Raw genomic sequence first — 72089 nt, forward strand, 5'->3', positions numbered from 1 at the left:
TCCCTCTGACCCTCTTCCCTCTCGTGCTCTCTCTCTTTCTCTCTCTCAAATAAATAAATAAAATCTTAAAAAAAAAAGAAACCCCGTACTTACTAGCAGTCACTCCCCAATCCCCACCAACCCTTGGCAGCCACTAATCTACTTTCTATTTCTATGGGTTTGACTATTCGGCCATTTCATATAAATGGAATCATAAAATACATGACTTTTGTGATTGGCTTCTTTCATTTAGCATCACGTCTTCAAGCGTCATTCATTTTGTAGCATGCATCAGTATGTTTTTCCTTTTTATTGCCAAATAATACTCTATTGTATAGACATATCACATTTTGTTTATTAATTAGCTAATGGACATTTTTGTCATTTCCACCTTTTTGACTGTTATGAATGCTGCTGCTATTAACATTAATATACACATTTTTGTGTAGATATGATTTCATTTCTCTTGGGGATTTCAATTCTTAGGGGTGGAATTGCTGCGTCATACAGTAACTATGTATAACATTTTGAGGAGCTGCCAAATTATTTTCCGAAGTGGCTGCACTATTTTACTTTTCCACCAACAGTGTCCAAGATATATGAAGGCTCTAATTTTTCCACATCTTCACCAACACTTGTTATTGTCTGTCGTCGTCGTCTTCTTCTTCTTCTTCTTCTTCTTCTCCTTCTTCTTCTTCTTCTCCTTCTTCTTCTTCTACTTCTTCTTCTTCTTGCCATCTTAGTGGGTATGAAGTGGTATCTCCCTGTAGTTTTGATTTCAAGCCTCTTTTCATGTACTTATTGGACATTTGTATATCTCCTTTGGAGAAATGCCTTTTCAAATTCTTTGTCCATTTTTAAATTGAAGTGTTTGTTTTTTATTGTTGAGTTTTAAAACTTCTTTATATATTCTAAATACAAATCCCTTATTTAGTATGTGATTTGCAAGTTCTCCCATGCTGTGGGTTATCTTTTCACCATCAAGAGATGGTGTCCTTTGAAACACAAAAGTTTTTAATGTGTAGAAAGTCCATTTTATCTATTTTTCTTTTGTTGCTTTTTCTTTTGGTGTTATATTTAAGAAATTATTGCCTGACCCAATGTCATGAGGATTTACTCCTGTTTTCTTTTAAGAGTTTTTGGTTTTAGCGTTTACATTTAGGTCTATGATGCATTTTGAATTAAATTGTTTATATGGTGTGAATAGGGGTCCAACTTCATTCTTTTACCTATGGATATCCAGTTGTTGTCTTCACACTTTTGTCTAAAATTAATTGACCATAATATAAGGGTTTATTTTTAGACCCTCATTTCTATTCCATTACTCTGTATGCTTATTTTTATACCAGTACCACACATTATTTTAGCTATGTAATAGGCTATATAATAAGTTTTGAAAAAATTTTTTGGCTAGGGGCACCTGGATGGCACAGTCAGGTAAGTGTCTGACTCTTGGTTTTGGCTCATGGTTGTGGTCTCAGGGTCATGGGATTGGGCCCTGCATGGGGCGCTATGCTCAGCATGGAGTCTGCTTGAGATTCTTTCCCCCCTCTCTCTCTGCCCTCCCCCCGCCGCCAGTATGCATGCTCTCTCTCTCAAATAAATAAATCTTTAAAAAAATTTTTTTTGGGTGCCTGGGTGGCTCAGTCGTTAAATATCTGCCTTCGGCTCAGGTCATGGTCCCAGGGTCCTGGGATCCAATCCCACATCAGGCCCCCTGCTCAGCGGGAAGCCTGCTTCTCCCTCCCCCACGCCCCCTGTTTGTGTTCCCTCTCTCGCTGTGTCTCTCTCTGTCAAATAAATAAATAAAATCTTGAAAAAAAAACTTAAAAAATTTTTTTGTTGGCTATTCTGTGTCCCTTGAATTTCCATACAAATTTTAATTTGTTTTATTTTAATTTGTCCTGTTTCTTGTCAATTTCTACAAAAAAAGCCAGCTGAGATTTTGATAGGCATTGCATTGAATATGTAGATCGGTTTGGGAGCCATTACCATCTTATTCCCTACAATGCCATCTGTTTATTCCAATCCATGAACATGAGATTCCCCCCCCATTTATTTAGTTTTTCCTTTTTTAAATGGGGGGGGAGGGGCAGAGGGAGAAGGAGAGAGAGAATCTTAAGCAGGCTCCACGCTGAGCATGGAGCCTGACATGGGGCTGGATCCCACAACCATGAGATCATGACCTGAGCTGAAATCAAGAGTCAAATGCTTAAATGACTGAGCAACCCAGGAGCCCCTAGTTTGTTTGTTTTTTTCAACAATGTTTTGTGGTTTTCAGTATTCAAGTCTTGTACTTCTTTTGTTAAATTTATTCCTAAGCATATTCTTGTTGTCGTTATTGTAAATGAAATTATTTCCTTAATTTCATTTTTAGATTGTTCATTACTAATTATTATGGACTGAATGCTTATGTCCCTACAAAATTCATGTTGAAATCCTAAGATCCAGTGTGAGGAAGGAGGACCCTTTGGGAGGGTGATTAGGCTCCACCCTGATGAATGTGTTTAGAGCCCCTATATAAGGGACCCTAGAGAAAATCACCATTGGCAACCTGGAAGAGGGTTTATCACCAGAACCCAACTATGGTGACCCAACCCTGATTTCAGACTTTGAGCCTCCAGAACTGTGAGAAATTTGTTTTTTTGTGCCAGTCTATGGTATTCTATCATAGTAGCCCAAATGGACTAAGACACTAATGTATAGAAATTCAGCTGATTTTTGTGTATTGATCTTATATCCTGAAAATTTGATGAACTTATTTATTAGTTCTAATAGTGTGTGTGTGTGTGTGTGTGTGTGTGTGTGTGTGTATTTCTTAGGATGTTCTATATATAAGTTCATGTTATCTGCAAATAGAAATAGTTTTACTTCTTACCTTCTAATCTAGGTGCCTGATCTCTAAGTCTTATCCTGTCTTCTTTCTCACGCATAATCTTTAGGCTAATCTCCCTAGTGTTTTGCTTTAATTTGGAGTAGGAATTTGGAGACCTATGTTTCAAGCTAGGTTTGGCTGCTGATCCATTCCTGTTTCTTTAGGTACAAAATTCTTTGAAGAAATGACAACTTAAAATGAAATTGTATATGGAAATTATAAGTTTTTCCCCCTGTATCTACTACATACCAGGCCCCGCATTCAACAGGGCCATCACAATGTTTATCTCCAGAGGGCAGCCATCACATAGACGTTAATGTGAATAATGCCCCCTGGAGGTGTGCAACAAGATTGTCCTGATGCTAAATGCTTATCTTTAATCCTCACAATAAAGCCATGAGATTGCTGTTACTAATCCCATTGTAGATATGAAAAATTCAGAGTAGCTAAGTGATTTACTCAGCGTCACACAATTGGCAAATCTCAGAGACTAGCTTTGAACTAAGTCTTTCTGATGCCATTATATCAAACTGTCTTTTGAAAAATATTATTTTAAAATTTAAAAATCACCTTGAAAAAGTAATACATGTACACAGTAAAGAATTTAACGTTACAAAAAGATATAGCGGAAGTAGTTCTCCTTCCTACGGCCGTGATCCTCAGTCCCTCCTTCCCCAGAGGCAGTCATTAGTATTAGTTTCTGCTGTTTCCTTCTGATTATATAAAAACCTACTTCTACAATTATACAGATCTTTATTTCAGACACATACACTCACACTTACTGACTCCTACATCTTGCTTTTTTTTTTAAAGATTTTATTTATTTATTTGAGAGAGAGCGAGAGAGAGAGCTTGAGCAGGGGGAGGGAGAAGGAGAGGGAAGAATCTCCAGGAGACTCCACTGAGCACGGATCCCGAGGTGGGGCCTGATCCCACGACCCCGAGATCATGACCTGAGCTGAAATCAAGTGTTGGATGCTCAACCAACTGAGCCTTCCAGACTCTTGCTCTTTTTTTAACTTAATGAATCTTGGAAATCATTCTATAGCAGCACGTACAGATCCACCTCATTAAAAAAAAAAGTTTATTTATTTTAAAGTAATCTCTATACCCAGCGTGGGGCTCGAACTCATGACCCCGAGATCAAGAGTCACATGCTCTTCTGACTGAGCCAGCCAGGTGCCCCCAGATCCACCTCACTTTTAAAACAGCTGCATACGATTCCATTTTGTCCAGATGTTCCCACACAGAGGGATATTTAGATTGTTCCAGCCTCTTGTTGTTCCTAACAATTCTGCAGCAGACATTCTTACATGAATTTATCTGTATATGCCATACTGCTTTGGGAAATGCATTAAAAAGTGAAAGGAACGATACAAGGATAAGGGCTTTTATGATCGGGATGATTGCAGTTGTCTTCCTGCAACACTATCTTCTACTTTCTCGAACCCCAAACCCATCAGTGCTTTCTAGTGGACAGGAAAGCTCTCCATCATGGGCTCTAGCAATTGGAATAGAGCATCTCCCAGGATCCTCTGGCTTGGAGGGGACAGCATTATCCAGATGGGTTTGCAGTCATTAGGCTAAGCCTGGTTAAGCCCAGGTCATGGTCTGTTTTGGGATGAGGTGCTGAGCTACTGATACTGGTGTGCAGCACACTGATGACTGCAAGGGTAGCCAGAAGTCATACCTCTGGGAATGACCTTGGAGGGTGCAGTGGGGGCATGGTGCAGCTACATCAGGCTCTGATCCGTTCTGACCAGGAGAGGGCAGTAGTGACCTGCCTAGTGCTTCTGCCAGACTTCTGGAAGGCTCCTTTCCCTATACAAGTTGCTTCTGTTGGGAGCCGCTCCACGGAGGACTGAGCTGCCAGGTAAACCTCTCTACTCTTGATGAAGAAAGATGTGTTAGAGGAAATCTGGTAGAACGTGCGTCGAGGACAATATAGGAGAAAATAAAATCAAGGTAACTTCCCCTGCCCCATGAAAATAGCTTTATTTTTTTCTCATAAATATAATACACATACATTATAAAAACTCAAACAATATATAAGAATATAAAGAAGAAAAAAAACTGCCTGAAATCTTATGGCATGAGATAACCACTATTCACAATTTTTGCAATATTTTTGTAACCTGTTCTTTTTCACTGGGAACACGTGTGGACATCTATCCTTGTCAATATCTTTAATGTTAGAGACCTCAGGACTTGTGCTTACATAAATGCTTCTTAAATTTTTCCACCCAAGTTACCCCAAAGGCAGAGAAGATGAATGAAAGCATTGCTGGGTGGTTGGTGTGTGAGACCGTGCTTGGGGTGGTGGAATATTGTAAGAGAGAAGGAGAAACTTCTTTGACATACTGGGCTTTTACCTGAAAAATCAGACAAATTTTGCACTAAATTCTGAAACATTTTTAATTCCACTCCATGTTTGCTTTTTATTTAACAATATTGTTTTTTCTCTTCCAAATCTTCATAATATTCTGTTGTATGTATGTATGTACCATCATCTATTAAGCAAAACACAGTGTTGGACATTTAAATCACTTCCAGTTTTTCTGTAATATAAACATCACTGCAGTGAGCATCCTTATATATATATATTTTCTCGTCTGACTATATGATTAGAATAGAGTTCCAAAATGGACACGTTGAAAAACAAAGATATTTCTTTCCTCCTCAATGCTTTTGAAAAATTGGTACAAATGAGATGAAAAGGGTGCTGATGGGGAGAGAGGTTGCACCTTTAAGCTCCTTTGTTGGTCCTGAGGGGGACGCACCAATGGACTGGCTCTGGGCTCCCGCCCAGTCTCTCTCCTGCATTCAGCTCACACCAATTACATGGCTTCCTGGTGCCCCCAAGTATGCTAAGCTCTTCTTTCCACCTTATTTCTCATTCAGTCTTCACAACCAACCCAGTAGGGTAGGCATTATTATTCCCGTTTTACAGAGGAGGAAGCCAGTTCAGTAAATCCAGGTATTTTGGCCACAGTTACAGGTAGTAATTGGATGTGAGGGGGGTCTTGATTCAGGGAGCTAAGGTCTTTGTCAGCCTAATGAACAGGAGACTTAGCAGCAGACTTGTTCCTGGGACTGTTGTCTAAGGACCATTTAGTGACAAGTGAAAACAAAGCAAAACAGGGACACCTGGGTGGCTCAGTCGGTTAAGCATTTGCCTTCAGCTCAGGTCATGATCCCAGGGTCCTAGGATCAAGCCCCGTGTCAGGCACCTCGCTTAGCAAGGAGTCTGCTTCTCCCTCTCCCTCTGCCCCTCCCTTCTGCTCATGTTCTCTCTCTCTCAAATAAATAAAATCTAAAAAAAAAAAAAAAAAAAAAAGCAGGGATGCCTGGGTGGCTCAGATGGTTAAGCATCTGCCTTCGGCTCAGGTCTCAGATCATGATCTCAGAGTCCTAGGATCGAGCCCCGCATCCAGCTCCCTGCTCCACGGGGGGCCTGCTTCTCCCTCTCCCTCTGCTTCTCCCCCTGCTCATGTTCTCTCTCTCTGTATCTCTGTGTCTCGAATGAATAAATAAATCTTAAAAAAAAAAAGCGAAACAAAACACAACTAGAGCTATTTTCAGTTAAAAAAAGGTGGGGGGTAGGTGATGGCAGGGGAAAGAATTATGAACACTGAGAAATCTCATGGAACCCAAGAGGAGAAATAATTAGTCTCAGGAGGGATGAGGAAGCAGTCCGCTCTCTCTCTCTCTCTCTCTCTCTCTCCGCTTTGTCTCTCTGGGAAAACATGGCTTCCAGCCTTGGCTTCCATGCTTGTGGCAGCCTTATTCTCCTTCAGCAGGTCAGCTTCTCTGATGCTCTGTGAATGTGACCTTCTCCCAGCTCCCAATTTTACATCCCTCAGGTTAAGCATGCAGCTCTTAGTTCTAAACCAAATCCCCAGGAAAAGAATTTGATCTGATTACGCTGCCATAGTGTCCACTTCCGGGTCCCACCAGTTGTGGCCTGGTGTCAGAGTTCCATGGTACAAACATGGTGGTTAGTCCGGTCTGTGGGTAGGGGCCAGTTCTTAGAGAAAGGGAATCATTGTGGGCTTGGCAAATTCCTATAAGGGTGTAAGTCTATGTCCACTATGACTGCGACAACAGAGGAATTGACTGTGTCTAACAGACTAGTCAAGGGCTTGGCTTCAGGCACAGCTAGATCCACTTGCTCAAAAGATAATGTTAGGAACCTATCTCTTTTCCTTTCTCAGACCTTTTTGTGTTTTCCTAGGTAGGCTTTCTCCTCATGGTGGTAATATGACCACTAGCAGCTCTACCCTTATAATCCCATGACCTAGCTTCCTGTGTGGAAGGCAAATTTCTCCTTTCTAATAGTCTCAGCTCTGATTGGCTTTGATTGAGTTATAAGCCCATAGTGAACCAATCACAATAGTCAGGGGATAGCTATCTCTGATTGGCTAGCCCTGAGTCATAAGACCTTCCCTAGAGCTGAGGGGGGTTAGCCGCAAGGGGTGGAAGGGGAGAAGGACAGTTCCCCAAAGGGAAAATGGGATGTTGGTAAGAGATTCCAGAACCTACTGTTGTAAAGCAGTAGATTGAGATTTGTACCAGTAACATCCAAGGACATGTTAAAGAATGCTGGTGGAGGGCGAAGAGACGTCTTTCATTCTTTTAGTCAATATACGCTAATTGAGAGTTCTCTTTTAAAGATTTTATTTATTTACTTTAGAGAGAGAGTTAAAGAGTACGAGGAGGGGGTGAGGAGCAGAGGGAGAGAATCTCAAGCAGACTCTGTGCTGAGCCTGACATGGGGCTCAATCCCACGACCCTGTGATCGTGACCTGAGCTGAAATCAAGAGTCTGAGGCTTAACCCACTGAGCCACCCAGGCGCCCCTATTTACATGTGCTCAGCATTGTGCTAGGCTCAGGGGATACAGGAGTGAATCAGATAGACACGGTCCTTACTTTCACAGAGCCTAATTCCAGTAGTATACCAACAAATAAACGTTTCTTGAGCACCTACCATGCACAAAACATACACTTCCTTTCTCTTCTCAATACAAAGAGAGATAGGGGCGCCTGGGTGGCTCAGTCGTTAAGCGTCTGCCTTCGGCTCAGGTCATGATCCCAGGGTCCTGGGATGGAGCCCCGCGTCGGGCTCTCCGCCCGCTTCCCACGGGAAGCCTGCCTCTCCCTCTCCCACTTCCCCTTGCTTGTGTTCCCTCTCTCGCTGTGTCTTTTTCTGTCAAATAAATAAATAACGTCTTAAAAAAAATACAAAGAGAGATAAAATGTGTTTTTTCCCTCTAGGAATTTACAATATACCAAGGCAGATAAAATAGTGATACGTAATAAGAGCAAATGGTAAAAGCCCAGAGACTTATGGGAACAAGTGAGAGCGAGGGCTGGGCTGAGGCAGGATGCTCCTGCTGCTGACGGGAATAATAATATTGGTTAATGTTCATTCAGTGCTTACCGGGTGCCAGGCACTGTGCTGCCTCCTGAGTAATATCTCCTTCAATCCTAATAACACTATTAAAAATGTACCCCATGTCACAGAGGAAGGAACTGAGGTTCAGAGAGGTGAAGTGACTTGCTCAAGGGCACACAGCCAAGGAGTCACAGAGTTGGAACTTGAACCCAGGTCTGTCTGACTTCAGAGCTCATAACTTTATTATATTGTGTTGGGCCAAGAGATGTGGGCATGTAGTATCCCCGGGACAAGAAGCCAGGAGGAACAGACTTTGTTCTCTCTATGCAGAGGGCTTTCTCTGCTTCTCCATACCCAGGGCAGAAAGTGGCTGTCCCCAGCTTTGGGTCCAGTGCCTAAACCTGACTCCCTGGTGCCGATTACAAACTGGCAGCCCTGTAGGCCGAATATCATGCACAAGAGATGCTTAGCCAGTGGCATTTGAAAGAATGACTTAGTGCCCAAAATTCAAAAATTGGTAAATTTCACATTAAAAAAAAAAACCCTGGAAAATCAGAATATCTGACAAGTCCAGGCTTATATTGCCATGGCAACCGTCTGCAAACACAGAGTAGCAGCTGCTACCTTTAGACAGGCACATACTCTCCATTTGCCACAATCGCCCAGTCCCCATTGTCTCGCCTGGGGTTGTTGCACTCGTTTTTATTACTGACGCAACCCTTGGGGGTGTTTGGACTAGAGTCATTATATCCCAGGCCACAGTCCCAAGAGATAGAATTCAACTCAACTTGGGTCAGATGCGCACCTCTGGTTCAAAACACTGGTGATAGCAGGGCAGGCTTCAATGAGGTCAACATGGGGGCCGCGGGGGACCTCTTCAGCAAGGTCTGTGGGCAACAGTGCGTCCTCAGGAAAAGGACTCTAGCTGGGCAGACACTCCAAGACGAGTCCAGTACAAAGGGGGGAGAAATTAAGGCCTAGAGCCCACTTATAAGACCTGTAGTAATTTAGGCTTCAGGTCTTGTTGAAGGCCTGAACAGAAGCATTAACCCTGGGGATGGAAAGGAGTAGGGAGGAATGAGAAGATGTTAAGAGCATAGTGATTCGTGGACGGGGAGGGGGGCCAGGGTGACACGTGAACCTCTAGCTTGGGTAACAGGGTGAAAAGGTGGTGTCATTCATCAAGGGAGTACATTCATCAGGGGAACACAGGAGGAGGAACAGGTTTGGGGGAGGGAGATAAAGAGTTCACTGTGGGGCCTGTGGGGTTTGCTGTGCCTGGAGTCATGCAAATAGAGCTGCCTGGTAGGCAGGTGACATGTGGGGAAAGATCTGAGCTGGAGATACTGGGAAGTCACTAGCAAAGAGGTGGAAGTTAAAGACTTGGGCACAGGTTAACTCTGGAAGGGGAATGCAGACTAGGAGGGGAGAGGGCTAAGATCAGAACCGGGGAGCACCTTTTAAAGCATGGAGAGCAGCCGGCAACGCAGACCAAAAAGTGCTGGTTGCAGAGCAGGGAGGAGAACCAGGCAGGCGTGGTCTCGGAGAAACCCAGAAGGGAGACTTCACAGAATAGAGTGGTCAACAGTGCCGGGTGTTTAGAGAGGGCAGGAAGGAAAGGCCTGGAGATAGTCTTTGTCAATTAAGAGATCATCGCTGAGTGTGATGGCAGCCGAGTGGCTGGGTTAAGTCTCAGGGGCTGAGAAATGAGTGGGTGGGGAGGCTGGGAGGACCGGGTGTCGACTCCCCCTAGGATTGGGGTGTGAAGGGACAGAGGAGAAAGTTTGTCGCAGATCTTGTGTCAAACAAGATTCCGTGGGAAGGCCTGGCCATGGGCTGGAGACTCAGGTGCAGCCAATGTCTTGTTCCGGCACCAGAGGGCCCCGGGAAGCTCTCAGGTGTCAGGTGCTGTCTTGTTTGTGGAACCTGCACGAAAGGAAAGCTCATCCTAGGGGCCAACAGAGGGAATTGCCCTAAGAGGAGGCCCCGACTTTGTGGCTGGGTTTTCCCCACTCTGCCTCTGGTTTCCTTGATCCACCGATTACGTTGGGCCGGTTTTGCTGAATGACTCAGGAGCTTGAGCAAGTTTTGCTACTCAGTTTCTGAGCTCTGGGGGAGGGGAGGTCAGATTCTTTCCTGATAACTGGGAAAGAGTCATTAGATATTGAAAGGACAATTAGGCCCCAGCCTCAGGAAAAAAAAGAAAGCAAAGAAAAGCTCTTTAAGCACTGGAGAATTCTAGGGCTTGGATCTGGAGCAAAAAGCCGAGGCTGGGATGCTTTTTGTCACTGCCTCCCCCCAGCGTCTGAATAAAAATAACAACGTCTAACAGTCATTGAGCACTTTTACCATTGCCCTGCACTGTTCTGTGGGCCTCTGAAGTCAACTACTCTTATTATCCCATTCGACAAGAGGAAGTTGAGAGGTGGACGTGAAGTGGCTTGCCTGGGGCATCCAGCCAGTAGCTGGAACAGCTGAGAATTGACTGCCCAAAGCCATGTTCTTTACCACTCTGCGACCCTGCACTTCTTAGGATGTCTCTAGGTGACCCAACAAGGCTGAGGGTTTGGTGAGGGGCCCCCCAAACAAACATCCTATGCAAATGATTGGAAAACAAGCTTCTTTACAGCTAGGATTTCTATTGGGAAGGAAGAGACAGGATCCTCTGAGCTTGTTCAGAGGCTCCATGTCACCTGAGACCCCCTTCCATGGCTGTCTCCCTCTCAGCTTCTAAGTTCAAGGATAAAGGGCCTATTCATCAGGACTCAGGGAGCTGGGTCTGGAAGCTGGCCCTGGCATCAGCTGAGGATTAGTCCCTCCCTCCTGGAGTCTGCCTTCCCTGCCTCTCCCTCAGGACTCACACCTAGTATCTCTTTCCTGTGTCTCTGAGCCAGGGCGCATGAGGCCCAGGTGGGTACAGTATGGCTTTGTCACACAATTTTAATTTCATGTGCTGCTTGCCCCTGCTGTCAGTACACACTTCCTGGGTTCCTGTGGAATCCCGGCTCCCGTAAACACCCAAAGAGAAGGAAGTGGGCCAAGCAATGAGCCTGTGATTGCATCAGGGCTGACGTACTCCCTGCCTCTCCCCACCTCACTCTCAGGGGAGCCCCATGAGGGCAGGCCCAGGCCCTCCCCACTTCCTTCAGCCCCGGAGAGAGGCTAAGGCTAAGGTGATAAAAGGGGATGCTGGGGAGGGAGGATGCAGACCTCAAGCTGTATCCTTCTTGGCCTGGGAGAGAAATAGCCAACACTTTGGAAACCTAGAGAAGGCACAAATGTGGAGTGGCTGGAGGAAAGGCTCCAAAAAGGCTGGGAAAAACAGAACGCAGACCAGGTGCCGTGGAACAATAACAATAATATCTGACTTAGGACATATCAGGCACTGGATCAGGAGCCCTACTTCTGTAATGAGAAGTCAGCAGCATTTTGCTACATGCGGATTCTATGGGGTTTACATGAGTTATCTCATGTAATTCTAGCAATACGCTTATGAATCAGAATGATTTATGGTTACACTTTTACAGGTGAGGAAACTGGCCCAGAAGGGCGGAAGTTCAGAATTATCCAAGGTCACTCAGTTGAGCATTGGAGAGTCGAGGTTTGAATCTGGGTCTATCTGCTTTTTGCTTCATCATTATATATTAACGAATGTAACGTTTCTCAATGAGAGTCAGGTGGTTATCATTAGCTTTGGTGAGGCAGATGCAGAAAGTGAGGCTCAGGAGAGTGAATTAATTTGCCTGGGGTCATAGTGGAAGTCTCAGTTCTTGTCATACTTAATTTGATGCCTTCATGCTCAAGGGGAAGCAATCCTTGCTGGAGTGTTCCTAAGAGTGCTTCTCAATGCCATGTGGTTTTGACCATGCAAACCATGAGGGTTTGCATATCGTTTCTCCCCTCCCTAGAAGGTCACGTCTCTGGGCAGTGATAGAGCAGGCACCTGCCTCTGTGAAGTCACTTATACTGGCTCTGCTGTCCCAGTTCCCCATCTGGACTGTTGCCCTCTGAGGGCCAACCCTGGCTGTTCAGGCATCTCTCTGTGCCTGCTAGTGCTGGTGCAGACGAGGGCTCATTTGAATGAAGGAATGGAATCATCAAGGAGCTGGGACTTGAACTTAGGTCTTTTGGGCTCTGCCAGAGCCATTTCCACTCTTTGCCCTTGCTGCAGGCCTCTCTCACCTAGTGAGGCCTTAGTTACACAAGCTCAAAAGCAAATAGCCAAGGCAGGCCAAGCTAACTTAGAATCCTTCCCTTGCCTCCCCTTTCCTTTTCCAGAAGCCAAGGAGAAACATGAAAGCTCAAGTGCGCCCTGAACCACTCTCACCCCCCAAGTCAAGGAATGCAAAAGGTGAGGAGTCGCCATGGCAACAGCAGGGCCAGGTGTGGTGGTGAATACATAGCCTGTGCCCCGCAGCATCAGCGGGGAGGGCCTGCCCAGTGTCGGTCTGAGGGTTTGCATTTTCTGGCTGCAGCGGAGCTGTGTTTCCTTTGTTCCTCTTAATGGGGGCATTATAGGAGACTTTTGCTTTTCGTTGCTTCCATTTTCTTGTAAGTGGAAGGGGAGGAAAAAACCCCATTTTCCTCCCCTTCCAACCCACTTGGAGAAATGCCAGGAAAACACCAGCATTCCCATCAGAGGCTCTGTCGCCAATCATGAAACCCCATCATCTGGGGCACCTGGTGGCTCAGTCCTTGAGCCTCTGCCTTGGGTTCAGGTCATGATCCCAGGGTCCTGGGTTCGAGCCCGTATCAGGCTCCCTGCTCCGCGGGAAGCCTGCTTCTCCCTCTCCCACTCCCCCTGCTTGTGTTCCCTCTCTCGCTGTCTCTCTCTCCCTCTGTCAAATAAATAAATAAAATCGTAAAAAAAAAAAAGAAACCCCATCATCACCTAAATTGCTCTATTTTAAAGGTTTGTGAAAACGGCATCAAATTGATTTTTCCCATATCACTTCCGTTATTTCTGTGGTTTCTCTTCTTCAGTGCTGCATTTCCTGGGAATAGGAGAACAAGTCTAGATGAAAACTCGAGGCACTCTTATGTGTTTTGGGAACCAAAAAATGAAAATGTTCGAGAGGGTACCAAATCGTTTTTCTTTCTTTTATTTATTCAGGTATTTATGCATTTATTTTTTACCTTGGGTCTGTTGAAAAAGATTTGGTTCCCGGATTCCAAACTTAATTTAACTTTGGGACTTAATCACTGTTGAACAGAGGATCTTTTAACCACAGGGATGGAAAGAACCTTAGAAGTCACTTGGTTCAGCTGTAACACTGTATGTTAATTATACCTCAGTAATAATGATAAAAGAAGTCCCTTGGCTCAGAGGTCCCCAGACTTTCAGATGTCATCAATGGTCAAAAGTTTGAAAAATGAGGAGGGTGTCCCAGCTGTGGTTGCTAGCTCTTAGTTTGGCCAGACAAGAATATTAAAGAAAAACAACTATCATGTACTAACAACCACTGCTTCATAAAAGACAAGACATTTTAATACCAAAAAAAATAGGAAGGGTGTACTCTCAGAACGAAAGACTGTCTTTTTTTTTTTTTTAAGATTTTATTTATTTATTTGTCAGAGAGAGACACAGTGAGAGAGGGAACACAAGCAGGGGGAGTGGGAGAGGGAGAAGCAGGCTTCTCTCGGAGCAGAGAGCCTGATGCGGGGCTCCATCCCAGGACTCTGGGATTATGACCTGAGCCAAAGGCAGACGCTTAACTACTGAGCCACCCAGGCGCCCCCTGAAAGACTGTCTTTTAAACTGAACAAGTTTAAGGGCACCTGGCTGGCTCAGTCAGGAGAACATGGGACTCTTGATCTCAGGGTTGTGAGTTTGAGCCCCACGGTGGATGTAGAGATGACTTCAAAATAAAACCTTAAAAAAAAATAAATCCAACAAATTTAGCATATAAAAATTCACCGCTTGATCTTTATTTTCCTCCTTTCCCCACGCACTTGCACCAGTCTGAGGATGGTTTGAGAACCGCTGATTTGGTTTATGGTTCCTACCAGTATCCCTTAGGGATGGTGCCTTGGCCTTTGCTTGGATACCTCTGGTGGTCGGGGCACGAACTACCTGACATCTTTGGATAATTGAAGCTGTTACTTCTTTCTCATCATCCCTTTCCCTTCTTAAGACTGGTTAATGTCCCTCCTCCAGGCTCCTTTATCTCCCCTGTGGTTACCACCCCTGGAGTATTTACCTCATGGGGTTGTAATGGCCAGCTGACACATCCCTCCACAATGAGACTGTCAACGTCTTGAGGGCAGAGCTCATCAGAACCGTTGACTGAAGGAATGGATTTCTCCCCACCCCACCAAATCAGTGATTTTGTGAAACAAAGGAAATAATAATCATGAAAATAACCAATAGGTATTTAATGTACACTATTTCTGGGGTGCCTGGGTGGCTCAGGTGGTTAAGTGTCTTCCTTTGGCTCAGGTCATGACCCCAGGGTCCTGGGATCGAGCCCCGATTTGGGCTCCCTGCTCAGCGGGGAGCCTGATTCTCCCTCTCCCTCTGCCTGCTTGTGCTCTCTATCTCTCTGTCATATAAATAAATAAAATCTTAAACAAAATAATGTACAATATTTCCTAAGCACTTTTGTGTGATTTGGATCAGGAACGGGCTGTTATGTCAAGGCCCTTGGAAGAAGACGAAAATGGTAATTTATGAAGCCTGCTGTTGTAAAAGGAACGGTTTCTCTGGGAATTTATCATACAGAATTCCCCTAAAAGGGCTCCGAGACGCATGTACAAAAATGTCCATGGCAGTACTGCTTGTAATAGCAAAATATTGGAAACAACCCAAATATCTATCAGTAGGGAACCTGCTAAGTAAATTATAGTTCGTCCATACTATGTAGGCAGCCTTTCAAAGAATACAGTAGATCTAAATGCACTGACATGGAAAACTGTCCAAGACATATTGTTAAGAGAAACTATCCCATTTTTGTTAAACATACACATGCGCATGGGTGTGTGCATGCACGTTAAATGAATACACTGAAAAAAAATATGAATGTGCAGAGAAAAATCTAGAGGAACAATATAATACAAATTGTTAAAAGTGTTTCCCTCTCTGGGTATGATTGTGGGGTCTTTTACTTTATTGAATATTCATCTCTATAATTAAAAAATTTTTATAAGAAGCATGTCTTATTTTTTAACAGCTTTATTAAAGTATAACTTACATACCATAAAATGCATATATTATTTTAAGGCTGTGGGGAGAACAGATTATTTATTTATTTATTTAAATTGTAAGGATTCTATTTATTTATTTATTTGAGAGGGAGCAGGAGCGGTGGGGCAGGGAAGGGGCAGAGGGAGCGGGAGAAGCAGACTCTCTACTGAACTAGCAGGGAGCCCTACGTGGGGTTTGATCTCAGAACCCTGAGATCATGACCTGAGCCGAGTCAGCCGCTTAACCGACTGAGCCACCCAGGCACCCCGAGAACAGATTTTTTTAAAACACCATCGAGGGGCAGCTGGCTGGCAAGGTGATGGAGCATGCCACTCTTGATCTCTTGGTCCTGAGTTCAAGCCTCACACTGGGCGTAGAGCTTGCTTGGAAAAACAAAAAAGAAACCACGCCTGGAAGGAGAGGCTTCTGACATTGAGGCTAATATCCAGTCTTTTGTCCCTTTGCCTGTATTTCTGTTCCCTTCCTCACAATGGTTCCCCCTACCCCTTCTCAGGATCTCAGGATCTCTAAGTGGCTTCGCACATTCCTTTTCTTTAGCTGGGCTTATAAAAGGAGGCTTTGCACTAGATGATTTTTTTAAAAAAGATTTTATTTATTTATTTGACAGAGAGAGACACAGCGAGAGAGGGAACACAAGCAGGGGGAACAGCAGAGGGAGAGGGAGAAGCAGGCTTCCCGTGGAGCAGGGCGCCCGATGCGGGGCTCGATTCCAGAACCCTGGGACCATGACCTGAGCTGAAGGCAGACACTCAACGACTGAGCCACCCAGGCACCCCTGCATTAGATGATTTCTGCTGTTCTTTCAGACATTAATTCAGGGAGGTTCATAGGCCTCCTCTCTCTCTGCCAAAACTCATTTTTAGGGAGGCTCTCGTAATCTTGTTCTCATTACACGAAAATGGCTGGTGATATCCAGTTTATTTTTCTCTCTTGTAATGTTTGCATTTTAACAAAAGATGAACTACCATTTTGACTTGAAACCAAGTAAGAAACCTCCAGTTGTGCAGTTTTTATGCACACAGCTGAGGATAGGGTAGGGGATATGTTTTGGGGGGCAGGGCAACATTTTTGAAAAACATAGCAGTAGTCAAATTAGGATCAGTGGTGTGGAGATGGGTACTCCAGGTTACCACTAGGTAAAATGGGACCCACTATGGAGGGAAAGTCAAGATTCTGGCCATAGCACTTGACAGAATTAAGACAACTGTGTACCATTGAGGAAGGAATCTTCTCGATTTCAGAAGGGACCTTGATTGCCCCATTTAACCTGGTGCTTTGATGTCTGTGTAGATACATTATCGCAGTCAGAGAGCACATATTAAACATTTATACACACACAGATAATCTAAGTCACTCTGAAAGAGGTTGCCATAATGAAAAGAGCTTACACTGTTAAACCAATGTCCAGGTGGGTTGATTGTAACCACATTCTCATTAGGAGAGGCAGATGGCATAGTGGTTGAGGGTGTGGGGCTCTGGAAAAATACTCCCTGGGTTCAGTTCCTGCCTCTATCATATACTGGCTGGGTGACTTTGGTCAAGTGGCTTTGCTGTTATCACAGTTTCCATACAAGGATAATAAAAATTTCCATGTCCTGGCATTATTGTGAAAATTAAATTAGTTAATTCGTATAAAGTGCTTAAAACAACAGTCCTTGGCACATAGTGAGCGCTCAATAAATGTTAGCTGTGAACATCATTACCTCCTAATCCCGTTATTGGAAGTTACAGGTCCAATAGCTCTTGTTTCAATTATTAACAAATTTATATTTCCCAACTGCCAAACGGGGAAACTAAATCTCTAAAAACTAAAACTAAAACCCAGTGGGCAGGGCAGGTTAAAGTATTGGGGAATCCACCGCCGGTTCTCGGTACCTACCACCTGGAGCCGATCCCAACCTTGTCCTGCTGCACTTGCCTCATCTTTAGGAAGATAAAATAAGGTGGCTGAGCTATGTTTCTAAACCTTTCCCTCTCCCTCGCGGCCAGTTCCTGAAGTCGTTTTCTCTCTGGATTTCTGGCTGAAATCCAGCTACACCTGACTGCGGTGGAGATGGGGATCCTGAGAGCTGGTTGGCCGCGGGAAGGTTCCCGAAGGAGGCCGCGGCCTTCCAGGGCACTCAGGCCTGAGTCGGGATTCAGCCCCAGCTCTCCAGCTCCTACCGGCTAGAGGAGAGGGGCCCACCGGGACCGAGCCTGGCCGCCTGTCGGAATTCACAGCTCCTCACCCTCCCCGCAGGCTCCCCACAACAGCACGCACGCCTGGGAGCAAACTGCCGGGGTGTGTGCACCACTCCCCGGGGCTTCCCGCAGCAGCTGATTGGCAAGGGGGTGGGGGGGGGGAGTCCAGCAGCGGGCGGTAACCGGCGCCCTGCCCCCTCCGCCTCCGCCCCAGTACAAGAGGGCTGTAAAATTCCGGAAGAGAGATTAGAGGCAGGGGATGGGTGGGGCGGTGAATCAGTACATTCTTTCCTCCCCCTGCCTCCTCCTCCCCGGTTATCACTTTGGGAGGGGTTGGGTCCTCTAGGCCTTCTCCTGACCGGTCCACAGGGTCGGGACGAGCGAGGCAGTGCTGGGCGGGAGCCTCCCAAGCTCAGTTGAACTTTGTAGAGCCTGGATCGCTTATTTTGCAGCTCATGACCCCATCTGGTATTGGGTTGGGGAATTTTGGTCCTTGCTTCCAACTGGGTCCTTTCCATAAGAGTAGCTCATAGGTCTGTCGGTACATTTGTTAGTAACTCCCATTTACTCTGAGGCAAGGTCTGTGCCCGGTCAGTCTCGTCTTCCCGAAACTGCAAAGTAGCCATACCTTATCTCTTGTGAGAGGCAAGGAATCTGAAAGCTCAGAGAGGTTAGGTAACTTGCCCAAGGCCTCACAGTGGCGGAGCCAGAAATAATCCCAGCTCTATTGGTTTCATACATTTCCCACCACATCCTACAGTTTCCTTTAGCTCAGGACATTGGAAAGCAGCACTTGTCAGGGGGTAGGGAAGTAAGGCATGGTCCACCTGCACCCTGCTGGGCACTACAGTTATATTGTCATTAATCATTTAATTTTTTTTCACAACAAGCCCCCGAGATAGATGTGATCACCATGACCATATTACACATGAAGAAACTTTAGAGGTCAGGAATTTAAGAGGCAGAGCTAGGATTCCTGTACAGTCATAGTACAAAACAAGGGTTAATGTTTACATAGTGCCCCACAGTTTATAAAGCACTTTCAAGATCTTCATTATCTTCCTTTCAGGGCTATCCCATTTCACAGATGAAGACAGGTTCATTCATGAAGTTAAGGTCATAATGCTAGTAGTAAGTAGCCGAGCCTGCAACTTTGAGATAAACTCTGTAGGGGCACCTGGGTGGCTCAGTAGGTTAAGCGGCTGCCTCCAGCTCAGGTCATGATCCCAGGGTCCTGGGATCGAGCCCCACGTTGGGCTTCTTGCTCAGCAGGGAGCCTGCTTCTCCCCTGCCTACCTTTCCCCCTGCTTGTGCTCGCTCTCTGGCTCTCTCTGTGTCAAATAAATAAAATCTAAAAAAAAAAAAAAAAAAGAAATTCTGTAGAACCAATAGTAGCAAAGCTTATTCCATTGAAGCATTCCACAGTGCCAAGCACCATTCTAATAATTGTAATAATAGCTAACATTTATTGAACACTTACTGTGTGTCCAGTGTGGTTCGACCTGAGTTATATATACTACTTCCTGTGATGCTCAGAACAACCTTTGGAGGCAAGTACTGTTACCTTTGCCATTTTACAGATGGGGAAATTGAAACTAGAGGCTGTAACTTCCCAAGGCTAACCAGGAACTTAATGGCAAATGTAAGGATGCCAGATGAAACAGTCTAGAGTCCCAGGGTGGGAGCCAGGCACCTGGTTTGTGTCCCCACCTCTATCTAAAACCACGTCTTCAAGGGTCTCCATTTCTTTGCCACACCACCATTAATTACTTCTTCTAACTCCTGGCCGGCCCACACAGCTCCTGCTCTCTGGAAGCTAACGCTCTATAAAATCCGCCCAGAATACCGCCAGCTTTGCCTCACAGGGGCACTGGGAAGATTAATGAGCTAATGGCGATGGGAAGTTTTCAGCAAAGGCACTGGATAGACTCGGGGCACTCATTATGTGTGAAACTCACTGCCAAGGGCTGGTTCGCACTGTACTAAGGTGCCTGCAGCCCAGTACCTGATCTGTTTTGAGGTGTGCAGCCTTCCCTGGGAAACCACTTGGGTGAGGTCATTCATGTCAGGGGTTAGAGCATTTTCCTGCTGACCTGGAGGTATGGTGGTATCATGGTCTCGCTTTCGCTCTCAGTGGGGGGTGTTTCCAACATCTCAGAAAGGGTTCCAGCTTACTCTGAGAGACACCAGTTATTGATTGCAGTCAGAGATTAACATTACGCTTATTTGGGCTTCAGAGGCAGACACCTGTGCTGAATCCTGGGCCTGCCACTTGATCTCTCTGAACTTCCCATCCCCTTTAAAATGAAGGTAATAAAACCTCCTGATTTGGAAGGTTATTTTGAAGAGTAAACTTGATAATACATTTAAAAACAGCTCGCCCCGGGCTTAGAATAGAGTAGATGCTTAATAATTGGTAGCCACTATCATGGCCATTATTGTTTTCCTTATGTTGTTATTGTATTATTTACTGACATTTTAGGGCCCGGCTGAGAGCTAGTTGAGGGAAGACTTACTCATTTGTTCAACCGTGTACCAGATTGCCCCAAGTAGGTCAGTCTAAGGAGGGGAGAATCATGAAAATAGGCATTTACAATACACTGTAATGCGTGCTATGATAGGGGATTGCGGAAGGTGTTTTGAGACTTTAGTGGAAGAATCAGTGACCAGGAGACTCAACAAAAGTTTTGCGGAGGAGGTAGTTCTCTGTTTCAAGTCTGTGTTTCCAGGAAGTGGAAAATGCTGCCTGCTGGAGGCAGGCAGAATGCAAGCAGCAGCTGAGCCTCTGCTCCTCATCCAGGGGCCTTGATTCTGATCTGCAGCCCCTCCTTTCAGGGCCTCTCAACTCCCACGCAGTCCTGCCAGCCAGCCTTGCCCTGGAATACCCTCTCTTGGGCCACCTGCTGGTGGTGAACATCTTGGGTTCTGTTCTGTGGCTTGATGTGGCTGAGTCATAAGACCTTTCTTTTTACTGCTAAGCTCTAATAGAAGCCTTCTGGTCAGGAGCAATGCCCCAGGTCTATCTTATGGTGACAGCCTAAGGATGCCTACTGACCATTGCTTCTCCCCACAGGGCCAGATGGACATGTGTGTGGTCATGGCGGAGGGGAAGCTGCCCAAGGGGCAGGAGTCCCTTCTAGATAGGTGTGGGTTCTGGGCAGGTAAGACTTCCTAGGGTGGATAGAGAAGACAGAGCCCCCCACCCCCAACTCTCATGGGTGAGCCTCCCCTCCTCCTCCCAAGCCAGTCTCCAGTGCTTCTTTCTGGCTGCCGTCAGACCCGCCAGTGGCCCAGACCAGTCTCCCAACTCACCGGCAACCACATTTTCCAAACCAAAACTCAGAACTCGTGGTCTGACAAAGAATTAAAGAATTTCTGGTCACCTTCCAAATGCAAGAGAGAATACTGGAATCTCTAGGATAATCTCTGTCGTTAAAGGGGACATTTGGTTGGAAACCTTTAAATTCAGGATTTTCTCTTTATCAGGCATTTCTCATACATTATGTCATTGATACGTAAAAAAAGCCCCATGAGGTAGCTGAAAACTATTTCCATTTAATAGTTTAGAATACTCAGAGAGAGGAAATAACTTGCCCAAGATGCTACGTCCCCAAAGTTTGAATTCTGGTCAGGAAGGATTCATAGGGGTGTGTGTGTCCTTCGCAATTGCAGAATTGCAGACGCACGCACGCTATTTGGGGCCTCGAGGAAGGACAGCCAAGAACTGAGCTGCCCTGGTTGTCACTTCTGAGTTGGAAATCCCCGAGCAAAGGGCTCGGTCGCCGCCCCGTCCCATCAGGATCTGGCCCCAGGCCTCACGGCTCGGGATGCCGGAAAAAGCCCTTCGACCTTGCAGGTCACACGGCGGCCGCTGGCCCTCGCCTCTGCCCAGGTGCGGATGGGATGTGGGGGGCCGCGGCGTGGGCGAACGACTCCCCTGGCCACGTTCCGCCCCCTTCCCCGGTCACATGGACGCGCCTTCCGCAGCCGGGAGTGCGGAAAGGAACGAACCAAGAGGAGGAGAAGGGGGAGGCGCCGAGGGCAGTGGGTCAGCGCCCCGCGGGGCAGGTGGGCGGGCCCAACCGCCCCGCGAGCCGGCACGCCAGCCAGTCAGCGGGCGCGGGGGGCTGGCCAGTGGGCGCGCGCGCCGCGCCCCGCAGCGCCCCCTGAGGGGCGGCGGCGGGAGCTGGTTCCGGCTGCGCGCGCAGCGGTGGTGGCGGCGGCGCGATCGGCCGGGCTGTAACCGTCGTCCGTCCGGTAGCGGCTGGAGCGGCAGCGGCGGCCGGGTACGGCGCGAGGCGACGCCACAGGGCAGCGGCGGCAGCGGGGCCAGCGGCGGCAGCAGGAGACGCAGCGGCGGCCGTAGCAGCAGCAAGACGGACTCGTGGACACGCGCCGCCGCCGCCGCCGGGCCGGGCCGGGTGTCGCGCGCCGAGGCTGGGGGGGAGTCGTCGCCGCCGCCGCCACCGCTACCGCCGCCGCCGCCGCCGCCGAGGTGACTGAGGAGAGAGGCGCCTCCTCGCTCCCGCCGCCGCCAGACTTCAATGCCCAGTTCCCAGCTCGCCAGCGTGAGTGCGCTCCTCCCGGGCGGCCCCCGCGCCGGCTCCGGGGCCTCGGGGAAGGGGAGGGCGGGAGGCGCCGCAGCCATTAGTGCAGGCCCGAGACACGTCCCCGGAAGGAGGGCCGGGCCGGGCCGGGGGCGGGGGGAGCGCGGCCGGGAAGCGTGGAGAACGAGGGTGGGTGAGGAAGGGGGGGACCGTGCGTGTGGAAGAATGTGGATTGTATGTGGGGGGAGTTTGCGTGCTTGAGGGGGACAGTATGAGTTGGGGAGAGAGCTGGGTGTGCATGTGGGGTGAGGGAAGACGGAGTTTGGGGGGGGAGTGTGGATGAGATAGTTGGGGGCCGTGTCCGGAGGCAGTATGTGTGTGTGTGAGTGCTGGCAGAGTGTAGAGGACAGTGGGGGTGTGGGGAGGAGTGCGCGTGGGCGAGAGGGTAAATGGGGGAGAGTGAGGAGGTGGGAACGGGAGAGCATTGAGTGTATGGGGTAGAGTGGGGGAGTGTGTGGGGGGAATATGAGTGCAGTGTGAGAGAGGGAGGTTGGGGAGAGGGTGAATGGCAGATGAGGGAGCGTGGAAAGGGTGTGCCTGCGACTGTCCAGTGTGTGAGCGGGCATCCTGGAGGCTCTGCGTTGATCGTGATCGCTGTGTACGGCGACAGAGAACCCTGGTGTCCTCGGTTAGGGAGTTCTTTCCAAGAGCGTCTTGTCCCTGGGTTCTTGGGTTCCACTCTGAGGAAACGGTATAGGAGTCTATGTCAGTGGCACTAGAGTCTTCTGGCTCTGGGATTTTTAAAAGAAAGGTCATGCTTTTTCGGGGGGGGGGAGGGTAAATGTTTTCCCCCATGTTTTATGACTATAAATTTCTAAATTTGTCAAGGACGTGGTCGCCATCCCATCGTCCGGTGCTCTGAGAGCTAACTAAAACAATCTTGTCTATTGCCCAGGATCCTAGGCTCTTGCCTGTAGAGTGTTCAGAAGCATAGACTTTTGTAAAGTACTGCTAGTTTTTCAGGTGAAAGGTATTTTATCGTTAGGTAAATGGAAAAAAATTTTATCAGATATTAGCTCTTTTCTACTATTCTGGAGAAGAACTCTTAAAAAAAATAATGTAACGTTGATGATGAAGAACCAGAGGCCAGTTTATTATTCCCTGGAGTTTGTCAAGATACATAAAAAGTGTCTAGCAGTTCTAGCATCACTGTAGGCAAGCTTGTCTGTTTGGAATCACCGAACTGGTGGATTAGAATATGGTAGTTACTTGCTGCCATGCTCTGTATTAGAGTAGTTTCAGACAGGAAGTGAATGAAGTTATGCCTTGTTCAGTGTGCAAAAGGAAATTAAGGCTACAGAATGACACATTTTTAAGGCTTCAGAATTACTTGCCAGCATGCCCTTGTGTTGGTGAAGATGGGAGAAGTTGTTTGCCTGTATTCTAATCTTGACATTTAAAAAATTGTTTCATATTGGATAGTGAATGTATATTAGGGACTTTTGTCAGGATTGGATGGATTTTGTATGGATTCTTTTTTTTTTTAAAGATTTTATTTATTTATTTGAGAGAGAGAGAATGAGAGATAGAGAGCACTAGAGGGAAGAGGGTCAGAGGGAGAAGCAGACTCCCTGCTGAGCAGGGAGCCCGATGTGGGACTGGAGCCCGATGTGGGACTCGATCCCGGGACTCCAGGATCATGACCTGAGCCGAAGGTAGTCGCCTAACCAACTGAGCCACCCAGGCGCCCTGTATGGATTCTTGTGTTGTGGGACTAGGGGTTCTTTTTTTTAAGATTTTATTTATTCATGAGAGAGAAGCAGAGGGAGAAGCAGGCTCCCAAGGAGCAGGGAGCCCGATGCGGGACTTGATCCCAGGACCCTGGGATCATGACCTGAGCTGAAGGCAGACGCTTAACCATCTGAGCCACCCAGGCGCCCGAATTAGGGGTTCTTGATAAAGAGTACCTTGATAATGGATTTTACACTTTAATGATGAGAAGTTTCTTAGAAGTTGGGAGTCTTTCAATCGGATGAGCAGAGACGGCTGATAGTAGACATAAGAGAATTATAGGCCAAAACGGTATGTGATTAGAAGTCAGAAATTATGTTTTTCCTAGAGTGTCTTTTTTCTCAATCATTAGCATGTTTTGTGCTTTCAGAAATATTGAATAGCATTGTTAATTTTTAGTGGGATACTGAATTAGTATTAAGGGCCTACTATGCACCAAATATTTTTATACACTCCCTTTATATATAATTCTCACACTCTAAAGGTGGTAGGGGTTCTCATTTGCATTTATTTGGCACATAGTGAGTGGTTTCTATTTGCTAGACACTTGGGATACAGTGATGAGCCCTCAATGATTTACAGTGGTGAGATGAAGAGATATAGAGACTCAAAAGAGGGTTAAGTAACTTCTCCTAGGAAACAAGATAATAAGAATTGGAGATGGATTAAAAACCCAGGTCTGGGGGCGCCTGGGTGGCTCAGTTGGTTAAGCGACTGCCTTCGGCTCGGGTCATGATCTCAGGGTCTTGGGATCGAGCCCCGCATCGGGCTCCCTGCTCTGTGGGAAGCCTGCTTCTCCCTCTCCCACTCCCCCTGCTTGTGTTCCCTCTCTCGCTGTCTCTCTTTGTCAAATAAATAAATAAAATCTTTAAAAAAATAAAAAAATAAAAAAAATAAAAACCCAGGTCTGTCTGACTCCAGAGTCCTTGATTTTTCCACTATACCATTACCACCCTCACAGTAGGTTGTCTCACTTTGAGGTTTCTCAACCACACAGTGACCTAGCAGCTTGTACAGATGAGAAATGTTGAATTTAATGCAGAAGACTAGATGGCTGGAGGCAAGGGGATCATTTAGGAGATGCTGACTTGAGGCTCTTTGGGGCCTAAGCTAGGCTTTTATGTGGGTGGGGATTCTGCCTTGAAACTCTTGGGGCCCCAGGGGGTGTGTGCTTTGAGACATAGTTTTTATAAGGCACCTGGGATATGTCTGGGAGAGGAAAGTCTGATTAAAGAAACCCAGCAGCCTTTTATGTTTTTTATTTTGGGGGAAAGAGGAAGAGTATATTTATTGGGGTAAGAGTCAACTAGAAGTTGTCACTCCTATGTGAAAGTGTTTCTGTTCATCTGTATGAGATACTTAGGAGATTGTGAAGATCAAGTGAGAAAATAGATGTGGAAGCACTTCGTTAATTATAAGTTGAACTATAGATTCAAAGTGTTATTACTACTAAGACCTTTCTTCTTAGTAAGGCAACAGTTTGTTATATTTAGTAACTGGAAAAAGCTAGAGTTTAGGACACCTATACAAATGAAAAATTGTTTAGAACTGCTGAACTGGGTCTGTTCTGACTCAGAACAGCAAAAGTCAAACCACTCCCTCCATGAGTCAGTCAAGTAATATTTAATTTGAACTAACCAAATTTATAAGCAGAAACCATTTACAATATCATTGAACTGTGGTGGCACTAGGGAAGAGTAAATGTTTGAATGCTTTTGATACAACTTTCTTAAAAAGTTTGAAAGCCCCATATTTATATTTCCTTGAAAAGACATTTGTGTGAAGCAAGGTAAAATACTTATTTTTCTTAAGATTTAACTTTTTTTTTTAAAGATTTTATTTATTTATTTGAGAGAGAGAGAATGGGAGATAGAGAGCATGAGAAGGAAGAGGGTCAGAGGGAGAAGCAGACACCCTGCTGAGCAGGGAGTCCGATGTGGGACTCGATCCTGGGACTCCAGGATCATGACCTGAGCCGAAGGCAGTCGCTTAACCAACTGAGCCACCCAGGCGCCCAAGATTGAACTCTTCATTCTATTTAACATTTTGTCTTTTAAAGATGGCATTTCTGTATGTAGTAGTTATAGAATTTTGACACATTAAGTTTAGTAGAGGTTTACTTAACAGGATTTGTACTGTTCCTTTTTGTTGGAATGTGGAATTGGTAACCAGTGAAGCCTCTAGCAAAAGCATTTACAAATAAGATGCAGAAGAGCAGTACATAAATTTATAGCTGTTGCTCTTGGAAGAGCAAAACTTAAGTTAGAGTGAAACCCAAGTTAGCTCAATTTCTTCAAGTGCTATGTAATCAGCTATACTACTTATAAAAGTTGGGGATCTTTAAAAATTTTGAGCAACTGGAAATCAAGATCCAAAATTTCAACATGGTAGACTTAGTTATGTTTATTGAGTAGGGCAGTGGTAGAGATCTTGCGGTCTTAGGACACCTTATGAACTCCAACATTATGCTTTAGGTTTCAACACTCTGTTCCTTGAGAGTCTTACAATGCTGAATCATAAAGCATCTTATTTAAAATTCATAATAGTCCTTTGAGTAAGTGGCACTTTCAGTTGTACAGATAAGGAGATTGATTTATAGAATCAATTGTTGAATTCCAGGTTTTGAAATTGAAGTTAAAGATACCAGTAAATAGATGGCAGTAGATAAAAAAGCTTCTCTTTGGGGCTTAAGGTACTTAAATCTCTTGCTAAACTTTATTTTTGAGTTAACTCTGGTCATTATATAGGAGTTTAGTGGACATTAAAGAAATTGGCCTTTTTGTCTGAAATTTAGTTTTTTGTTTTTTACGTTTTTTTTATATAAGGATACTTCAGTTACTTGCATTTTTTTTTTTTTTTTGGTCTTTTGGGGATGTTGCTTTGAGATTTTTCTTAAGAACTCGTTGGGTTATATAGAAACTGATGATGATTCTCTAAATTTATAAAGTGAGAGTCTGTGATGTTGCAGTTCACATAATTTTATATCTTGGGTTTGTTAGTGAAGAGTGGATACCAGCAATTATAATTTTGTTGGGAAATGGTGATTGGAGTCTGTTAATCTGGAATGTTAGAAGAGCCTTTTATCCATTCTCATCTTTAGGGGTAGTACACGTATAGAGGTGTCTGGTAGCTTTCTCTAGTTTTGTTTTTTTGACTGAACCACATTTTCGAGCTCCTTTGGCCACTGTCTTGGGACTTGCAGCCCTATAGGATTGCTGGGTGTAGAGCTCAAGTAGATATTACATGTTGTTTTGTTTTGTGTTTTTTTGCTCCTTGGAGTTGTAGAGGTCTAGGCTAAACCAGAAACTGTCACTACTCTAGCACCTCTAAGAAAGAAGCTGCACAGCATTGCAGGCTCTGTCCATTTTCAGTTACCCTGTGGGGTTACCAGGACCCAGGTGAGGAAATGACCCTTCTGCACGTGTTAACGTGGTTTCCCCCGAGCTATCTCTTCAGTCAACATAGACTGACAGGGCACAAAATCTTTCCTGGAAAAATGACTATGAGGAGTTGACAGATTATACCAACAGTTTTTATATGATTTGAATACAAATGTTTTTTGTTTGCACTGATTTCTTACCCATAGGTTCTGTAACACAGCATCAACTCCATTGTAAGTGGCCTAGAAACTAAATCTCATCATTTGAGCATATATTTACATTGCACAATATTGCCTTTTTAAACTCTAGAGAATTTTAAGCTCTGCTCCGACCCTTTTTTTGCTAGTTGAGCCTGTTTTAAAAAAATATTTTGATGATTAGAATGGTCGTTACCTTTAGAGATATTTAATTCCTTTCATAGTATTTTTGGGTTGAAATTTCATTCTTCTCAGAAAATGTTAATTCTTTTGGCATAAAATGAACACATGATATATTTGGTTTAGCAGATCAGATAAATTGCTTTGTGTTTTTATTTCTGCAGTGGTCAAAAATGTTGGCTCTTAACTAATGTATCGTTTGACAGGAATTCAAATTCAGTCTGCTTTCTTGTAGTCGTCTTTTAGTTTTACTTGAGATTTGAGCATAATTTTTTTTACAGTCTTTTATAGGAGACATTCACTAGATTGTATCACCACAGTATCTATAAATTGGATTTATATACATACATTGATATTTATTGCTTTTAGTAGCAAAACAAATTGATGTGTTTTCTACTTTCTGTTATTGGTGAAAAGCCTATCATGAGGGAACAGAGTGACTGGTTAGTGTAGAAGGATATGAGTCATCGGCAGGATTTGTCAGCAAATTGAGAAGGATATGATGGAGAAACAATAGATTCTAGTGACATTATTCTTCATTCCACACGTGTGGTTACAAACAAGTTTCCTTTTGGTGATTGGTTTAAATTATTCAAATAACTTAGATCGTTCCAGATGAGGAACACTTCAAATTTAAGTCATAGACTATACCCTGAATTGTTTTTCTAGTGAAATGAGATCTTCATTTGGAGGTTATCAGCAAGTAGAATTTAGTTAAACTCATATCTGTTTACTAGGAAAAATAATTCACCTATGAGGTAGGAGTTAGTAAGTTGAGAGTCTATTTTTGTGAAGCTTGTTGTTAATTATGGAGCTGCTCTGTAGATCAGAAGATGCCCACCAATGTGGCATATTTGTTTTCTCTCATTGAGCAGAGAGTTGCTCCCTGACTACTACTCATACTTTTAAATTTCTGAGAGCTTTTATTGCATTTGAATTGGTTTGAAATTCTCAGCATGGTCAAAGCCTCCTAAGAGTTATCTAACCAAGACTCTTTTTCCTTTATTAGGCTACCACGGCCCTTCACTGTTTCTACAGTCATGTTATAAAAGTTTTACCTTTCCTCGGAAGTCCTAATTAATCCTACTCCATTTCTGCTCATACTTTGTCTTCAAAGTATATAGCATTAGTATGAAATGTTAATGTCCTTCATCAGACATTTTTCACTCACATGGATTCTCCTAGTATCTTGATCCTGGATAGTGTTTGTATGGTATGCGCAAAGAGCTCCACAATGCTTATTGTAAGCTTGGATATGCTGCATTTTAGTATCATTCAGAGGTGACATATTGTCCTCCATCTCAGTAAGTATTTGGAGGAAGAGGACAAGAAAGATCAAATTTTGCATTCTTTAAGTGGGAAGAGAAGGAAGGCGAATCCATGTTGAACTAAGCTGGTGAGCAAAGAATAATTATCCCTTGACATGGCATTATAGAGGTATTTCACCTCTATTTTTACTTCACTTCCGTGTTTTAATGTGAAACAACTGCTTGCACTGTATGTTTTTTAAAGATTGCGAATGTTGTGTTTTACGAAAATAAACGTCAAGCCATTATTGGACAATTAGTGGGTAGACAGTATATTTTAAAAAGCCACCAGCAGCTCCAAATAGAATGATTTGTGTTCTTGACTGTTTATCTTGTATTATACTCAGTGCATAGAGAGATGGCTGTGAAGTACAATGTGATTTATAAAAAGCAAGTTTAGGAGAGGAAGTGACGTGTAACTTAACAGGTTTTAGGGGAAACTTGGACCAAAATGCCTTAACAGCAGAAAAATTTCTGGGGCTCAAACAAAAGAATTTATGCTGACAAGATGTAATTTGGAATGTTTTTATTCTGTATCCTGTACATAGAGAGCTTCCTTCCCTCCTTGGTAGTGCTGGATATTTGAACAGGACTTTTAAATACTCAATGCATTTGACAAAATGGGGAAATGAAAGAGTTAAGCTGACCCATAAACTGCTCAGCTCCAAGACATGTATTTTAAATAATGCTAACAATAGCTGGGAAGTTCTTACTTTGCATGCTGCTCCTGTGCTGTAGGTTATTTTGAAAGGTGATTCAAATAACCTTTTCCCAAGTATCTATTTTGCAACCTCAGGGAACTCACAGCTGTTACAGTCATTCTGTCCTGATATAGCTCAGAAAGTATTTCAAAGTGGTGTTGACAGGATGAATCCAGGTGTCCTTTTGGATTTCCTTTCCTCTTTCTTTTTCTTTCTTTCTTCCCTTTCTTCCTTTCTTTCCTTCCTTCCTTTCTGATTTTCACTACCGAATTTGCTTTTTTACTATTGAAATTCAGAATCTCATACATTTCTTTATTAATGAAATAATAAATTTAGTGGTTCTGGATTAATGTATGTATAGTGATGTTGGAAACTAAAATGATTAAGACTTAAATTGTTCTCCAGGAAAATTACTTAGCCTTTTGAGATTAAAAGAAGGATGTAAGAAAAGAAGAAAACAAATATTAGAATTTAATTATATGGGAATGCTGCTGAATTTGAGAGTTTTTATTTATTAAGGAGGTTACCACAGTTATTTAGGAAAAGAATGCGCTTAAACTTTATAATAAAGAAGCTTGGCGGGCCCCTGGGTGGCTCAGTCGTTAAGCGTCTGCCTGCCTTTGGCTCAGGTCATGATCCCAGGGTCCTGGGATCGAGGGCCATATCGGGCTCCCTGCTCGGTGGGAAGCCTGCTTCTCCCTCTCCCACTCCCCCTGCTTGTGTTCCTGCTCTCGCTATCTCTCTCTGTCAGATAAATAAATAAAATCTTAAAAAAAAAAAAAGCTTGGGAATCTTAAAGTGCACATAAACTAAAAGCATTAAGCTTTTTGTGCACTCTTAAAGTGCACAAAAACTTTAAACATAAAGCGCATAAAGAGGGATAGCCACGATATCTTTGCCCGGAAATGAAAAGTATGAATAAATAGAATCAGTTTAATAGAGCTAAGTGTTTAGCTTAATTTTTAAAAAAATTCACTGAACTCAATAAGATTATGCCCAATATTAGAATTGTGCTGGTAGGATTTTTAATGGTGTTACTGGTATTCGAATAATTCTTTGGAAAAAGTGAAAATTGGCCATAGTCCTATTACCTTCATTTAAATTTTATTTATGGAAGGAAAAATAACACTTTTGGACAAGAAATTCAACTGGAGAATTGCTAATCTTTAGAGGAACAGTAGAGAATTGAAAAGTAAATACTCAAGTGTGGAATGAAAATATTTAATGCAATTTTTGTCATATAGTTATTTGTAGAGGTAGGAATTACTAGAAAATGACAAGTACTTCTAATCACTAGGGTACACACAAATTTGAAAACCACTCCCTTTTCATTTGAGTGGGAACAGGGCCCACAGGACTTCAGTAAATAACGGTCACTGTTCTCAGAAGCAGGTGCGATTGTTGGTTAATTGCTTTCCTTTCCTTTCTGAGTGGCCTGCCATGTATCTCATGCTGGTTCTGAAATGTTATGATATTTTCCCACCATCAAGGTCATAATTTCTTTTTATATAATGATTATTGATTTCTGTACTGGAACTTGATTCTCAAGTTCCCTCCTTAAATGAGGAAGTGGAAAAGTGGGAATAACCAAGAGAGTAACTATGAAACTTTTTTTTAGCAGTAAAGAAGCTATTTTTAGCTTGTTTACAGATATTTTGGATCCTAATTTGTGTAGAATTTAATGATACCTCTTTCCTTATCAGCTCCCTGGGACTGTATATGGTAGGGGAGGGGAACTAACATTAATTTGAATTGTCTAAGTTCAAGGAGCCAGATCTATACAGTTTTAGTTTGATGAATGCAGCTAGAGGGATGAACAAAATAAGTAGCAGAGAGAGTAGAACTATTATTTCCACAAGGCTCTGATGAGTTGGGCGTAGGTTATGAAAGATGAGTACGATTTCAGTTTGAGACCAGTTAACTAGAAGATTAATTAGCAAAGTTAAGTTCGCTTTAATAAGTCTTTAAGATACATTTTTCCTCAAATGGTCAGAATGCAGTAGATACAGTAGTATTTTACAGACGAATTTTCCTACTTTTTCCTTGATAGTTGTGAGGATTTTATTGGTCTGTTGTGTGAATAGTTCTGTATTAAGTTAGGCTTCGTACAGTTCTTACAATTACTCAGGGCCTTGACTCTTTTCCCAGACCCCACATCCAGTCTGTGGACAAATCTGCTTTAAAGTGTATCTTTTTCTTTTTTCTTTTTTTTTTTTTAAGAGTTTATTTATCTGACAGAGAGAGACACAGCAAGAGAGGGAACACAAGCAGGGGGAGTGGGAGAGAGAGAAGCAGGCTTCCCGCAGAGCGGGGAGCCCGATGTGGAGCTCGATCCCAGGACCCTGGGATCATGACCTGAGCCAAAGGCAGACGCATAACGACTGAGCCACCCAGGAGCCTCCCCCCCCCCTTTTAAAGATTTTATTTATTTGTCAGAGAGAGGGCTATTCCTAGAACACTCCAAGCATGGCCCCACCTCATAACCTTTGCAATAGCTAATCCCTTTGCCTAGAATGCTCCTTCAAATATCTGTTTGGCTCACACCTCCAGGTCTTGGATAAAATATCATTTTTTTTTTCAGTGAGGCCTTTCCTGATAGCCTTATTTAAAATTAGAAGCCCTCTCTTTTCTGGCACTAGATACCCCTGCTTTGCATTTTTCTCCATAACAGTGGCATATTTTATCTTTTTCTGTCTTTAACTAAAATACAAGATATACTCTGACAAGAATTTTTGTTTACTACTCTTGGTGCACTTTAAAGATGCATAGTATGTGTCTAACAAATATGTGAATTATTAATAAATTCTTAATTAGCCAAATTGTAAGGAAGATGTCTTAACTCTTCATGAGAATGAATTCTTTACTCTTGATAGATTATTCATACTTATTTTAAGAGAGGTGCAGTTGTCTTTGTTAAAGTGAGATGAGTTTGTTTTAGGAAAAAATTGTTGCAAGGTTTTAGCCTTATATGCAGTATAATGCTTTCATGTTGCCTGTTTGTACAAACCAAGCTGACTCAAATTTGCATGACTTCCTGTAGAACTTCTGGTAAGAAAAGTAACAGTAAATGTATGCTTACTTGTTTTTCCAGACCTTTGCTTTCAGACTTTTTTCTTAGATCTAGACTTCTTTATTGTGTATTTATATTATAATGTATTGTTTTAATTTAGTGAATCCTGGCATAACCCATCAAATTAGAGAGTTTATTGTATCATTTACTTTAACTTGGAAATAGAGAATTTCTGAGTGGAAAACTTGGTGTGAGTGGATTGACAGGATTTTTAAAAGGATGCCTAATAAGTTTGGGTTGCCCTCAAATTCTCCATATATTTAAACTTAGAATTACAGTTGCCATAGAAGAACCTGAATTTTACTCAATAATTTAATATCTTTTTTTTTAAGATTTTATTTATGTATTTGACAGAGAGAGACACAGTGAGAGAGGGAACACAAGCAGGGGGAGTGGGAGAGGGAGAAGCAGGCTTCCCGCCGAGCAGGGAGCCCGATGTGGGGCTCGATCCCAGGACCCTGGGACCATGACCTGAGCCGAAGGCAGACGCTTAAGGACTGAGCCACCCAGGCGCCCCAATAATTTAGTATCTTTAACAAAGAAGAAAACTGTCTGGATTGTGTAGGTATAGTCCTGCCTGGGACCAGGAGTGACTTAGCTCTCTTAAGGCTCTTTATAATCCTATGGTTATAGCACTTTTGAGAACGTGGTTAAATTGTAAATCATTGTAGGGTTTTTTATCACCCTAGAATTAAAAAAAAAAGGGTAATGTACATGGGAAAAGCAAAACATTTGAAAAGGGATGTATTATGATAAAGTAAATCATGTTTCTGGCCTCCAGCTCCAGTCCCCTTGACCCCGACAACCAGTTACCTCTTTGTAATTTTCCAGATAGTTGATGGGTATGAAAGCTGTACAACACTCACAAATATTTCTGTATATACTGTTCATACTATCATGTGCTCTTTGCAGTTATTAGTGTCTCTTAGCCATCTTTCCGTATCTTATATAGATCTGGGTTTTTTTTTTTTGGTTTTTTTTTAAGATTTTATTTATTTATTTGGCAGAGAGAGAGACAGCAAGAGAGGGAACACAAGCAGGGGGAGTGGCAGAGGGAGAAGCAGGTTCCTCGCTGAGCAGGGAGCCCGATGCAGGGCGCGATCCCTGGACCCTGGGATCATGACCTGAGCCAAAGGCAGACACTTAACGACCAAGCCACCCAGGCACCCTGTTTTATTCTTTTTAACCTCGGCATAATGTTCCACTTTAAGAATATGTCATGATTAGGGCGCCTGGGTGGCTCAGTTGGTTAAGCGACTGCTTCGGCTCAGGTCATGATCCTGGAGTTCCAGGATCGAGTCCCGCATTGGGCTCCCTGCTCAGCAGGAGTCTGCTTCTCCCTCTGACCCTCCCCCCTCTCATGTGCTCTCTCTCTCTCTCTCTCATTCTCTCTCTCAAATAAATCTTAAAAAAATATGTCATGATTAAATGATGGTTATTGTATTATTTCGTGCATTTGGTTTTTGAGTCTCATCTAGGTTAGATGTTAGCACTAGAGTATTGACACAGGACATTTAAACTCTGACATACCTCTCTCCAAAGTTTTAAGTAGTCTCTGTTGTGTTACTGACTTAGTCTTAGTGGTAGTACACTATCTTAGCTTGGTTGGCTTCTTGCTCGCTTGTTCTTCCAGACTCCTCTTCATTCTTTTTCCTCTTTCCCATTCCTTCTCCTCCTCCTTAATTTAAAAGGATTTCTCTGTCACAGACCATTCTTTCTAATCCTGCAGTGAAGTTATCTTCTTTGCTTCAAAATGCAAATGTTGCATAGGAAATGGGAATGTCCAAAATTTAACATTTTAAAAGTTAGGTTCTATAAAAGATAAAATTACTTAATGTCAGAGAGACGAGTTTAGAAGAAAGTTTTCCTGTAAGATGTATAGGTGCTGAGTTTATGCTAAAATACAGGGCTTTGTAACTTTTGAGTACCTTCCAGCTGTGGTAGGTTATGATTTTTTTTTACAGACTGTTTGCTTTGTATTCTTATGTCTGTTATAGGAATTAACATTAGTTTATCTGAATTTATAGGTGCAAGAGCATTTAATTTTTGATGTGTAATTGAACTCTTGGGGGTGGGAGAAGGAACAGAAGCTTGTTTTTATCATGTATCTGTTAACATTGATAGAACATACTGTTTCATTTGGCGGAAATTCCTTTGCTGGGGATCTCAGTATGGTGTTAAGAATTGAAAATCTAATAATGAATTATCCTTAACCTTGAAAGTGGTCCTTCCAGAACGAGGTTGGAGGAGAAAGATGGGATAAAACTTGTTCTGTTTGCTGAGCAGACAAACACTGGAGACTAGGTAGAAAACTTAATGCTAGAGCTGTAACCTTTCAAACCTGGCTGTCACTACAAAGCAGGTCTTTCAGTGCTTTTACTCAGCTGACACACATATTAGCTGTGATAACATCATTAAACCAAAGAGATTCAAACAGGTTAGAATTTCCTTATGTTTTGCTTTTCACTGCATGCAAACCTTTGTTCTTTGAGTGGTTACTTTAATAATTTTTTCTCCCCTTATTTAAGGTCACAGTTGCAGATCAACATCCAAGCAAATATTTGAAGAAAAGTTACAGCTACATGAAAAAGATTATGACTTGAAAAATATGTGGATACCTCCATAGTCAAACCTGAAGGAAAAAATGAATAGAGTTAGGAGACCTGGGTTCTTGTCTTTGATCTGCTATTAATTAGTGATGTGGTCTTAGTTGTCATTTAACCTCTCTTGCTCACAAATATCATCTTGTTTTTTTTTTCTTTTTCTTTTCTTTTTAAAGATCAGAGTCCTTGCTCTCTAAGTTTCTCCTAGCTTTAAAATTCCTTGACTGCACAGGGAGTACTCTATGAAATGTGTAATCTAAGGTGGCTGTTTTGGGGTTATAGTTAGGAAAGTGATGGTATATATTTTTATTTTTCTTAGTTTGAGTATTAGAAGTTTCATGATTTTACTGTAGTGTATAACTTCTGAGGTTTTGAAGTTCTTAGAATGCCATTTTGAATTTCGATTTTCTTATGTATCTTTCATATTTTAGGAATGTTTGAGTTTTGTGCTTGTGTCCATGGTAATATTGGCACAAATATGTAACTTTAAAAATACAGTGCCATAAGAATATCATAAAAAGACTTGTGGATAGAATGGGTTTCAAAGTTTGTAGGCCTTGGTTCTTCCTTAATTGTATTTTAGTTTCCTCCTGAAATGGTTCTATAGTACATATCTTTCATGTCTTTTTCTATCTGGTCACAGTCATCTTTTCAGAGACTACTAAATAAGCATTTATTAATGCATTAGAGAAGAGGCAAGTGAAAGAACTTAGACCTTGTCCCTATTTTCAGAGCTATCTATTTATTTATTTATGAAGATTTATTTATGTAATCTCTGCACCCAACATGGGGCTTGAACTCATGACCACAAGATCAAGAGTCGCTTGCTCTACCGACTGAGCCAGCCAGGTGCCCCCAGAGCAATTTATGATTATGTTGATACTCTGACTGAGCTAACTATAAAGATTACTGTGTTTCAGTACAGTAAGCCCAAAATAATATTAAAAATTCTGCCACTTTTCGTTCTCATCTTGTTTTTGGTATGGGTAGGAGAATGCTGTGTGAATCAATGACCTTTAGATGCTTTTGTACTCTTGAGATAGTGATGTGTTGTGAGAAGTAGTAAAAAGGTAAACTGGACTAGGGGCACCTGGGTAGCTCAGTTGGTTGAGTGTCCGACTCTTGATTTCAGCTCAGGTCGGTGATCTTGGGGTCATGAGATTGAGCCCTGCATCGGGCTGTGTGCTGGGCATAAAGCCTTCTTGAGATTCTTTGTCTCTCTCTCTCAAAAAATAAAAAAAAGGGTTAACTGGACTAGAAATGAGATGATGGGATTTATGCATTAGTTGAGGCAGCAGGCATTACGGTACATTGGAAAAAACATTGGACTAACAGAAGACATTCACCTTAGACAAGTCACTTCACTTTCTGATCCTCTTTCCTCATTCCTTGTAGGTAGTAACAACTACTTAGAGTTGTAAGGGAAATAAATTAATTTTTTGAAAAGTACTTATGGACTAGTGTTATAATTGGGGGCCAATGCATATCCTTTGGATAGAAAGAATTACATTCTCAAAGTGGAATTTTGGTAAATACCCTTCATCTATTTACAGATGTATCTTATTTTATTATTATTTTTTAAGATTTTATTTACTTGACACAGAGCACAGCAGGGGAAACAGCAGTGGGAGAGGGAGAAGCAGGCTCCGACTCGGGGCTCGATCCCAGGACCCTGGGATCATGACCTGAGCCGAAGGCCAGATGCTTAACCGACTGAGCCATCCAGGCGCCCCTACAGATGTATCTTACTTTAAGCAAAGTGTATATGTGAAGGACTTAACCATCACAGCAGAAGAGTAAGATCATTGTGAACTTTATGAAGAGTCTGTGGAGGGAAGGTTTCTTTAAGGATCTCTTAATAAATCTTTTAAATGGATTTAAAAATAAGGTCACTTAAAAATGAGTTGGGGCGCCTGGGTGGCTCAGATGGTTAAGTGTTTGCCTTTGGCTCAGGTCATGATCCCAGGGTCCTGGGATCGAGCTCCACATCGGGCTCCTGGCTCAGCGAGGAGCTGCTGCTTCTCCCTCTCCCTCCGCCTCTCTCCCTGCTCATGCTTTCTCTCTCTCTATCTCTGTGTCTCAAATGAATAAATAAAATCTTAAAAAAAAAATGAGTTACAAATAACCAAACAGAAATTTTGTTGAACCCCCTTTTGAAAAAGGAAAGACATACTTTTGAATTTTCTGACTTAAAACTCTTGGTATACATTTTTATCCTAGTTTTTGTAGATGACAATAATTTAGAATTGGTGGCATTTCAGATGTCTTTGGACTCATAGAGAACGTATTCTTGACTTTGAGTATCATGTTTACCATGCTGTCAATCTCCAGTTCATTTTACTTATGTTTTTCTCCTCTAGGTTTTTCGTTGGAATATACGTTGCACATTTATGGCGATTCTGAGCGTGAGGGCAGACTTCTGCCAGGCTCAGCACAGCATTTTCGCTGACAAGTGAGCTTGGGGGTTCTATGTGCCATAATTAACATTGCCTTGAAGACTCTGGACACCGAGACTGGCCTCAGAAATAGTTGGCTTTTTTTTTTTTTTATTGCAAGCATATTTCTTTTAATGACTCCAGTAAAATTAAGCATCAAGTAAACAAAAGTGGAAAGCAACCTACACTTTTAACTTGTCTCACTAGTGCCTAAATGTAGTAAAGGCTACTTAAGTTTTGTATGTAGTTGGATTTTTTTGGAGTCCGAAGGTATCCATCTGCAGACATTGAGGCCCAAGTTGAATTTGGATTCAAGTGGATTCTAAATACTTCTGCTTACCTTGAAGAGAGAAGCTTCTTAAAGAATAAACAAGTTGAATAGAGAAAACACTGATCAATATTAGGCATTTTAGTGGTCTTTTTAATGTTTTCTGCTGTGAAACATTTCAAGATTTATTGATTTTTTTTTTTCATTTTCCCCATCACACCCACACACGCACGCTCACACTTTTTATTTGCCATAATGAACCGTCCAGCCCCTGTGGAGATCTCCTATGAGAATATGCGTTTTCTGATAACTCACAACCCTACCAATGCTACCCTCAACAAGTTCACAGAGGTAAGATTGTAGTATGGTCTACTTTTTGGATTGATTTATAGGTAAAGTTATAGATGAACAGCATTATGAAGAAATCTCTTAATACAAGGCCATTTATTTCTGTGTTTGGAATATGGATGGTCATCCTACCAATCTTTGTTTGAATTGGGTTGAATTAGTTTTTTAAAAGAACATTTATGGAATTTGGGGAGACTTTAGAGATTAGTAGGTTTTTTTTTAAATATCCTTTCTATATAGTTAGTTCATATTTTTAATAATAAAAATAATTAACATTTATTGAACTCTTAGTATATGTATCCAACATTACAATAAGCACTTTTATGCATTGTATCATTTACTACTGAAGATAGCCCTATGAGGTATAGGTACTGGTATTATCTCCCTCCTACAGATGAGGAAACTGAGTTTCAGGGCAATTTGGTAATTTAGTAATTTGCCTAAAGGTACACAGCATATGGTAGAACTGTCTCTTGACTCAAAAACCCGTGTCTGCCTCAAATATTCTAGCCAGTTTTGATAAAAACCTACTCCAGAACTACTTAGCAATAGTAACCATCATATGCAAGGGTCAGAACCTTACAGGGAGGAAAGGTATTATAGGTTACATTTTTATGTCAGATCCTTCATTTTCTCTGCTGTATTTATGGAGTAGACTTAGAGAGCTGAATGAACTCCTAGGGATTATTAATCTACCCCTCACATTTTACAGATGGCAAAACTGAGTTCAGAAGAGGTTTTGACTTGCTTAAGGACACAAATATTTACTATAAAAATTTCTATAACCTTTCTGTGACTGGCTACCATGGAGTTCATTTTAATAGGATTTTATCTGTATTTTGAAATGTTTTAAAATTAACTGACTGCATGTAATACCAACAACTTTCCTGAGTCTGTTTTAGAAGAAGGCCTTTCTGTGAAAAATAAAGTTCGTTAGCAGTTAAAATAACTTGACTCTTTGGAGAATCAAATGATGGATGGACACCTCTTATAGGATGTCACTGTTCCTGCTCTTTATACTTCTAATTCCCAGAGCTTCTTAACTTTGTGTACACAGTGTACAAGTTGATTCCAGGCCTGTGTGCCCTTAGGTTCAGTCATCTTTAAGCCTGGTTGAATTATGTGATACTATTTTCAGCCTGTGGATTCCATGGTCATAGACTCCAAAAGTGGCAGAGGCCACTGTCCTGCAACTATAAAAAGATGTTGGTGGCCCATTGAAGATAGGTGGTCACTGGATTAGGCATTACGGTAGGAAAAGTTTTAAAGGAGCAAGGCTTCTGCCTGTAATGGTATGTTTGTTGGCTTTGTAATATACCACTTTTTAATCTTAATTTCAAGATTACTTTTGTTTCTTTCATTTTATCTTATTTTTTTTAAAGATTTTTAAGTAACCTCTACACCCATTGTGGGGCTTGAACTTTACAACCTCAAGATCAAGAGTTGCATGCTCCACTGACTGAGCCAGCCAGGCGCTCTACTTTTGTTTCTTTAAATTAAAAAAGCAATAAGTACTTACTGTGTAAAAATCAGAAGATACACATAAACAAAAAGACAATTTGAAAATACTTAACTCTTAATATCCGGCTTCTGGATGTTTTTCTCTGCATATACGTGTATATTTATTTATATACAGATAGATAGGATCACACACACTATATATATATATTTTAAAGATTTTTATTTATTTATTTGACAGAGACAGAGCGAGAGAGGGAACACAAGCAGGGGAAGTGGGAGAGGGAGAAGCAGGCTTCCCGCGGAGCAGGGAGCCCGATGCGGGGCTTGATCCCAGGACCCTGGGATCATGACCTGAGCCAAAGGCAGACGCTTAACGACTGAGCCACCCAAGCGCCCCAGGATCATACTATATTTTAGGAAAAATCTTCCCCCAACCTTTTTAATATTATTTTTATAGCTGTCAGAGTATCCTGTATGGATGTGCCATACTCTGTAACTGTTCCCCTGTTTTGGACCATTCATGTTTCCATCTTTTTACCATTCCAAACAGCCCATGCTGAACACACTGGTACCTAAATCTTTGGGTATATCTTTAATTACTTTGTTAGTATAAATTCTCAGAAGTAGAATTTCTAGGTCAGAGTGTATATGTGCTTTTATAGTTTTTGTGATATGTTACCAAATTGTCCTTCATAAAGGTGATTGTGTTGATGCTTCCACTAAGAGCCTGAGTGTCCATTCTATATGTTGCCACCATGAGAATGATTTTTATCTTCGTCTAAGAATGATGTCTCATTGCTTCAGTTTATAATAGTACATTTTCAAAGTTTTGGTTGCAGATTCTAAAAGCATGTTCCCTTATATTCTTCTTTAAAGGAACTTAAGAAGTATGGAGTGACAACTTTGGTTCGAGTTTGTGATGCTACATATGATAAAGCTCCAGTTGAAAAAGAAGGAATCCACGTTCTAGTGAGTGTGTAGTGTTTTAATTTTTCACTACAAACAACTAGTACCTTTTAAACTTAACTGTTTTTAAAACTGGGCACTCAGTAGTATGCTTTTTAAGCTTATAGGAGATATAGTTGGTAACAATCTTTAAAAATTTTTGCATTGGCAGTTTTGTCCATTTGTGCCCTTAAAGTTTATATATGCAGAGTATTTTCAACAAATGAAAAGCAAAATTGAGTGTACACTTATTTCAAGAAAATGGAAATTTGTATTTTATTTTCTCTAGGAAATTATTGCAATATTTAGCTTTTGTATCTAGGCTACTGGTTTGAATCTAACTGAAAGTAATTTCCATCAGAAATTCTTAAGTCACGGGCGCCTGGGTGGCTCAGTTGGTTGAGCGACTGCCTTCGGCTCAGGTCATGATCCTGGAGTCCTGGGATCGAGTCCCACATCGGGCTCCCTGCTCAGCGGGGAGTCTGCTTCTCCCTCTGACCCTCCCCTCTCTCATGCTCTCTCTCTCTCTCTCTCTCTCTCATTCTCTCTCTCAAATAAATGGATGAATAGAATCTTTAAAAAAAAAAAAAAAAAGAAAGAAATTCTTAAGTCACATGGAAATACAGTTGGCCCTTGAATGTGGGGTTAGGGACACCAACCCCCACATAGTCAGAAATCCACATATAACTTTTGACTTTCCAAAAACTTAACTACTAATAGCCTACTGTTAACCAGAAACCTTACCAATAGCATAAACAGGCCATTAACACATATTTTGTATGTTACATGTATTATATACTATATTCTTACAATAAAGTTAGCTAGAGAAAAGAAAATTTTATTTAAAAATAAGAGAAAATACACTTATAGTACTCTACTGTGTTTATTGGGAAAAAATCTGCATATAAGTGGACCCACACAGTTCAAACCTGTGTTGTTTGAGGGTCAGCTGTATTCTGTCTGATTTTGCAAGTACTAATTAGTTACTACTTTGTGGATAACCTATAAGGGACAGAAAGGCTGGAGAAGAGGTTAAGGGAGAGGAAGAAGGCATAGTTCCTGATACTTTGTGGTAGGTTGTAAGAAGGTTTTCAGTTTGAACATAAAGTGATTGGAATTATTTTAAATTCCTCCTTAGTCCCTAAATACACTATTTCATTTATTGGAAACAGGAGCCTCAGGTTAGGTAAAATTTTGTACCTTCTTGCCTAAATAGTTGTCTAAACCGCAAGAGCATGTAATGAAATGACCTTATAGTCTTAGGTGTCTTAGAGTTCTTTGATTTAATCATGGGAAGACAGTGTTGTAGGAAGAGAACTGGAGAGTTTTTAAGTAGTTGGTTAGGAAGAAAGTAATAAGATACTGGTACAAGGTTATGTTCCTATTTTTTCATTGAGGGGTAGTTCTGTAGTCTTTATGCATTGGTCAGTAGTTGGGAAGGCAGTTCATGCAAAGAAAATAAATGTCCTGTTGGTAAGGCAGTTGTCTCATGTCTGATCCACAAAGTTTCCTCACCTCCATTTTGGTGAAAACACAAAAACTAAATAGCCAATTATTATGTTTTTTAATAGAATGGTATGGTAATAATTTGCTTTCATTCCCATTTCTAAAGGACTTTAAGGTGCCCTGGCTGAAAATCACTGGGGATACATATAAACATGTATAAAATGTAACCCCGTGTTTAAAAATATAAAAACAAAATTTTAACTTCTGAAACTAGGCTGACTACAAGTTCTTTTTCCTGTATTGTGAGTATGTTCTCCAGTGGGCAGATGAGAAATCAGTTTGTTTTGACAGATGGCATGTGTGAGAAAATGAACTGTGGACTGACTATAGTTTGTTTGAATCAGTAATGTTGGTAAACACCTTTATGAGATAGAGATGAACTAAAGAACTTGAACCAGTTTGTCAAAGATAATGGTAGGTCTGGGATTTATTCTACACCTTTAAATCTACACTTTCGTTTTAAATAGCTATGATCGGATAAAATTAAAGGTCTAACTTAAACTTTTAAACAAGAAGGACATTTAGAATTAAGCTTGGAATTTCTTTGCTTTTTCCAGAGATTTTAAGTGGATTGTTAATCTACTTTTGCTAAGTGAAGAAGTTTTGTAATACTTTATAGATTTTATTTATTTATTTATTTTAGAGTGAGAAAGAGAGCCTGCGAGTGTGGGGGGAGGGGCAGAGGGAGAAGAGAGAAAGAATCTCAGGCTGACTCTGTGCTGAGTGGGGAACCTTATGAAGGGCTTGATCTCATGACCCTGAGGTCGTGACCTGAGCCAAAACCAAGAGTCAGATGCTCAACTGACTGAGCCACCCAGGCGCCCCTGGAATACTTTGTAAGAGGTTGTCCCCAAAATAAGGCCTTTAAAATCTTTTGACTAATGTTCTTGCAAATCAGAGGCATATTGGAAAAGACTAATGGTGGTTTCAGTTGTCAGTTTGAAGTTCAGACAGTTCTAAATAATTATTTTAATGATTTTTTTTTGATAGAAACTGCTTTATATGAGTAAGTGAAGCATGTTTCATATTATTGTTACTTAACTGGATGTATTTTAGGGAGTATTAGAGGAAGTAAGCTCTCAACTAAGGTACTTGCTTACTGATTTTACTGCTATTTACAGTTAAACTTAGTGACATTTGTAATGATAACACTGACAGCCCTTTAATTATGGGGTGTAGTTGACAAATCAAACATAATGTGTTGTCACAGCTAATGGTGCTACATGAAGTGTTCTAGTGGTGCCCATAATGAGTTCAGAATCAATTTAGTGCTTTGTCACTTTTCTTTCTCTAGCATCTTAAAGTGTCCTTATCCAATCTCATTAGAATAATCTTATGGGTTTTTTTTTTAAGATTTTATTTATTTATTTGACAGAGAGACAGTGAGAGAGGGAACACAAGCAGGGGGAGTGGGAAAGGGAGAAGCAGGCTTCCCGCCAAGCAGGGAGCCCGATGCGGGGCTCGATCCCAGGACCCTAAGATCATGACTTGAGCCAAAGGCAGTCGCTTAACCAACTGAGCTACCCAGGTGCCCCAGAATAATCTTATGTTTTAAAAAAAATTCCCAGCGTTTTTGCATTTCTGCCCTTGAAGGTAGATGGGAGAGAGGGAATGCAAAATGTGAATTCCCTTCCCCTCTTTCTTTAAAGCTGATTTATGTTGGTTTCTTAGGCCCTTTTGCTAGGTAGAAAGGAAGATAAACCCTGCCTATATGCACACGGGGTTGGTCTTAATTAAAAAACAACCCAAGGGGCGCCTGGCTGGCTCAGTCAGTAGAACATGCTACTCTCGATCTTGGAGTTGTGAAGTTTCAGCCCCACCTTGGGGGTAGAGATTACTTAAAAACACACACATACACAAATCGATGAATATTAAAAGAGAAAGGGATACTTGGGAAAAAGGTCTCCATTTGCTCAGGACCCTATCATGTGGCACTTGTGCTTGTTAGATGGGATCTGTATAATTTAAGCAGAGCTTTAAAAATATTTACTATTATTTATTTATTTTTAAAGATTTTATTTATTAAAGCGTGTGCACAAGTGGGAGAGGAGCAGAGGGAGAGGGAGAGGTAGACTCCTCACCAAGCAGGGAGCCAGACACACGGGGCTTGATCCCAGGACCCTGGGATCATGACCCAAGCTGAAGGCAGATGCTTAACTGACAGCCACCCAGGTGCTCCCCACCCCTTTTTTAAAAATATACAAGCACAAAGATGGTAGTATATTTCTGTTATGATATGCTAACTACTGGAGATTTCTTATGAGAGAGCCTTTCTCTAAAGAAAAGGCATCATAGCTTAGAACTATTTGGGGGATAATCCTCAAAATATTTGTAGAGATCAATGAGATACTAGTTGATATGCTTCTTTGCCAGAGTGGACCTTTAAATTATATTGACAGGTGTTGTATTCTCTCTTACTTTGCCGAGGCCCTAATTAGAGTTTTCTCTATTATGTCTAATTATTGCTTTGTTCAGATAAAATATTTGAAGAACACTAGTTTCTTATCACTTGATAAGAGATTTCTGTAAGATAAAATTAGATGCTTACAGTGCTGACAACATGTCATTGAGAAGCCTGAGTTCCTTGGCACACATGAATTTTGATCTTAGAAAAAACTTTCAGCAGTGATCAGAATTGTGTTATTAAGAATAGGTATATATTGGAGGGCCTGGGTGGCTCAGTCGGTTAAGCGTCTGCCTTCGGCTTAGGTCATGATCTCAGGGTCCCGCGTCGGGCTCCCTGTTCAGCAGAGAGTCTGCTTCTCCCTCTCCCTCTCCCTCTGCCCCTCCCCCTGCTTGTGCGCTCTCTCTCAAATAAGTAAAATCTTAAAAAAAAAAAAGAATAGATATGTAGGGGCACCTGGATGGCTCAGTCGGTTAAGTGTCCAGCTCTTGATTTTGGCTCAGGTCATGATCTCAAGGTTGTGAGATCAAGCCCTACATTGGGCTCTGTGCTGGGCGTGGAGTCTGCTTAAGATTCTCTCTCTCTAATTCTTAATCTCAGGGAACAAACTGAGTGTTGCTGGAGTGATGAGGGGTGGGAGGGATGGGGTGGCTGGGTGATAGACATTGGGGAGGGTATGTGCTATGGTGAGCGCTGTGAATTGTGCAAGACTGTTGAATCACAGATCTGTACTTCTGAAACAAATAATGCAACATATGTTAAGAAAAAAGAAAAAGAAGATAGCAGGAGGGGAGGAATGAAGGGGAGTAAGTCGGAGGGGGAGGGGGAGACGAACCATGGACTCTGAAAAACAAACTGAGGGTTCTAGAGGGGAGGGGGTGGGGGGATGGGTTAGCCTGGTGATGGGTATTAAAGAGGGCACGTTCTGCGTGGAGCACTGGGTGTTATGCACAAACAATGAATCATGGAACACTACATCAAGAACTAATGATGTAATGTATGGTGATTAACATAACAATAAAAAATAAAAAAAAAGATTCTCTCTCTCGCTCTCCCTCCCTCCCTCTCTGTACCCACCCCCTAAAAAAAAAAGTTAGATCCACTCTGTGTTCTATGCAGCTGTTCTGCATTAGATACTATTCCACAGAAAATAACAATTTAATGTAAAAGATCTTTTCTTTCCAGGATTGGCCATTTGATGATGGAGCGCCACCCCCTAATCAGATAGTAGATGATTGGCTAAACCTGTTAAAAACCAAATTTCGTGAAGAGCCAGGTTGCTGTGTTGCAGTGCATTGTGTTGCAGGATTGGGAAGGTAAGCTCTTACCTTTTTGTCCCAGAATTCATTATCAAAAATTTAACTTTGGTAGAAGTTTGTATTTATTACACCAAATATTAAATTGCATGAAGGAAAGGAAAATGAGAGCAGAAGCTCGTGTAATGGTTTCTTAAGACAGCTTTTTGTGTTTCGTGGGTTGTCTGATTCTGATGCCCATAATAGATTTAGTGGATGATGGCTCAGAAATTGTTTCGAAACTGATTTAATGTAATTATTTTATATTTGAGCTAAAAATTGGTTAATTCAGTATGAGTTTTTTTCCTCATTATTTCACATATTCAGAGGCTTAGGTCTTTGAAATGGGCAACAAAATTAAAATAATTTTAGATTCTGAAGAATCTATATGTGGTTAATTTTGGATTGAGATGAATGGGAAATTAATAGGTGCAGAGCAGATGGCTGAACTTTAAACTTCTGAAAGGAGATGTACGGAGAACAAAAAGTAACTTTGATTTTAAAACCTTTTTCCTTGAGCATTGCATGGAATGGTGTTGCAACACTCTCATCAAGAGCAGATTAAATGCCAGTTTATGATGTGCACTTTGACTCAGAAGAACATTAGTGCAGGCTGCTGTTGCCTCAAGGTGGTGGTGACTCAGGTTATTACCCCTGCTCAGCCCTTTTGTTTGCTCTTTTCCTTTTTTTGCAGTTTAGTGTGGTACAGTTTCTTCTTCAGGGTCAGAAGTTCCCAGTCCTTATTCTGAAGGGTGAAGGTAGTGTTCTAACTTGACTTACGCAGTTTGGTAACTGGTAGCTATCCTAGCAGGTAGTCCAAAGTTGGTGCCATGTAGTGGACATTTTAAAACGTCATTTCCCTTGCTAGATTTTTGTCTGTGTGTGTATTACTGTTATTTTATTGTTAAGGAATCTATTTCTGTGACTGTCCTGAAACCCAGAGTGGGTGTTAATAGTGAGGAGTACTGGAGGTAACTACAGCTCACCTGGACTTTCTGGTTATAATCAGTGTCTTCTCTCTCTACCTCAGCTGTAAACCCAGACTCATGAGGCCTCAATCCCTGCCTTCCTATTCCTAGAAGATGCCAAATCCAACTATGTTGGAGACTTTTTCAGAGGAGAAGACAGCTTTGTCTTCCCAGAAGACAAACCCTCTACTTTGCTTTTTGAAGCATATAATATTCCCAAACCACAGACAGGTTGAGACCTGCTCAGGCCTCAGTGTCCCTTGTTAGATGTAAAAAACAAAAAAACCCCACATACTTACATAGAGAACTGTTCCTAATGACCAATTCTCTGACACTCTCCTAGCTCACAGAAAGGATTTTGTTGAAGAAATCTAGCACCTTTTTAGTATTTGATGAGGAAAAGCTACTAAAATGGATTTGTAATGAAATTTCTGAGATACTCAATATAGATGACACATTTGGTCATTTTTTTTTTCTTACTGTGTGATGATGGTTAAAGCCCGATGAATTTTTGATGACCTATAATGTGTAAATTTGAGATAATAATGTGATGTTTTAAAGAATAAAGATCTTTTTAGAGAGTGAGTGCATGCCTGCAGGGGAGCAGGGAGGGGCAGAGGGATAGGGAGAGAGAATCTTAAGCAGGCTTCATGCGCAATGTGGAGCCCCACACAGGGCTTGATCTCACAACACTGAGATCATGATGTGAGCCGAGATCATGATGTGAGCCGAAATCAAGAGTCGGACGCTTGACTGTCTGAGCCACCCAGGTGCCCCAAGAATAAAGATCTCTTAATGAAGATGTAGAATTTAGTGCTTTACTAAAAGTGGATGACACCATAGACAGTATCATGATACAGACATTTTTACTGTATAGGGAAAACAGATATTTTAATATAAGGGAAGAAAAGGAAAGCTCAAGCTTTGCATTGTTTTGGTAATATGTAATCCTGGGTTTTAAAAAAAGTCTTTCAGTGTGCCTGGGTGCCTCAGTCGCTTAGGTGTCTGCCTTTGGCTCAGGTCATGATCCCCAAGTTCTGGGATTGAGCCCCACATTGGGCTCCCTGCTGAGTGGGGAGTCTGCTTCCCCCTCACCCCTCTCTCACTCACTCACTCTCTCAAATAAATAAATAAAATCTTTAAAAAAAAAATCCTTTAATTCCAAAGACTTGTGGGTATTTACAAATGAGTTTCTCTCTGTAGGGCACCTGTGCTGGTTGCACTTGCTTTGATTGAATGTGGAATGAAGTATGAAGATGCAGTTCAGTTTATAAGACAGTGAGTATGAAGTTTTATGTTCAGAAACACATAAAGAAGACCATACAAGAAGAAGGAATTATGGAAAGTACCCTTTGTAGTATGGAATAATTTGTTGGCTTAAAAGATTGATTGAAGAAATCAAAAGGAACAAGTGGTAGAGAGATTTGTAATAGTCCTGTTGGCTCCCAGATTTAAAGATTTGCTAATTTAGCTGGCAAATTTGGACACTGTAGAATATGTCCAGTATATGACTTGAATATCTAGGAATCTTTAAAATGAATTGCCAGGTAGTAGTCTAAGTGATCTAGTGACTCTCTTAATGGATATCTAAAATACCTTCCAAATGCAGCTATGACCAAGAGGCAGGGAAGAATCCATAGAGAAGGAGTTAATCACCTATTCCTCTTAAGTGGCCTGTTCAGGCACAAATCAGGATGGTATTGCTCAGACAATCTTGGCATCAGTCTGGAATAATGGGCCATGTTATTTTGTTGTCCAGAATTCTTTGGCAGTCACTATCTTGTCCTTTCCCTTTCAACCTTTTCTTTAAAAAAAAAAAAAAAAAAAAAAAAAAGACTGATAAGAGGGCATGAAATGTATGGTAGCAGCTCTAGGAAAGTGACATAGTTAAAGGAATGCCATCTGTGCCTGCTGCTTCACACACTGCTTGCTCACCCATCAGCCCTTCCTCTTAAGTGATATGGTATAGGAAATAATGCTCTTTTTGAGCTGTGTGGAGTTAGAAAGGCCTTAGGCCATAAATAATGCATTTCAGTGAGACAGCTCTTTTTTTACATGATCAAGTTTGTCATTCTTGTATTTTCAGAAAAAGAAGGGGAGCATTCAATTCCAAACAGCTGCTTTACCTGGAGAAATACCGACCTAAGATGCGATTGCGCGTCAGAGACACCAATGGGCACTGCTGTGTTCAGTAGAAAGAAGTGTAAACGAAGGCTGACTTGATTGTACATTTAGAGGGAACTCTTGGTACCTGGAAATGTGAATCTGGAATCTTTAACTGTGTCACCAAAGTAGTGATGGATTCAGTACTCCTCAACCACTTTCCTAATGATTGGAAAAAAGCAAACAAAAAAGAAATCCCTCTATAACATGAATAAAATGTTTAAGAAAAGAAAAAGAGAAAGAAAAAAGGGATTAATTCAGTGAAGGATGATTTTGCTCCTAATTGTTGGAGTTTGAATTTCTGCCAGGATTGAATTATATCAAAATCTCCTGTCTTTTTTAACTTTTCAAAATAGGTCTCTGAGGAAAACCAGCAGAACATTAGCCTGTGCAGAACCATCTGTTTGGGGAGCACACTTTTCCATTATGCTTGGCACATAGATCTCCCTGTTGTGGGATTTCTTTTCTTTTCCTTTCCTTTGTTTTCTTTTTTCTTTTCATTTCTTTTTTCTTTCTTTCCTTTCCTTTCCTTTTCTTTTTTCTTTCTTTCTTTTTCTTTCTTTCTTTCAGTGGTGGTGGGTGTATATTTTCCCCCTCTGCTCTTCTTTCCCCTATCCCTCTTTTTTCCCCTAATACATGTTGTAGATGGAATAGGAGAAGCCCTTGTTGCTGTAGGTGTGTGTGCAGTCTGGCAGCCTTAAGCCCACCTGGGCACTTTTAGAAAAAACAAAAAACAAAACAAAAAAAGAAACAAAAAACACCAAAAAAAAAAAAAAAGCAGTGGCATATATATTATATGATCCAGGTGGTTTTTAGTCTTTACTGATGATGGGTGTTCATGTTAGTTTCTTCTCTTGAAAACCCTATTCAGCATTAGGCAAAGTAGCCAAGAGCCTTTTGTTTTGGTTTTTATTTTGGTAAATTAGTGGGGAAAAGGCATTTTAAGAATAGTCTTTCTTCTCAAAGAACTTAGCTGAGAGTCGAATTTTTCTCTTTTCCAACCAATGAAGCTAAGTGGGTATCCCAGAAACTTCTCTTTTCTGAAGGGGAGCACTCCAGGCCATCACTAAAGAAGTGTCCAGGCAGAGAGTTAGCACACTTTCTACACTTTCTAGAATTGTGGGTTTGTAACATTACTCTGATTTTCTGTCTGATGATGTCAGAGAATGCTGGTAGTTTAAAATTTTTATTTAGGACTTACTCGTACTATGAATTTTCAGGAGCGGTGAAAGGAATAACAGCAAAGATAGGATATTTTGGACTTGAGAAATGCCTGTGATTTGTATTTTCCAAACTGCCCCCATATGTACAGTTCAGTTTAACCACTGATTGCCTTGTTATTTTCTTACTAGGTTCTTTATGAGATTAAAAAAAAAAAATTGCTGGTTCTAAACCAACAATACCTAGTGAGTATGTGTCCACAGGCCATACAGGGTAGAAGAGAGACATAAAGCAACCCAATGAGTAGCAAAGAGACTATTGTTGATGAAATGGTGTACTGTTATTTTCACGGATTCTTTGCCAGGTTCAATGTGCTGATCTAGAGAAGCTATTCTGCTCCTTCGCAGAAGGCAGTTGTGACCGGGCTGCATTGACAAAGCAAGTTGAAGGAGACCATCGGGGGCTCTTGCGCTCTACATCTAAATATTAATAGTGCTCTGCTTCTAAGGATTTGAATAAAGGCTTAGGGTCATCTTGTCTTGCTGGAATTTGCTATGCAGAGCCATAAACTTCCCATTTTTTTTGGATCAGCTAGGCCAGTAGGAATGGACTGGGACCTTGTCTCACACTGATGATACCTCAGACGTTGGCTGGCTATGTGAACTGCCTATTTCCTATGCCGGAGTTGTTTTGATTTTTAACTAAATAAATATCTGTAGATTCTCTCCTCTCCCATCCCAGAAAACAAAACAAAATAATGCTTTTTGAAACTGTTTCTAGAATTTTAAAGTGAAAAATGATGGTACTCTCCAAAATTCTTTATTTCAGAACATGACAATAGATTCCTTTAACATAGGATCAAGATCAAAACAGCATACCCTCTAAACTTAGACTGTCTATTGACTTCAAGGGTTTTGATCAATACAGTAACAACCTTTTTCCCTTTGACATGCTCTGATTTTGTTTGTGGGGAGTGTGTGTGTATGTGTGTGTATATGTGTGTGCAGTGTCCAGCAGCATCAGTGCCTGCCTGAGATAGGAAAATTACATTCCTGGTTCTGTATGCGGAGAAGGGTGTATAAAGCGACAAGAAACATTATCCCTCATTTTGTTTTAAATCACATACTAATGTTAATTGTTCTCAGAACTGGATTTTCTTCCTCAAAATTAAAAGTTTTTTTCTTTTGGATTTAATGAAGTATTGCTAGCTGAAGCCAGTTTGACATGGTGAGAGAGATGTCAGACTGATGAAAGGTGTGCAGCCTGATTTAAAACCAAACCCTGAACCCTTTTAAAGAACAATAAAACTTATTTTACATGCTCTTTGTCTGTGTATCGTTCTCCACCCCAGGTTCAATTTCATTTATGTCTCCTTAGAAAACTTGGTATTCTCAAGGCCTGTTCTGTTAATTACTGTAAGGAGGTGAAATAATTAGAGGTTGGGAAGTTCAAAGATTTCATGCCACCCAGGTGTTCAATAAGGGTAAACTTGAGTTGGGATGCATCTGGTACATTTTGTGGTTTAGTTCTTGGACACAACACTGCAGGAATTAGGCATCTAGTCTCTTTCCAAGGGATTTGTTTATACTATAGCTTTTGATGAAGCATTGCAACTTTTTACTCAAACTCTTAGAGAACAGTGAGAAAGGAGGAACTTTATATCATAGGACTGGGGGGTGGGGAATTTCCCTTAGACCAAGGGTAAGCGTCCATCCATCCATTCAGAAAACAAGCTTATCTGCTAAGGTACTAAGAATGAGAAGAGAAGACACTTCCCGCTTTGGAGGATCTTAATCTGGAAGAGGAGTTAGAGCTGTAGATGTTACGAACAGAGTAAGCGGTTACAATACATGTGTGACTTAGAGTTCATTGATCCTTTTCCCTATTTTAAATTTCCCACCTCCTGTTCATTACCTACCTTAGATTCAGTGGTCAGTTGTTAAATTCACTCTTAGCTACACAGCAAATTACCCTGCCCCATCTCTTGCTTCATTATACTTGCCTGGCTAAACTCCATTTTTGGTTAAGTTCAGTCTGCCACCTTATCTGCACTTGCGCACTTGCGCAACTGAACATGCTGACTCTGTCTCTGTGTTTAAAGTCATGACCTCAAATAGGCCTTAGTACCATCTGACAATCCTGCTACATTTCTTTATTTCATATACTCTTCGACTCTCCTTGAAAACACTTAGATTTTAATACTTTCCCATTCTCTCTGTTTATGGCCTTTCCCCCCGCGTCCCCAAACTTAGAAAATAGAAACAAGGAAATTTCCACAGGCTCCTGCCATCACATCTACTTACTACCTGCATCTCTGCTTGTATGCTCTGTCTTTCCTCCAGGCACATAGATTGTCCATGCCCTTGGTAAGGCAGGCTCTTCTAGTTGTGTACTAGATCCCATCCCCATTCCGAGGGCACAGATTTAGACGTTCTGTTCGTTAACTTCCCTCTGCTGGATCATTCCCATCAGCCTACCACATATTATTACTTCTTCCATGTTAAAAAAAAAAAAATCCTGTTTGGCCCACACTCATCCCCTTTGCTCTTTATAGCAAAACTCAAAAGAGTTCTCCAACTGCACGCTGTACTTTTGTCTTGAACCCACTCCAATGAGGATTTTAATTCCATTGAAACTGCCCATGTAAAGATTACTAGAACCTTTATGGTACTTAATCCAATGGTCAATTCTTTATCCTTAACTTTTTTTCCCCGACATGTTAGCATATTACATGGTTGATCACTCCTTTGTGAAATGCTTTCCTCATTTACTGTGTAGGAGGAATAGTACCCCAACCCCCATCCCATGTCCATACTTGAAATCCCTGGAACCTGTAAATAGGCTACCTGGTAAAAGAGACATCATGGCTGTGATTAAGGATCTTGAGTTGGGGAGATTATCTCAGATTATCTAGATGGGTCTAGTTTAATTGCATGAGTCCTTAGAAGCAGAGGATCTTTTTTGACTATGAGATCAGGAGATGGGACTAAGGAAGAATGGTTTGAGAGATGGAATGTTGCTGGCTTGGAAGATCAGGAAGGGGGCCTATAGAACCTGGAAAGATCAAGGAAACATTCTCTCCTAGTGTCTCCCAAAAAGGAACTCAGCCTACCAACACCTTGATTTTAGTCCCATGTGGGACTTGTGTAGAACTGTAGGATGATAAATTTGTGTTTTAAGCCACAAGTTTGTGTTAATTTGTTACAGCTGCAATAGAAAACGAACACAGATTTTTGCCTTCTAGGACAGACCTCTACTCGAGTTTTCACCTAGTTTAGCAGCCAATACCTGAATATGAAGTTCTGGTTCTTCATTATCTCCACTACTGCTCTATCTGCCTGGACTCTATTCTCTGGACTCCAGACCCATTTTCCAAAGCCTACTTGACATCTCTCATGGATGTCCCATAGTTCAAACAATTTCAATTCCTGCTCAACTGTAATTTCAATGAGACCTTCCATGACCTTCACTTTAGAATTGCCACCCCCATACCACTGGCATGTTCTGTTGCCCTGCTGTGCTTTGCTTTACCCCATACCACTTAACGCCATTTCACAAACTTTTTATTGTTTGCCTCTCTCCACCAGACTAAGCCCCATAGGGCACAGGGATTTTTGTGTGTCTGTTTCGTTCACTATTATCTTCACCTAGAATGATGCTTGGCATGTAGTAGGTGCTCAGTAATTCTTGAATGAATTGGCACTAATAGGTAAATGATGGTACTATGGAGAAGCGAGTAACTAAAACTGTCCAGGAGCATGTTAGGAAGTTCCACAGTGGTCAGTGGTCATATTTGAGCTGGGCTTTGAAGTGTGACGTAGAAAAAGCTGATGTGCAAGGTATCACTTCACATCCACTAGGATGGCTAAAATAAAAAAGATGGATGATGACAAGTCCCGGCAAGAGTGTGGAGAAATTGGAACCATCATACATTGCTGATGGGGATGTAGAATGGTGCAACCTCTTTTGAAAACAGTTTGGCAGCTTCTCAGAGAGTTAAACTTAGAATTGCCATATAACCTAGCAATTCCAATATATCCAATAACCACTTCTAGATACATACCCGAGAGAATTGAAAGCATGAGTGGTTGCCTGGGGTTGGCTTGGGGGTGAGGATGTGGAGTGACTGCTCATGGGTATGGGGTTTCTTTTTGTAGTGATGAAATGTTCTGGAATTTGTGGTGATGGTTGCACAACAGTGTGAATGTACTAAATGTTACTGAATTATGCACTTAGAAAAAAAAGGTTGATATGGGGAAAGTACATTTCAGGCAGAAAAACCAGTACAAGGGAGTGGAGGTATGAAAGAGCAAGCTATGTTTGGGAGAAGTGGCATGATTTGATATCTCTGGAGGGTATGGATTTGTGCCAGGCTGCTTCAGTCATCCTCAAACTCTAGGAAGCATGCTAGACACTCCTCCCTTGTGCCTCCCTCTCCATCCCCAAGGCTACAACTAATTGGGTCAGAGATAGACTGTTGGCCCAAAGCTAACCAGTGGCCAGCAAGTTCTTACTTTTTACTGAGGGAGACTCTTAGATGTTGAGAAGCCAGTTAGGGCTAGTATATATGTTGGGTCCTATGTGAGCTAAGTAAACAAAGGACAAAGGGGATGGAGTAGCAGCTTAGGGAACAAAACTAAAAGGCTCTGGCCTGGGAGTTGGGGAGAAATGCCTTGGCCCAGCCAAGTTCCACTTTGCCTTGAGGCCTTCTCAGTAGTTTCTGCCCCTTCCCCTGTCCCTTCTGTGAAAGAGTTTGAGTCAGTTTCTTAATAACAAATAGAACCTAGACTTTGATTATACAAATAGCATGTTGAGTGCTGTGACTGAAGCACCTATAGAAAGAGTGATGATTTAGTGGCTAAGCGCTTGAGCCCCCACCACATACTACACAAACTCTCTGCCCTTACAGGGCTTACATTCTGGTTGAGATGAAAGAATAAACAGGGACACCACTAAGGAATATATATGCAGATAACGATGGGTGCTATGAAGGTTGGAAGAAAGTAAAGCAGGTAAGGGGTTAGTGACTGGAGTTATGTATGGAGTTAGATGGAATGGTCAGGGAAGATCTCTGAGGAAGGTGAAGGAGCCTACTATGTGGAAATGCTATGTGAAAATGCTAGAAACACTTCCCAAGTAGTGCCTGTAGCAGTATGTGTAAACTTGAAAGAGTGTGCTTGGTATGCTCACAAAACAGCCGTGTGGGTAGTATGGCTGGAGTATAGTAAGGAGGAAAGGCAAAATCTAGGCAGAGGCCAAATTGTGTTTAGTGAGCCTGGGAAGGTTGGGGTCATGTTGCAGAGGGTATTACGTAGTCAGAGCAAGAAATTTGCAAGTTTTTCTACTGTTTCTCAATCAGGAGGAGACATGAGACTCAACCATGTGGTTTATTCAAAGTACCCACGCCCAGGCATGACCGAGGTCATTCCAAATCGGTCTCGAAGTTGGGAATCTCTGCTTTGAGCAATGGGGATCCTCTGAAGGTTGGTAAGCACAGCAGTTACATTGTCAGATCTGTGCTCAGAGTGGTTATTCAAGAAGCTCTTTAGAGACCGTCCCTGTAAACCCCGTGCCTGATTCGCATTATGCATGCAATAAATACCAGCTGAATGAGTGAAAATGAATTGCAGAGAATAGAAGTTGAAAAACCATTTGTGGATGGTGGGTTGATGATGGCCTGTGGTAGGCCAGGACAGAGGTTGGAGCCTCATCTAAGGGAGCAGCAGAGGAGTAGGGTAGAAAACTATCCTTTTTTACAGCCCTTAGAGCCTGGATTACATGAAAAGATGACCAGTATATCTGCATTCACATTTCAAGGGATTAATTTACATCAGCTGGGATATCTGGCCTGGGAAAGATTTGTAAAATGGCCCCCACCTCTAAGTTTCTCTGCAGAGCACACTTGCAAATGAAACCAAATAGAGGGGCACCTGGGTGGCTCAGTCGGTTAAGCATCTGCCTTCGGGTTGGGTCACGATCCCGGGGTCCTGGGATCGAGCCCTACGTCGGGCTCTGTGCTCCGCCAGGAGTCTGCTTCTCCCTCTCCCTCTGTCCCTCCTCTCCACTTGTGCTCTCTCTCTCAAATAAGTAAATAAAATCTTAAAACTAAACCAACCCATAAAGAAAGCAAATAGAATTCCTCACTGCTCGCAACCTTGCCAACCACGCTAGAAGAGTTCAGTGCCATCCATGCCTTTGCTGTTTGGGGGTCAGGGCAGTGAGGAAGATCTGCCGAGTACAGCTGTGCTCAGAATCTCACATACATTGTCTCATGTAATCTCCATAGGCTTCCACTCATTGCTAACCTCATTTTATAGATGAGGAAACTGAGAAGGGAAGTAATAGCAAGGAGTTGGCCAGGCTAGTATATGCATTCACTCCTGATTTCTAAAATGCCTGGCTCCTTCTGCCTTAACAGAATGGGAAGATGTTTGTATTCAGGATGTTGCTGTGAGTTTTTGCACTCAGCGAGTTCCTGTTAATTGAGCTGCATCTTTATGAGTGTGTGTGCATGGGGTGGGGGGAGCACATGTATGCATATGTCTAGTTCTGTCTAGTCGGTGGGTTTAACTTGTGCAAACTGTGTAATGGGCCCTACTAGGAACAAACCAGGACGTTTGAGCAGAGTGCTTTATAGTTTATAATTGGCTTCCTATTACTGTTGGCTGGTTCTCCTGCACATAGAGTTTATGCCAGGATTGGTATTTGATTTAAGAAATTTTCAAATTGATTTTATCTTCAGTGCATTAATGCATGGCCTAAATTCCTGCAGAGGCATTAGATAACCAGCCTGGACATGCTTTAGCAGTTGGAGCTGGATCTGAGCTGCCAGTGCTACAGCTTTTATTCGGCATAGATAAAGCACTTTTCCGAAAACACTTTTCTACCTAAGCCCTGTGACTTATTTTTTTAGGGTACCTCAAGTTTAGGCCCCTGGAAATTGGAATATATTCCCTTGAAATTGGAATAAATTCCCCAAATCGTGCTAAAACACAGAAATGGGAATTTGTTAACACGGGTAGATTTAATCTTTAGCTTCCTGTTGGAATGGAACACATAAATATTCAAGGGATGGTGTGGAAATCAGCCTAATTTTCATGGGTGCACAATTGTAATGTCTTTTAAAATCAGGAAATATGAAATGTGACTCCAGTAATGAACATGCTGTAAATGTAGCCAAGTACATGAAAAACTGGAAGGTGTTCTGCAGCTTCATGAGGATTAGCATAGGTAAATGTTTTTAGGGGAAACATTGTTTTCAGCTCTAGAAGTGCAGAATGGATCACAGCTGTATGAAAATACCAGTTAATCATCTTCTAATGCTTTTATGCAAATGATTATATTTGACTTTCATTTAGAATTGCCATTAACACCTAGAACCTTAAGATTGATAACAGGTAAAATTTTAATGAATACATAAATTAAAGATTTGAATCATGTTTAGATTAATGTATAGCACTTTTATTCATTATAAGTCCTCCTGAAATGTAAAAATCACAGGATGAGACAGCAAATAGAGAAGAGGAGACAGCCTTTGAACTGAATCCATTTTTTTACTGGTGAAGAAGGATGACTTGGAAATGCTAAACTCTGCAAATGCCTTTCCTGCCCTTTGCTGTCATTTGCTCTGGTGATAGGACTGTGTACTCACCACAGAAGACTTTAAAAATTTTCTCATGTCCTGAGACAACACTGGTCTTTTTTTATTTTTAAGTGAAGATTTTCCGGGGTGCCTAGGTGTCTCAAGTTCGTTAAGTGTCTGCCTTCGGCTCAGGGTCCTGGGATTGAGCCCTACATCGGGCTCCCTGCTCACTGGGGAGCCTGCTTCTCCCTCTTTCTGCCTCTCCCTGCTGCTTGTACTGTCAAATAAATAAAATCTATTTTAAAAAATAAATGAAGATTTTCCTTCCTATACTAATCTTTGCTTTAAAAAATATTTTTTCAGAATGAACATAAAAATAGGGTTGTAGGAGTTTTGGGAAGTACAGAGGAAGTAAAGAAAAACTAAATGGTCCTGCAATCCAGGGAAAACTGTTGTTAACATTATGATGTATTCCTCTTCCCTCCCCGCCCCCCATGTGTAATTGTAATTTTTTTTTTAAGATTTTGTTTATTTATTTGACAGAGACACAGCGAGAGAGGGAACACAAGCAGGGAGAGTGGGAGAGGGAGAAGCAGGCTTCCCGCTGAGCAGGGAGCCCAGTGCGGGGGCTCGATCCCAGGACCCTGGGATCATGACCTGAGCTGAAGGCAGATGCTTAACAAGTGAGCCACCCAGGCGCCCTTTGAGTGTAAGGTCGGATAAGGAGGCAGGGGTGTGGGGCTCAGAGAGTACATAGCTTGCCCAGTATCACATGTCTAGGAAGTGGCAGAGCCAGAATTCTAACCTGAAATGTCTAACTTAGAAACCCTGATCATATCACTAGGCTCCCTTTGCACTCAATAAGAGGAAGCTGTTATTATTAACTGAAACCAAGTTGTCCCCTGAGGACACTGCTTTCTCTGGGACCTCAAAAATGAAGGCTACTTGTTCTTCTGTGACCCCTGTACTACAAAGGCCAGTGGGAATTAGGGCTCAGCAATCCATGCATGGCCAAGTCCAGACCATTGCTCTTCCATCCTTGAGTAACACCAGCTTGAGACAATGACCATCAGGCTGTTACAACCACTACCCCTCATTTCTGCTGTCTTCTGCTCACCCTCCCCATCACTCAGTGCATGGAGTTGTTTGGGTGGCATTCTCATCCTGGGCAAATTCAGTGCATCTTATAGCCCCTCAGCACTGAAGGCTTTTGCTACCTTCACTCCAATGACCCGTTCCCAGGAGTGAGACTGTTCTGCCTCTGCTGGAGTCGGGAGGTTGAAGGAGTGTGTGTGTGTGTATGTGTGTGTATACCCACACACATAATAATTTACTATAAATTTTACTGATACAAAGGATGTGTAACATACAATTTAAAAATAATAAAATATGTATTACTCTTTATTATAAATTCCATGTAGCCAATTGATTTTTATAGGTTTATTTATTTATTTGAGAGAGAGAGAGCATGGGGGGGAGGAACAGAGGGAGAAGCAGACTCCCTGCTGAGCAGGAACCCCTTATGGGACTTGGTCCCAGGACACAAGGATCATGACCTGAGCTGAAGGCAGATGCTTAACCGACTGAGGCACCCCCCCCAATTTTTTAAAAAGATTTATTTATTTGTTTGAGAGAGAGAAAGAGCACTTGGGGAGGAGCGGAGGGAGAGGGAGAAAGAGAGAAGCAGACTCCCCTAAGTTAAGAGCCCGATACGGGACTGGATCTCACGACCCTGAGATCATGACCTGAGCTGAAACCAAGAATCGGATGCTTAACCAACCGAGCCACACAGGCACCCCCAGTTAATTCTCACGGAATGCTTTTGTTGATTTTTGCCAAACTCTTACATCCTAACCGGTCTATGGTTGCACTCGACAAACCCAACATAAATGTTGGTTGAAATTTTTCTCTATGTTAAAGATTCAAAAGTAAAAAAATGAAGATTTACGTTAAAACTTCACTCATCCATCAACAATGTGAGTGACTTCTTTGCAGAACTGGATAATAGTTTTTGAATACTGGAAGACTATTTCCTCAACTTTTGGCGTCATTTACAATGTAATGGCTATAGACACTACGTACTTTTAAGTTTAATATGCATTACTAACATTTTCTCTATTACTTTCTTAAGTGTAGACAATCAACAAAAAATCAAATTCTGCCCTGTAGCACTTGCCAGTTTCCATGGTATAAATACCCTCCCTGCCATGACCAATTGCAAACTATCAGTAGACGTCACTGAACATAGAACTAGGAAGAGTGCAGTTGTAGTACTTCTGCTATACAGAAACAACAAATAATGGCACAGATAATAGTAAAATGTAGTAAATAATTAGGGAGAGATGAGTTTGAAAATTTATGACCTTTGTCTTTAAATATAATTTATTTGTAAGTTTTTACAACTTAATTTTAAATAATGGCTGTATTTAACAACCAGCTTGCAAATTCCTAAAATGTACCAGTCAGTTGGTATGGGCTACTCCAGCACAGCACTGTGGAGAGTCATCTCTGCACCTGTTCTTGGACGCCAACCCACAAAGCTATGTGTCTCACTCTATCACCTGCAGCTCATCTGCTTACCCTCTGGTTCACTTTTTATTCAACCCCCAGCCCACCACAAGCTGACTTCTGTCCTTTCTATGACAGACCCTGTGCTAGTAGGTAAAATCTCCTTTTCCTGTGCTGGCCCCCTGAATTCCAGTTTTCCCCAGGGCTGTGCTGTGGGTGGTCTGCTTGTCTCTTCCCACACATCTTGCTTAGGTGATCTCATTCAACTCCTTGACATTCAGCACCAAGAAGGCTCCCAAATCTGTAATTCCTAACCACCTCTCTTTCCGGAGCTCCAGATCCATTTGTCCAGCAGTCTACTGGACATCTTACTTGAGTTGTTTACTTACAGCAACTCAAACTCAGCATTTCAAGATTGTATTCATTCCTTCTTCAGTCTTCAACCTCCACCCCTCAAAGCTGACTTTGCCCCTCTTTTTCCTGCCTCTATGGATGCAGATGCCTTTATTTACTAAGTCAACTGAGCCAGATACAAGGGCTCATCTTCCATCCCTCTCTTTTTTCATCGCCCCCATTTTTCACGCTTGTACCGTATCCAGATTTACTCATCCATCCATCCATCCATCCATCCATCCATCCATCCATCCATCTGTTGAAACTTACAGCAAATATTTATCCAAAATGGCTGTGTAGCGTATTGGGTGAGAGCATGAGAGCTTGTAGTCAGCCTGCCAGGCACCAAATCTTGGCTCTTCCATTTACCTATCTTTGTCACCTTGGGAGATTTGCTTGACCATTCCGTGTTTCCGTTTCCTTAATTATAAAGTGAGGATAATAATAGAATTTCCTCACAGAGAGCTGAAAGGATGGAATGGGCTGCTCTAAGTAAAACATTTAAAACTCAGCCTGAGAGGAGCCTGGGTGGTACAGTTGGTTAAGGATCTGACTCTTGGTTTCGGCTCAGGTCATGATCTCAGACTCGTGAGACTGAGCCCAGCATCGGGCTCACATTCAGTGGGGAGTCTGCTTAAGATTCTCTCCCTCTCCCTCTGCCCCTCCTGCCCTGTGTCAGCAGGGTCATGTTCCCTCTAAAACCTATAGGAGAATCTCTCTTTGCTTTTTCCTAGCTTCTGGTGGTTTGCTGGCAATCTTTGGCATTCCTTGGCTTATAGCTGCACATCCCCGGTCTGGGCCTTCATCATCACACGGCCTTCTCCCTGTGTGTCTCTGTCTTCTTATCAGGACATGAGTCATATTGGATTAGGGGTCCACCCTACTACAGGATGACCTCATCTTAACGATTACATTTGCAATGACCCTGTTTCCAAATAAGGTCACATTCAGGGGTACTGGGAGCTAGGATTTCAACGTATCTGTTTTGGGGGCAGACAGTCCAACCCATATCAGGCAGGAACTATGATCTAGGAATTATATCTGATCCCCCACCTTCTTACCTCCTCTCTACAGCCACTGTCTTAGTTCATTCTGTCTTATGACACCTCCTGACTAGCCCCTAGTCTGTCTCCACCATCGCCCATCCTCCACGCGGCTGTCAGAGTGATCTTTCCAAAACATGAAGTTGATGTTTGGAATTCACCTCCGTTAGAAGCTCCTTGAGTTTTCAGGTAAAGATTTAGCACAAAAGATTCTTCCTGCTCTAGCTCCTTCCTGCCCCGCTGCACTGAAACTTGTACCACAACCCAAAAAACTGTTTGTGGTTCTCCAGGTGTATCATTCTCTTTCATAGCTCTGGGTGGGTGCCGGCTTTCTGCCTCACGCGCCCGCCCTCACATTTCTTCACCTGCCTGGGGAAGCCTTCCCTGACACCCTCCCACCCCTCTTCTGAGTTCCTTTGGCACCCTGCGCACACCCTGAATATAGGAATCACTGAATTTATTGTTTTTCTTGTGTCTTGCTGGCAGGACAGAGTGCCCCTTGAGAACAGGGATTGTTTTTGTATCCCCTATTATTAGACATTAATGTCACTTTCAATCTTCTCCCTGTTGCAAATTATACTGTGGTGAATATTTTTACGTTTAGATATCTTTTTCAAATTTAAAATGATTTCCTTAGGCACAACTCAACAACAAAAAGACAACCCAATTTTAAAAAACGGACAAAAGACTTGAATAGACATTTCTCTGATGAAAATAAACAAATGGCCCATAAGCACATGAAAAGATGCTCAATGTTACAAGTCATTAGGAAAACGCAGATCAAAACCACAATGAGACACCACCTCATACCCACCAGGATAACCATAATAATTTTTTTTAAAAAATTGCTGGAGGGATGCAGAGATAGAGAAATTGGAACATTGCTGTTGGGAATGTAAAATGGTGGACCAGGATGGTGGTCCCTCAGCAATGTATACATAGACTTAGTGCATGACACAGAAATCCCACTCTTAGGTATATGCCCCAAGGAGTTGAAAGCAGGTATTCAAACAAAAACGTGTACATGAATGTCTATAGCACACTATTCACAAGAACTGAAAGGTGGAAAGGCCCCAGATGTCCATCAGTGGATGAATGGATAAACAAAGTGTGGTCTATGCATACAATGAAATATTGCTCAACCGCAGAAAGGTATAAAGTACGGATATAATACGGCAGTGTGGACGCACCTCAGAAACATAACGTTAAGTGAAAGAAGCCAGACACAAACGGTCACATAATAAATGATTCCACTCATGTGAAATATCCAGAATAGATAAATCCTTAGATGCAGAATGTGGATTGGTGGTTGCCAGGGACTAGGGGGAAGGGGAGAATGGGAATTAACTTTAAGGGTACAGGTTTTATTTGGGGGTGATGAAATGTTTTGGAACTAGGTAGAGTAATAGTTGCACAACATTGTGAATGTACTAAACAACGTGGAATTGTACACTTTAAAATGTTTAATTTTATGTTATGTGAGTTTTACCTCAATAAAAATTTATTTTATTTATTTTTTAAGATTTTATTTATTTGACAGAGACAGCGAGAGAGGGAACACATGCAAGGGGAGTGGGAAAGGGAGAAGCAGGCTTCCCGTGGAGCAGGGAGCCCGATGCGGGGCTTGATCCCAGGACCCTGGGATCATGACCCAAGCCGAAGGCAGATGCTTAATGACTGAGCCACCCAGGCGCCCCCCAAAATTTTTTTTAAAGAATGCAGTGCTGATGTGTGCTTCAATACAGATGAACCCTGAAAACATTATCCTGAGTGAAAAATCCAGACACGGGAGGTCATGTCTTGTATGATACCATTTATATGAAATACCCAGAATAGAAAAGTTCATAGAGACAGAAAGCAGACTCGGGGCTGCCAGAGCCTGTGACAGAAGGGACTGGGGAAGTGGCTGTGTAATGGGTATGAGGTTTCCCTTTGGGGTGATCAAGTGTTCTGGAACAAGATAGTGGTGCTGGTTGCACAACATTGTGAATGTACTCAACGCTACTGCGTCGCACACTTTAAAATGGTTAAAATGGCAAGTTTTATGTAATGTGTATTTTACCGCGATAAAAAATATTTCCTAAGGAAAGATTCTCTGAAGTGAAGCCAGAGTCAAAGGATGTGGTGTATCACCAAACTTCTCTTGAGAAGGGGTTGCTCATTGCCCTGCCACCAGCCCACTTCACCGATTTGATGTAACATCGTTCCTCTTCAGGAAGTTCCTCCAGCTTCCAAGCATAAGCTTAAATTGAATGAGAACGTTTGTAGAAGCACACAGCCAGAGTTAACAGATTTTAGAGCTGGGAGAGGCCCAGAGGGCACCTAGGCCCCTGGGTGCTGCATTCTTAGCAGATCAATACTTAGTAATGACCTTGCTGTCCTGAAGTAAAATTCACAGAAAACCTACCTAAAGTCTATACGATGTAGTGCTTGTGCTTTTGATGATATAAAATTTGGAATAAAACCGCCTAAGTTCGAATCCCTGCTCTGCTGCTTATTAGTTGTGTGAACTGGGATCTGACTCTGTGCCTCAGTTTCTTCATCTATAAAATGGGGGCAATGACAGCGGCTATCTCACAGGACTGTGTTGAAGATTAAATGAGTTTATATATGTAATATGTTTGGGATTGCAATCTCAACTGTAAAAAAAAAGGAGAAATAAAAGGAAAGTAATTTATAAAATGCACTTTAAATCTGTGAATACCTAGGCATGATTACCCTAGGAGAGACTGAGATAGGTGTTTGCTCCTATACGTAGAATTGCCCTGGATGCCGCAGCTATAAATGCAGACCGATAGGGGCGTCTTGTGCTTCAAAAACTCTGAGCCTTGCCATTGGTGACATGCGCTTCCAAAACCAATTCTTGGGCAGATCTTTTATTTATTTATTTATTTATTTATTTGAGAGAGAGAGTATAAGCGGGAGGGGCAGAGGGAGAGGGAGAGAGAATCTCAAGCAGACTCCGTGCTGAGCATGGAGCCCGGTGCCGGGCTTGATCTCAGGATTCTGAGATCACAACCTAGGCCGAAACCAAGAGTCGGGTGCTTAACTGCGCCACCCAGGCGCCGCATTTTTTTAAAGTAATCTCTACACCCAACATGGGTCTCGAACTCATGACCCCTGAGATCAGGAGTCGCAAGCCCTACCGACTGAGCCAGCCAGGCGCCCCTTAGGCAAATCGTTAAACAGATGAAATCTTTTGATTTTCACTTGAGTTGCTTTCCTGGGAAATATTTTTTAAAAACCATACTTGTATGTAAAATGGAGTTAGATTCCCGGCTCAGATAACTTTATAGATTTTTCATCTTCATAAATGTGCAGTGGGGCATTTGAAAGTGGGACATGGGACCATTCGTCACTGTGTGGGATGGTCCTACATATTTCTGGATGTGTAGAACCCCCAGCCCCCTCCTCTAAATGTCAGTATTCTGTAGTGGGTGTTTCCGCCCCCGCTGAGAACCACTGAAGCTATTCCAACCATCTCCTTTTCCAGACCTCCTTACTGGGACTCAGAGAGGGAATTTAAAATAGGCACATATTCCTTTGACTGCTCCTTCACCGCGTCGCCATCTTCAGCCACGTGATCACTGTGGGCAGGGCCTTGTCCGTAAGCAGGACTCCGCCCTGGCCACATTTAGGCACTTTATTCCTGTCTTTGCCTACACACCATCTTTCTCCCCTCTCCCTCTCCCTCCTTCTGCCCCAACACCCAAGCTGTCACCACTCCTGTGGGCTGTAGCCCCAGCATAGGCGACTACTGGTTCCCTGCTTCCTCCCCTGCCCCATGACAACCTGTTCTTCTCAGAGCAGCCAAAAAAATCACATCAAGCCAGTCCTCTGCTTTAGCTGCTCCAGAGGCTTTCCAAGACACTGTGGATGAGTTGTGCATTCCTCTCCCGGCCCTGCAAAGCCCTCCGAGACCTGCCCTCACCCCTTTCCATTCTCCTAACTAAGCCCCAGCCACAGTGACTCACACATCTTTCTCCAGGCTTTACACCTGCTACGACTTCTACCTGGACCTAACCTCTCTTCAGCCAGATCTTTGGAGAGTTTACTCCTTATCCTTCATGTCTATTCAAATGTCACCTCCTTAGAGACCATCCTTGGCTACTTATCTGCAGTTACACGTGCCCCATCACAATCTATGCTGTTGCTCTCATTTTTGTTCTTTAAAGTGCTTATCACGATTTGTAGTAGGAGTGTCATTTGCTTGTCTCCTCCCCGGACGATAAGCCACACGGGAGCAAAGACTTCAATTAGCGTCATTCTCCACGGGACCCCGGGACTGGGCCCGATGCCTGCAAGAGCTGCTCCATATTTTTCTAGTAAGTGAATTAAAGCCCACACACAACCTTGAATCCTTCCCCATGAATTTTGTAGCTTGACTCCGAGAGAAGTTCCTTCCTTTTTTGGATGCCTGGACCTTAACATATAAAGCTCAGAAAGTACTGGCAGCTGAAGGTTCTACCTTTTAGGCCAGAGAACTGGAAAGGAATCGCTGAGTGAGAAGATTAGATAGAGAGAGGAATAATGTGGGCATATGGAGAACCAGAGACAAGAGACAAAGATGGAGAATGAGCATCTTTGCAGTTGTGGTAGGTGGCCGCCAGATGTTCCTGGGGTCTAGCTGCTGACCTGTTGTGTCTCTCTCGTGTGTGTGTGTGTGTGTGTGTGTGTGTGTGTGTGTGTGTGTGTGTGCTCACGTGTATGTCCTGTTGGTTAAAAATAAATTTCATGGGGGTAAAATTTATATGAAACAAAACCCTGATTTTTAAGTATGCAAGTCAATGAGCTTTGACAGGGGTTCCTGGCCGGCTCAGTCAGTAGAGCACACGACTCTTGATCTTGGGGTTATATGTTCAATCCCCATGTTGGGTATGGAGATGACCTAAAAAAAAAATTCAAAACAGAACAAAACAAAAAACCAAATATACAGTCATGTAACTACCACCACAGTCAAGATAGAGAACATTTCCTTCAAACCAAAAAGCATAACCTGTTTCTGGAGTTACACGTGATACCCTGAGATTCTTTTTTTAAAAACAGCTTTGTTGAGGAATATTTGATATACGGTGAACGGCACGTATTTAAAGTGTGTAATTTCATGAGTTTTGAATATGTGTGCCTCCGTGAAACCCTCACCACAATCCCCATTTACCCCAAAAAGTTTCCTCTTTGTAATCCCTCCCGCCCAGTCCTCTGTGCTCCTACCCCTGAGCGACCACTCCTCTGCTTTCTGTCTGTCACTGTAGATTAGCCTGCGTTTTCTAGAGATTTATATAAATGAAATCATGCAGTGTGCATTCTTTTCTGTCTGGCTTTTTTTCTCTCAGTGTAATTATTTTTAGATTCATCCATGTTGGGGCAAGTATCAGTAGTTCATTCTTTTTTACTGCTAAGTAGTATTCTGTTGGACTGATGTGCCATGACTGGTTACCTATTTATGTATTGATGGGCATTCAGGTTGTTTCCCATTTGGGGCTTGATCCCAACCTGAGCGGAAGGCAGACGCTTAATGACTGAGCCACCCAGGTGCCCCAATAAATAAAATCTTTTTAAAAAAGACCCTTCTCTTACCCATGTCCCCAGCCACTGGGTCCCTGTCCCCAGAGGTTACCGCAATTCTCCACCCCAGTCCCTTGTATGTTCTTCCAGAGATCTGCACACACGAAGGTTTGCATATACAAGCACGTATATGTATATATCTTGTGTGTGTGCATAGCACTTTTACACAAGCGCTAGCAGGCTAAACACACTCTGGTACACTTTGATTTTTCTTCTTTACATATCTCAGGGTTTAGTCCACAGTACAGTGGAAAGAGCCTGCTTATTCTTTTTTAATAGTTACATAAAATTCCATTACACTTATTCAACCAGTTGAGGCAGCATTTGACCACTGGTATTGGTAGGACAATGGGATGACATGGCAAATAATTTTAGTTTGCACAGTAAGTAACAACAAAATTGCAGGGGGAGTCTCTTGGCCCTCTGAACTGTAATATAATCTCAGTGAAGGCAGAGTGAAGGGAAGGTAGCATTTCTAAGCACTTGATACGCTGAAGGATTCATAAAATAGTGGTTCTTAAACTTTGGTGTTTTTAATTTAAGAATTACCAGGGGAGCTAATTAAAAGTGAGGCTAAGCAGGCTCCCTCCTCCTCCACCCCAGAAATTCTGGTTCACTGGAGCCCGCGGTGGGGGGGAGCACAGAATTCTAACACGAGTGGTCCTCAGACTAAACTTTGAGGAAAACCATGCTCTGCAAAGGGAACAGAGCTTTCCACTGAAGGAGTAACTGAATAGTTCATGAATTCAAATCATTAAAATAATTTCATTCCCATATTTTTAAACCTGAAAGGAATTTCTGAACAAGTAAATGGTCTTCTCAAACAGTTCAGAAGGTTATGTAGTCTCCTCACACCTGCGTACGTCCCAGCTCCCTCTCTCTCTGGAGGCAACGGTTTCCTGTCAGTTATTGCCTTTGAAGAGACATGAGGTCCCTACCGCAGTGTAGGGAGCACCATTGTCGCTGAGGAAGTAGGCCTTGTCCCTAGCTAGAGGCAGTGCAAGGGCCTGGGAAGGGCCACAAACTTGGGTTTGGAAACCCTGGGTCAAGTGTCTTCTTAAATGTCAGCGACTCTCTGTGGGCCAGGCACTGGGCTCAGGATTTTCCAAGCATTATCTCAGTAAGCCTTACAACAACCCATTTTACAGAGCGCAAAACCTAGGCTGAGAGGGAGGGTTAGTAACGTGCCTGGAGGCTGGCGGGTGGGGGTGTCACATGGCCAAGTTGATGGAACTGGGATTTTGAATTCAAAGCTAAAGCTATTGCTCTTAAACACTCCATTTAAGTGCCCTTAATCATTTAGTCCCTGGGCAATTTTAGGAAAACTCTTAACCACTCTCAGGTTCTCGGGAGTCCATGACACTTTATGGAAACCACTCGTTCTTGTCTTTCTTTCCCACTGCGGGAGCTCTGCGAGGACATGGCCCTGTCCATGCAGATCAGAAAATCGCTTTTTCTAAGTATCTACATGTCCATAAAATCAAAATATCCATAATTAAATCACCAGAAAAGCAACCTTCTTGAGCTTGCTCTGATCTTGAATGCCTAAATTTTATATACATACATATATTATAGATACATAATATGTAGTATTATATAATCTGCTTAATATATAACATATATATCATATATATTATGTATATATATAAAATATAGGCAGGCAAGATCATTATATATATGCATGCACTAAATATATAAAAATAGTGTATATGCAATTATATATGTACAATACATATATTATATATAATTATTATATATTATTAGTTGATTTGGGGAGTGAAATGTGGGTGTAAATGGCCATGCCACTTCTAAGCTGAGTCATGCTAAGGGTTAGCTTGTGGGCTGCCATCTTTCTCTTTTCTTTCTGTCATGAATCCAGCAATGGCCCCGAGAGGGGTTGTTCTGTTAGCCCTGCGTGAAGGTCATTTGGAGGACGGACAAGCTGACCTAGCATGAGTGAGAAATAAATATTTGTCAAAGAAGAAAAATTGTCTCTGAGATTTTGGGGCATTTGTTACTTATAGCATAACCTAGCCCGTCCTGATATGGTGGCCTTGGACATGCTACTTCGACCTCTCTGAGCCTGAGTATCCTTTTCTATAAAATGGGAATAACTGTGGCTTACTTCACTCACAGGGCTGTTTTAAGGATTTACATAATGCAGTGGATTGCAAGCACTTAGCCTAGTTCTGGGAGCTCAGCGGCTGCTTGTTAAATGTTAGCTGAATCTCAACCTAATCAGCAATTGGAGAGAAGCCAGACAGAGACCGATGGATGGTGACTTTTATTTAAAATCTGGTAAGACAGGGGCGCCTGGGTGGCTCAGTTGGTTAAGCGTCTGACTCTTGATCTCGGCTCAGGTCATGATCTCAGGGTCGTGGGGGGTTGTGGGATCGAGCCCCGTGTTGGCTCTGCACTGGGCGTGGAGCCTGCCTAAGATTCTCTCTCCCTCTCTCTCTGCCTCCCCCTACAATAAATAAATAAAATAAAATCTTATAAAACACGCTGTCCATAACAGCAGTATTCACAGTAGTCAAAATGTGGAAACAACCCCTATGTCCACCAACAGATAGATGGATAAACAAAGTGCACAGACATACAGTGGAATATTATCCAGCCTTTAAAAAGTAGGGAATTGTGACCCATTATGCTACGTGAAATAAGCCAGACACAAAAGGACAAAGAATCTACGTGTCTACTTGTATGAGGACCCAGAGCAGTCAAATTCATGGAGATAAAAAGTAGACTGGGGGCTGCAGCGGCTGAAGGGAGAGGGGAAAGGGGAGTTAGTATTTAGTGGGGACAGTTTCAGTTTGAGAAAATGACAGAGTTCTGGCCACGGGTGGCAGTATTGATTGTACAACAATGTGAAGATGCTTAATGTCACTGAACTGTACATTTTAAAATGACTAAAATGGTAAATTTTATGTTATGTATATTTTATCACAATAAAAAAAAAAGCTTTTATCAAGCTTCCCTTTCATTTGGAAAACCCAAAAACCTCATTCCTTTTTTGCTCTGCTTTGTGTCGAGTCCACCTCACTTGGAGCTCTTGTTCTGGACCACACATTTTTATCTTTTCCTTTATTATTATTTTTGTTTCATATATCACACATAGTAATTATTTAAAAGATTAAAATACAGATAAGCAGGAGTGCCTGGGTGGCTCAGTTGGTTAAGTGTCTGACTCCTGATTTCGGCTCAGGTCATGATCTCAGGGTTGTGGGATCAAGCCCCGTGTTGGGCTCTGTCTGGGGTGTGAAGCCTGCTTAGGATTCTCTCCCTCTCCTTCTCCTTCTGCCCCTCCCACCTTGCTCACTCTCTAAAAAAATAAAAAATAATAAAATAAAATACAGATAAGCAGGAAAAAAAAAACTCTACTCATGTCCTCACCCTGCAGTGATAACCAGTGTTAATGGTTTGGCGTATCTCATTCCAAATATCTTTCTAAGCACTTATACATAGAATTCCACATACGTGTATATACAGTCGTTCAAAGTTGGGTTTAAACATAAAATCAGGTCAGTGTATATATATATACTGAGATGTAACCTGCTTTTTCGCTCTACTAAATAATAAATACAGATCTTTCTTGACTTAAGATGGGGTTACATCCCCAGGGTGCCTGGCTGGCTCAGTCGGTGGAGCATGTGACTCTTGATCTCAGGGTTGTGGGTTTGAACCCCATGTTGGGTGTAGAGATTACTTACAAATAAAATCTTTTTTAAAAAAAAATGGGGTTACATCCCCAAAATCCCGTTGTAAGTTGAAAATACATTGAGGGGCGCCTGGGTGGCTCAGTCGTTAAGCGTCTGCCTTCGGCACAGGTCGTGATCCCAGGGTCCTGGGATCGAGCCCCGCGTGAGGCTCCCTGCTCTGCGGGTAGCATGCTTCTCCCTCTCCCACTCCCCCTGCTTGTGTTCCTGCTCTCTCTATCTCTGTCAAATAAATAAATAAATCTAAAAAAAAAAAAAAGAAAGAAAACATATTGAATCCACCTAACCTACAGAACATCATAGCTTAGCTTAGTCTTACACCTTACACGTGCTCAGAACACATACTTAGCCTACAGTCTGGCAAAATCATCTGACCCAAATGTCATTTATTGAACAGTGTGCTGAAGGTGAAAAAGCAGAATGGCTATATGGGTGCAGAATGGTTGTAAAGGTACTGGTTGTTTACCCTCCTGATTGTGGTGGCTGACAGGGATCTGTGGCTGCCCAGCATCACAAAAAAGTACGGTACTGCATATTGGCTAGCCCTGGAAAAGATCAAAATTTAAAATTGTGAAATATACTTTCTGCTGAATGCATATCTCTTTCCCATTATCGTAAAGTCGGGAACCAGCTGTACATAAATAGTTTTCCACACTAACACATATAGATCTGCATCATAATTTTTAATGGCTGCACAGAATCCCACTGTATATTTGGATGTAACATCTTTATTTTTTTTTAAAGATTTTATTTATTTATTTGAGAGAGAGAGAATGAGAGACAGAGAGCACGAGAGGGAAGAGGGTCAGAGGGAGAAGCAGACTCCCCGCTGAGCAGGGAGCCCGATGCGGGACTCGATCCAGGGACTCCAGGATCATGACCTGAGCTGAAGGCAGTCGCTTAACCAACTGAGCCAC

General features: G+C 42.2%; 1 protein-coding gene across 1 annotated transcript; it reads left to right on the forward strand.

Moving 5' to 3' along the window:
* The first annotated feature begins 21845 nt into the window (after positions 1-21845).
* On the forward strand, positions 21846-51686 carry PTP4A2 (protein tyrosine phosphatase 4A2). The gene is made up of 6 exons (XM_028113688.2): positions 21846-22203; positions 37772-38465; positions 40800-40892; positions 45964-46094; positions 48245-48319; positions 49128-51686. The coding sequence occupies exons 2-6, from the start codon at positions 38370-38372 to the stop codon at positions 49234-49236; spliced, it is 504 nt and encodes a 167-aa protein (XP_027969489.1). The 5' UTR covers positions 21846-22203; positions 37772-38369; the 3' UTR covers positions 49237-51686.
* The last annotated feature ends 20403 nt before the right edge of the window (positions 51687-72089 follow it).

The sequence above is a fragment of the Eumetopias jubatus genome, unplaced genomic scaffold (assembly GCF_037043125.1).
Source record: "Eumetopias jubatus isolate StellerSeaLion01/CBP00866 unplaced genomic scaffold, mEumJub1_p1.0 scaffold_4, whole genome shotgun sequence".
Taxonomy (NCBI): domain Eukaryota; kingdom Metazoa; phylum Chordata; class Mammalia; order Carnivora; family Otariidae; genus Eumetopias; species Eumetopias jubatus.

Coding starts and splice junctions, on each gene's coding strand:
- PTP4A2 (XM_028113688.2), top strand. CDS start 38,370: ATGAACCGTCCAGCCCCTGTGGAGATCTCCTATGAGAATATGCGTTTT. Junction 40,893..45,963: donor AAGAAGGAATCCACGTTCTA/GTGAGTGTGTAG, acceptor TTTTCTTTCCAG/GATTGGCCATTTGATGATGG. Junction 48,320..49,127: donor GCAGTTCAGTTTATAAGACA/GTGAGTATGAAG, acceptor TTGTATTTTCAG/AAAAAGAAGGGGAGCATTCA.